The sequence below is a fragment of the Hibiscus syriacus genome, unplaced genomic scaffold (assembly GCF_006381635.1).
Source record: "Hibiscus syriacus cultivar Baekdansim isolate YM2019G1 unplaced genomic scaffold, ASM638163v2 tig00110652_pilon, whole genome shotgun sequence".
NCBI classification, from domain to species: domain Eukaryota; kingdom Viridiplantae; phylum Streptophyta; class Magnoliopsida; order Malvales; family Malvaceae; genus Hibiscus; species Hibiscus syriacus.
Window position 1 is genome coordinate 458388 of NW_024062812.1, and position 66985 is coordinate 525372.

The 66985-nt window shown below is 33.7% G+C and overlaps 3 protein-coding genes and 2 pseudogenes across 3 annotated transcripts; 3 read left to right on the forward strand and 2 right to left on the reverse strand.

Moving 5' to 3' along the window:
• LOC120137159 overlaps positions 1-7760 on the forward strand; it is a 13529-nt pseudogene extending 5769 nt beyond the window's left edge.
• Positions 7761-30336: 22576 nt separating this feature from the next.
• Positions 30337-31681, forward strand: LOC120137190 (expansin-A4-like). The gene is made up of 3 exons (XM_039153004.1): positions 30337-30568; positions 30688-31006; positions 31270-31681. The coding sequence occupies exons 1-3, from the start codon at positions 30418-30420 to the stop codon at positions 31577-31579; spliced, it is 780 nt and encodes a 259-aa protein (XP_039008935.1). The 5' UTR covers positions 30337-30417; the 3' UTR covers positions 31580-31681.
• A 19084-nt stretch (positions 31682-50765) lies between these two features.
• On the forward strand, positions 50766-52908 carry LOC120137178 (annotated as a pseudogene).
• Positions 52909-53955: 1047 nt separating this feature from the next.
• LOC120137177 (probable serine/threonine-protein kinase PBL9) lies at positions 53956-56123 on the reverse strand. Its single transcript, XM_039152992.1, has 6 exons — positions 56045-56123; positions 55825-55967; positions 55701-55743; positions 54732-54812; positions 54096-54564; positions 53956-54045 (listed from the first exon to the last, which is right to left on the reverse strand). The coding sequence occupies exons 1-6, from the start codon at positions 56079-56081 to the stop codon at positions 54036-54038; spliced, it is 783 nt and encodes a 260-aa protein (XP_039008923.1). The 5' UTR covers positions 56082-56123; the 3' UTR covers positions 53956-54035.
• Positions 56107-57313, reverse strand: LOC120137138 (probable serine/threonine-protein kinase PBL10). Its single transcript, XM_039152972.1, has 3 exons — positions 57133-57313; positions 56257-56585; positions 56107-56139 (listed from the first exon to the last, which is right to left on the reverse strand). The coding sequence occupies exons 1-3, from the start codon at positions 57179-57181 to the stop codon at positions 56107-56109; spliced, it is 411 nt and encodes a 136-aa protein (XP_039008903.1). The 5' UTR covers positions 57182-57313.
• Positions 57314-66985: the final 9672 nt, after the last annotated feature.

The window sequence follows — 66985 nt, forward strand, 5'->3', positions numbered from 1 at the left end:
CATATTAGCAAATATGACCAATTTACCATTTCACATTTTTTCTGAATATTGAAAAATGGAACTAATGGCTAACATTTCTCTTGATTATGATCTTAGCAGGTTACACTTTATCTTAGTCTATCAATTGGCTTAAATTAACGCTTTATCTTGTTTACACTGTTTTAAAATCTTTTTGATTTAACAGAAAGGGGGAGAAGAAAAGTGTTAAAGTAAGGGGAAGTAATTTTAAAACTTGATTTAAAAAAATGGTTTTCAAATTAGAAAATCTTAAAATTACTAAAATGTTTTGTTATATCAAAAAAGGGGAGATTGTTGAAAACATTTTGATGTTTTGATATAACAAATTAAATGTTATTGGATTTCAAGATTTTCTAATCATTTTCAAGTATATATTCGATTAAACCTTTTGAATATCAAAATATTACTCCAAGTTTTTTAAATGTCAATTTCTATCCTTACTCAAGTGTAAAAGTGCGTTTTTATCTTTTAAACAATTTTACAAAGTATTTCGAGCCTTAACGAGCCTTAATCGAGCCAAAAATATTTTCTTAATAAATATTAAACCGAGAAAGCAGATTGCCTAGAGGGTACTGATACCCCCAAGAGGGTACCGATACCCCTATGTAAGATTTGACTCTGAGAAATAATAGATTGCTCGAAGGGTACCGATACCCCCAGTCTTATAACGGTCGAAATATTTGAATTTTACACTACAGGTACCGATACCCTATGAAGGGGTACCGATACCCCCCACACTCCAAGCTTTTGTAATAATTGTTTTCATACAATAACGACTCTATTGACACCACTAATGATCCCCAACGTTCAGAAGTGATCCAAGGAGTATTTAAACAAGCTTAGGAGCCATTGATCAACAATTAACAAGAATCGAGAGAGAATCAAAGAGAAAGCATCAAACCTCAAGTTTGAGCATTTTCAAGCCTATTTCATTCAATATTCATTTTTTCTTTCAAGAACACTTATTGTGTTAAATTGTATTATTCTTGAGTGTTCTTTCTTTGTTCTAGAATTGTGCAAACATCTTTCATTGTGAGGATTTTCTTGTAAGTTTGCAAATTTTGTATTTTTCTCTTTGGGAGAGAGTGTTCTCAAGAATTTGGGGTATAATTCTTGAGGGATTTGTAAGGTTACTCTTTGTCCTCAAAAGAAAGACAAATTAGTGAATTTGTAGAAAATCCTTAGTGTGGATAGCTAAGGTAGTGGATGTAGACTTTGGTTGAGAAAGTCGAACCACTCTAAATAGTTGTGCAAATATTTTCAATTTTCTGCAAAAGCTTCCACCGAAATTTTTTATTGCCAATTCACTCCCCTCTTGGCTTATTCCGTCGATCGATTAACTCAACATTATGCAATTGAAAATTTTTGATATCAATTGTTAGAGAGATATTTTTTGCATTTTAAATCACATGCATAAACATTTAATTTTAGGTTAAAAATTTAAAATTTATAAAATCAAAACATTTGAAAAGTTGATATCAATTGTTAGAGAGATATCATTTGTATTAAAACCAATTTTGACCAAAATTTCTTATGGTGAACTGAAAATTGAAAAATCATTAAAACTTTAAAATGTTCATCATAAAACTTTTTTAACATACATGAGATTAAAACAATAATGTATAATTATTTAAAAACAAAACTCATGTTTGGTTAAAATCAAATGAGCAACCACATAACTAAAATTAAAAACATTAAGCTTAGAGGTTACCAATTCCTTTTCATGTGTGGCTAGAGCATCTTGAATATCATCATTTTCATCACCATTGCTCTCACACACCTACAAGAGACATTTAAGTAGATTTTGGTATCCAAATTGCTTTGGATCCTTGAACGTTAGTTTCAATGCCCCTTGTTCCTTTCGAAACTCATACTTGCCTAATTTTAAAACGTTTTCCTTTCTTCAAAGGACAAGTATGTTCCAAATGACCATGATAATGACAATGTGAGCATTTTGTCATTTCTAAACATAATAAGTTGTTTTTAGAAATTAATTTTTTTTCTTTTGTTAAGCTTTCAAACATAACTTCTAACTCAAAATTTTTCTTTTCTAAATCATTTATTTTGACTTTTGAAAGGTCTAAATCATTTTAAAAAATTTCATTTTGATTTTCAAAATCAACTCTAGCTTTCAAAATCGATTTATTTTCAATTTTGAGTTTTGAAATTAATTTCTTATATTTGGAATTCATGGTCTCAAATCCCAAATACAACCTATTATAAACATCTTGTAACTCATCAAAAGTAAATGAATTAAATTCATTTGAGTTAGAAGATACCTCTAATTCTTCATGAATGACCATTAGGCATAGGTTGACTACTTCATCATCATTGGAGTCATCTTCATCACTCCAAGCTGCAACATATGCCTTTTTCTTGGAAGATCTCTTCTTTTTTAGAAGGGGACAATCATACTTGACACACCCCTTTCTTTGACAATTGAAGCACACCGGGGGACTCTTCTTCTTGATTGATTCATGTTTCACTTCCTTGGAAATCATGAATCTCTTGAGTTCCTTCAAGAGTTTGACCATCTCTTCTTCTTGTTCATCATCGTCTTCATCCACCTCATCACTTGAATCTTGATAGTATTCATTAATGTCTACCTCATTCTTCTTTTTCTTATTTTTCTTCTCTTCATTTTCTTCCTCTTCATTCAAAATCATCTCATGAGTGAGAAGAGAACCAATCAATTCATCGAGAGTGAGAGACTTTAGGTCTCTAGCTTCGATAATGGCGGTCTTCTTCGATTGTCATGAGCTTGGAAGAGAGTAGATCATCTTCCTAACAAGCTTCTCATTAGGGATTATTTCTCCAAATCCTCTGAGACCGTTGACAATCACAGAAAATCTATCCGTCATAGCTTTGATGTCTTCATCGGGTTTCATCTTGAAGTTCTCGTAGCTATGGTTGAGAAGACTTTTCTTTAATTCTCTCACTTCATCGGTTCCTTCATGAGTGACTTGGAGCTTATCCCAAATATCTTTGGCACTAGAACAAGATGAGATTCTTTCATATTCATTTGGGCCTAAAGCACACAAGAGAATATGTATAGCCTTAGAATTAAGCTGGAAATTTTTCTGCTCTTCTTTACTCCAATCGTTGTATTTGCCGGGTGGAGATGAGTAACCGTCCATGATTGAGTTCCAAGCTCCTAGATTGTAGGCTCGAATAAAGTACATCATCTTATTCTTCCAATGGGCATAATTTGCTCCATTGAAGAATGGTAACTTATTGACCGGTTATGAATCCATAATAGGTATCTCTTCAAGGTAATAAGCACCGGAGGTTGAAGCCATTTCTTTGTCGGTTGCGTTGGGAATTAGTAGAGCTTCTTCGAGGATCGTCTCAAGGTGGTTAAACCTTCTAACGAGTTAGTCTCTAATACCAATTGTTGGGATTTTCGGAAGCTCGAATCGACAACCAGAATGATTTACAAAGAGGGGTCGGAATGATTTTTGTGTTTAGGGAGTAAGAAGATTGAAAGATAGAGAATTGCACAGCGATTTATAGTGGTTCAACTTCTCAACCAAGTCTACATCCACTACCTTAGCTCCTCACCAAGGATTTTCCAACAAATTCACTAATTTGTTCTTTCTTTTTAAGGACAAAGAGATAACCTTTACAACTCCCTAGTTTTTCACGGGATAAACTAGAACCTTTCCCTAACTTTTACACGGGCTTAGCTAGAACCTTTCCCATTTACAAAGGATAAGAAACGTAAACAACAAAACTTCTCTAAGGTAGGTGTTTACAAGATTGAGCTCACAAGAACAAAATATTTACAAGAGAAAGATGAAATAAGAATGAAAAACTCTTCTCTTGTGTTTGATTGCTTGGCTGGTTGTTCTCTTTCTTCTTCAAGTGTCTTCAGCTTGTATTTATAGCTTGGAATGTGTTTGATGTTGTATATAGTCGTTGGGGATGTTTTGGAGCCGTTTGGGGATGATTTTTCTACTCAAAAAGGCTGTCCATAACAAGGTGCATCGGTACTCCTTCATTAAATTCAAATAAACTAGCCGTTGCAGCCAGGGTGCATGGATGCACAGCAGGGTGCATCGATGCACTAATTGCATTCGAAATGGAGTGCACGGATGCACTTTGACACCATTTAGCATTTTTGCTCAAATCCAAATTTATTGGACTTTGAATTATTTTTGAAACCTTTTTAAAACTTTGAATAAATTCAATTCAAATCTAAAAATATTTTGGCTTAAATTTGTTATATCGAAACATAATTCAACATATATATATATTGAATAAGTTATATTGTTTATAAAATAATATTTACTTAATCTTTTAATTATTAATAATGTACTGTAGATGTAATTATTTAAATTTAAATTTGATATTGAATATATTTATTATAATGATAAGATATATTATCTTATTTAAAATAATTAAATTTAAACTTTATCTAAAATAATATATTTATTATAAAATTCATAATTAAGTGATTTGGATTTGGTTTACCAAAATACTAAAAGCAACACATTGGGAAGTCCCGTTATGTTTGTTTGCTTTTGCTTCGTCTCTGGTTCATTCTTTAACTGAAAACCAAACACAAGTAATCCCAAAATAGTGTCATGCAAAACCCCCCATACGTGTTTTTGTTTTGAAGTGGGGAATCAAAAAAGTTTTTTTCTTTCCTTCTCGGGGCGTCTTTTAGATGGGGATGGATTCTAGGTTAGAAATCAAGGTGACGAATCCAAAGAAAGGAGACAATGCGGCGCATCCGGCGGCAGCAGCATCACAGCCCCAGCCATCCGTGTCATTGCCTTCGCATGATGGGCACGTGCGGCTGTTGCTGGAGGAAGAGGGGCAGAGTCACAGCCGTCGGAGAGGACACGAAGGACGACGGTTGATGAATTTCATGCCGTTTAAAAATTGGGCCTTGGCTTATTCCGGCCTTTGTTTTGGAAAACATTGTCCTTTTTCTAATCTCCATGTTCATTAACAATTGCCCCAAGAACTCGGGTTCTTGTGTGGCTCGGTTCTCGGGAAGGTTCTCGTTTCAGCCAATGAAAGAGAACCCTCTCCTTGGCCCTTCTGCTGCTACGTAAGTCTCTCTCTCTCAAAGCAGATGATAATCATAATCTCACGGTGGAATTTTTTTAACATTTATTGTGCTGAAATGAACATTGGTTTAGCCTCTAGAGAATGATTTTGGGGGAAAGCCGTAGTAAGTAAAGAATTTGGATTCTTGGGACTGCCTTAATTTGTCTGTCAATTCTAAAATAGGCAGAGCTGGATTTGTATAGATCAGTATATGAAATCTATGTTCAATCGTAGTATATTATAATTTACTTTTAGAAAGAAATTTATGATAAGTTTTTTACAATTTTCTGCTTCAGATACGGTCTTGGAAGATTATGTAACAAATTTGTTTAGGATGATCTCTTGAAAGATTATATATAGGGTTGCTTATACAAGCTCATTGTTGACATGTCCTAATATGCTCTTTTCTGTTTTCCTTCTTCAGATTAGAGAATATGGGTGCCCTGGACTTGACCAAAATCGTCCATGAACATCAGGCATGGCGTATGATTTCTTGTATAAGGTTGCATGCTGGCGTTTTCCACATACTTGCTAATATGTTGAGTCTTGTATTCATTGATATTCGGCTCGAGTAGGAATTTGGGTTCGGTATGCATCTTATTCCCAACTTTGTCATGTTGATGACATCAGCCTTTATTATATTTTCTGAACTAGCTGTTCGCTTCATGATGTAGCATTTATTGTTTTAATTCAATGATGCTAATAATAATTGTTTTTGCAAAACCGAGACGTGTCTTTTATTGGTTTCTATGAGTAGCTGCTTTCCTATATAACACACTAAACTGGTCATATTTTAATCCATTTTTATTATATCCACATATATCATATTAGGCCTTCAAAAATATTACCGTACATAGCTTTATTATCCTAATTTTTCCTATCTTCACCATTAAGTTACTTATCTTTGTGATAAATGTAACCATGGCAAATTCAATTCAATATTGTGCTGGCGATTAAATATCTGTACTGGCTTGTTACCGTTGTTAGTTCCCATGGGGTCACAATGCAAAATTTTAGAAATGAAGGACGAGAACGAAGAAACTTAGATTACAAATACACACAATGCAGTCTACGCTAGTGCCTAGTGGTTGAAAGAACTTTCATCACTTTCAAATCCCTGACCAGTGGTTGAATATATGTTTGGACTTTGAGATGCTTAGCCAAGAACTATTGATTGCAGTTCGGGAGTATTGATTTAAGCAATAGCTAGAAATATGCTTCAGACATATCTCTTTCTCAATGCTTTTTGACCTTCAGTGAGAATATGTATGCCATTAACTGTGGAATCAACTATTCTGCATCTGCTTTCCAATGTGTGATACTTTCTAAGTGTACTTTCTTTTTATTTTCTGAAATCAACATTGTTTTTCTAGGATAATAGGTAGACGAGGATGGAGGAAGCTCCAAACTTGCTTTCCGAAATGCTTTCAATTTACCTACCGAAAAGTTATTTTACTAGTTGAAAGGTATTTAAGCCTAATTTCTCTTTGCTATCTTTCTACAGTGAGAATCGGGTTGCTTTATCAAATTGCTGGTTTTGGTGGGAGTTTGATGTCATCTCTTTTCATTCAAACCGGCATATCCGTTGGTGCCTCGGGTGCACTTTTTGGTTTACTAGGTAGCATGCTTTCGGAACTCATCACAAACTGGACAATCTACGCAAATAAGGCATGTAAGGTTCCCTCTGTTATTTCATTTTTCTGAATCTGTTACATATGGGAGACAATTATCTTACAGTTTTGGTTTTCTTTTCTGCAGTTAGCAGCACTGTTGTCTCTTATTTTCATTATCGTAATAAATCTAGCTATGGGACTTCTCCCTCATGTGGATAACTTTGCTCATATTGGTGGATTTCTTTCCGGGTTTCTCCTTGGATTTGTGTTTCTAATCCGTCCCCAGTTTGGATATGTTAGCAAGAAACATGTTTCGTTTGGATACATTGTGGCTTCCAGTAAACCTAAACACAAACCATACCAATATGTGCTCTGGCTCGTCTCTCTGATACTATTGATCGCCGGGTAAATTAGTGGAATCCTTTCCTAGAATTCAAGAAACTTTGTATATAAAAATATTAATCACGCTCTTCATGATCGAAATAGACTATTGCCTTGAAAATTTACATGCATGACTTTTAAACCGATTTTTCTCAGAAACTACTCAATTTATACACCCGTACTCCTATTTTTCTTTAATATGGAAGACTATTAATTGATACCAGTTACGAGTTAATGTGAGTTTGGTATTATAAGGCATGTTAACACAAGTTTGGTGATCTCTTTTTTTTTCATATTCACAGCGGGCATAATTTTGCTACATCAAGGGGTTAATTTGAATGATCGCTGTTGGTGTCATTATCTGAGTTGCGTCCCGACATCATCGTGGAGCTGCAAATCACAACGGGAAGCATATTGTGAGGTGAGTTGTGCTGCTCTCTTGTTTACTAAGTCTTATCCATTTAATCACCAATCTTATTGCAGTCAATCGAATACGGGAATCAACTCAACTTAACATGCATAAGCAATGGGAAAACCGGCAACTACTCAGTAGTAGGTGAAAGCTTTTCCCAGATTCAACAGCTATGTTCTGACCTCTGTAGTCAATGATGGATGCACAAAAATGTATAGGAGAAGATTCATTTGTAAAGAAGTGTTTAAAAATCGACATAGTCGTAGATGTTGAATACATAACAGTTTATGAGGATGAAATTGTATGCAACAGCAACGATTGATGTAAAAAATTACCTACCATTTATTGCAGTTTTTTCTATAAATAATAATAATTATCCATCTAACATGGTAAATACCTTATAAATATTCTCCAACAGAGCTCAAACCTTAGGAACAATTAAAAGTGGTATATAATATTATATGTTTCCAGTTGATGTAGCCTGGCATTTGGCAAAGAAAAGGTACGTGTGGGAGTGATTTACTCGCACTTCTCCAAATGAGTAAGTACTGTCCGATTTCGGATATACATAAAATCATGGTGTTTTTTTATATATGATTTCTGGGTATACATGAAACATGATTATATCTGAAGTGAAGTCAGATATATTCTTACATAAATGTACAGGTAGTTAAGTTATTAGTTAGGGTGGTTGCTGTTAAGTAAACAATAGAAAAACTAAATAATCAATCATTACCTTGTAAAGATAAAAGGAGATTCGAATATAAATATATAGAGGGTGAAGGAAAAAGATGAAAGATATGATGCCATTTTGTGCTTGCTTGAGAAACATTTAGAAAAAGCTTTATTCCCATGGAGGAGATTGCGTAAAGCTGAAAACAAATCTCCTGGACCAAAATAGGTTGCATGATTTTGGGAGGAAGATTAGTATAATATGGCCTGGCCCCTCCTACAACTACCCAACGATATGACAAAGACAAGGCATGAGTCTTGATGATGATCCCATGCATGCCCGCTTCAGTAACACACAAAATCATTACTTGTTTTGGGACATGCATAACAAGATGTTTGAAACACAATAAATGGGTTTAAAGATTTTAAAATCATTTTGGCAATACAAGGGAACATCACATATGGAAAACGATAGCCCCCTTTGCAAACGTATCTTATAGGCCACGTGTTAAGGCCTTTATAATCCATCTCCCAAACCCCAAGCACCTTCACGGCCTTTCCTTGTTGTTTCATTCTCTTCTATATATGTGACAAAACGCATGTGATATTGTCTTCCCATGCCCTTTTCAAGCTATCTTCTAAGGCATTGAAATAAATACTCCATGTGATCCTACATAATATATACAAAATATTATTGGTTGAGATGAATATGAATCTTCCTAATTTCTATTTCAAACATTATCTACACAATAAATGAATGAGAAGTACAAAAAAATCGATCAATAGATGAAAGTTATTTATTTTCTAAAAAAGATAATAGATATTGATTTTATTATTCAAAAAGAGAAGTTGAAATGTCAGCATCTGCATATATTTAATAGAGGAACATGAATGCACCCAAATAAAAAGGGTAGCCCTGAGAAGCCAAGGCCAAGACTTTGTTGTTTAATTATAATCCATGAATTGCAAATAAATTCCAATTGGTCAATGGGAAAAGCCACTAATATACCCAAGACCAAGGGCATCCCAATTTCCAGCAGCCAATGCATTATATATATAACGGCATAATTATGAAAATTCAAAGTTATCAATCTGGAAATTGGAAATCAAAGTCAGCTCAAGTGGCGTGTAATATTATATCCCAAAGTCCCACCTAAAAATTCAAGGTGTTAGCTAAGCTAATAGGTTGGACCCATACCACATCAAGGCATAAAAATAATTTTGATCCTCCAGCTTATGTAAATTAAATCATTTTTATTTTTATAGGTTAATTTCCAATTTTTAATATTTTTATGGCATTTTTTTTTATAAATTTTCATATATTTTCATATTTTCTTTTATAAATTTTATAATATTAATTTTTTTTATTTTCATTTTATTTTTTATGCAAATAATAAAATAACTGGCATTGATATTAATAAAAAAAATATATAAAATGGATTATATCAATATAATAATTTGTTGAAAACTTTTTGATATTTCGATATAACAAATTAAGTTAAATGAATTTTAAGATTTTCCAAAATGATTTTCTAAGTATATTCGATATAATTATTCGAATATCAAAACATTACTCCAAATATTTCAAAAATCATTTTTAATCCTTACTTAAGTGTAAAATTAAGTTTTAATCTTAAAACAATTTCAAAATAATCTTTCAAAGTATTTCGAATCATTTCAAAGTCAAAAATTCCAGATTGCTCAGAGGGAACCGATTCCCCCCCAAGGGGGTACCGATTCCCCCCTGAATGGTTTGGCTCCGAGATTTCCAGAATGCTCGGAGGGAACCGATTCTCCCATAGGGGGTACCGATTCCCCCCACGCTCCAAACTGTTTTATTAATTGTTTTCACACTAAAACGGATATATGATCTTCACTAATCATCCCCAACGTTCAGAAGTGATTCAAGGTGTATTTAAACAAGTTCTGAAGCCCTTGATCAACAAGAAATCATAGAGAAACAGGAGAGAAAGCATCAAACACCAAGTTTGTGCAAATCAAGACAATTTTTCTTTCAATATTCATTTTGCTTTCAAGAACACCATTTGTGCTCATTTGTAATTATCTTTGAGTGTTCTTTTCTTGTTCTAGAATTGTGCAAACATCTTACCTTGTGAGGTTTTCCTTGTAAGTTTGCAAATTTGTAATCTTCTCTTTGGGAAAAGAGTGTTCTCAAGAATTGAGGTATATTCTTGAGGGTATTGTAAGGTTATCTCTTTGGCCTCAAAAGAAAGAACAAATTAGTGAATTTGTTGGAAAATCCTTAGTGTGGATAGCTAAGGTAGTGGACGTAGACTTTGATTGAGAAAGTCGAACCGCTCTAAATCGCTGTGCAAATCTTTTCAATTTTCTGCAAAAGCTTCCACCGAATTTTTAATTGCCAATTCACCCCCCTCTTGGCTAATTCCGTCGATCGATTAACTCAACAATTGGTATCAGAGCCTAACTCATTTGAAGGTTTAATCGCCTCTTGAGTCGATCCAGGAAAAGTTAAATCGATAAAGATGGCGTCCACTTTCGGTTCATTCTCCATGGAAGAATCCAGGCCAATTGACGTACCTCCACACTTCAATGGAACAAATTATCGTCATTGGAAGAGGTGTATGATGATATTCATCAAAGCATTTGATATGGAATCTTGGATGATAATCAAGAAAGGATATTCCTCTCCTACTAAGAAGGCAAAGAAGTGGAGTATTCAAGAACGGAATGAAGCTCAACAAAACTCAAAGGCTATGCACATGTTGTGTTGTGCAATTGATCCTAATGTATATAAAGGAGTTTCTTCTTGTTCAAGTGCCAAGAAAATGTGGGATAAGCTTGAGGAGATCTATAGAGACAAGGAAGAAGAAGAACCAATAAAAGTGATGTCTCTACTAGCTCTCACAGAGCCAAAGGTATCTTCTAACTCAAATATATCAAATTCAAAATCTTTTAATGAGTTACAAGATGCTTATGATAAATTATTTTCGGAGTTTGAGACCATGAACTCCAAATACAATAAATTGATTTCTAAATTTATTGCTAAAAATGATCTTCTTTTGAAAGCTAAAACAGACTTGGAAAATCAAAATGAAATGTTGAGAAATGAGTTAGAGCTTTCAAAAATAAAATCTGAAAACTTTGAAAAAGAAATTTTCAAATTAAACAAACTTCTTCTAGAAATGAAAATGGATTTTGAAAATCAAAATGAAATCTTGAAGAAGGATTTAGAACTCTCAAAAATGAAATTTGAAAGTATTGAAAAAGAAAATTTCAATTTAAAAGATAAGCTTGAATGTTTAACAAAAGAAAAAGAGATCATTTTAAATAATTCATCTAGTTCAATAATGACAATATGTTCACATTGTCATTATCATGGTCATAAGGAACATACTTGTCCTTTAAAGAAAGGAAAACGATTTAAAATTAGACAAGTATGGGTTCCAAAAGGAACAAGAGGCATTGAAACTAATGTTCAAGGATCCAAAGCAATTTGGATACCAAAATCTACTTAAATGTCTCTTGAAGGTGTGTGGGAGCAATGGTGATAAAGTTGATGATATTCAAGATGCTCTATCCACACATGAAAAAGGAATGGGTAACCTCTAAACTTAATTTTTTTTTATTTTATTTGGTTGCTCATTTATTCTATGCATGCATGAGGTTTTAAATGTTAAATAATTCTAAAAGATTATGTTTTGTCTCATGTATGTTGAAAAATATTGTATGATGAACATAATAATTTTTGGTAATGTTTTATAAACTCTAGTTCATCATATTAATTTTTGGTCAAATTTTTTTTAATGAAATTGATATCTCTTTAACAATTGATATCGATTTTTCAAGAACTTTGGTTTTGCAAAATTTTGACCTTAAATTTTTCTTAATGATTATGCATATTTTTTTAATATTATAAAGTTTTAATGCATAACATTTTTCAAAAACTTTATGCATGTGCTCTTAATCTCGATTATCAACATTACATAATGTTTTGTATATGAATGGATTAAAGCATAATCTGATTAGATGAATTTGACAAAAGATACAATGTCTTATTTTTAAATTAAGTGTTTGCAAAATTGATTGACATTGCATCTACTTTGATTATGCTTGTTGGTCATAGAATAGGAAACACATACATGGTGCATTTAGATTCTATTGACATGACTAATTTGTGCCTAGTTGCTAAGGATGAACATGATAGTTGGTTATGGCATAGGAGACTAGGACATGCTAGTATGAGTGTTTTGCAACGGCTAATTCAAGGTGATTTAGTTCGAGGGTTGCCTAAGCTTAAATTTGATAATGATAAAATCTGTGATGCTTGTGCTAAAGGAAAACAAAAGCGTGTTTCTTTTAAATCCATTAATGATGTATCAACTAGTAGAGTATTACAATTGATCCATGTAGATCTTTTTGGGCCAACTAGGACTACTAGCTTGGGTGGAAAACAATATGCATTTGTCTTGGTAGATGACTATTCTAGATATACTTGGGTTCTATTTTTAAGTACTAAAGATGAAGCATTAGAACAGTTCATCACATTTTCAAAAATAATCCAAAATGAAAAGGGTTACTCTATAACTAGTGTTAGGAGTGATCATGGCACTGAATTTGAAAATCTTGGATTTATTGAATTTTGTAATTCTAATGGTATTAGTCATAATTTTTCAGTACCTAGAACCCCTCAACAAAATGGAGTTGTTGAGAGGAAAAATCGAACTTTAGAAGAAATGGCTAGAACCATGCTTTGTGAAAATAATTTGCCAAAATATTTTTGGGCGAAAGCCACAAATACCGCTTGTTAGGTTGTAAATCGAGTAATGATTAGGCCAATTTTAAAGAAAACTCCATATGAAATTTTCAAAAATAAAAAGCCTAACATTAGTTATTTTCATCCTTTTGGATGTAAATGTTTTGTTTTAAACAACAGTAAAGAAAACCTTGGCAAATTTGATGCTAAAAGTGATGAAGGAATTTTTCTGGGTTATTCCTTAAATTCTAAAGCTTATCGAGTATTTAATAAAAGAACTTTAGTTGTAGAAGAGTCTATACATGTTGTTTTCGATGATAATCCCCTTCCAAGGAAGGATTCTTGTGTGAATGATGATGTAGGTGTTATAAATACAAATGATGTTAGACATGAAGTTGGAGAACCATCATCAAAGGAAGAAACGAAAAATGAGGAAACTCATGATCCTCTTGAGAATCCAACCATTGAAGAAAGGGAAGTATCTTATCCAAGAGAGTACAACTATGTCAAGGATGGTGAAATTATAGGTGATCCATCAAAAGGGGTAACAACTCGATCTTCTCTTAGAAATATTTGTAATTATGTTGCATTTATCTCATGCATAGAGCCTAAGAATATTAAAGAAGCATTAAATGATTAACATTGGATTATGGCTATGCAAGAAGAGTTAAATCAATTTGAGAGAAGTAAAGTATGGACATTAGTTGAAAGGCCTAGTAATAAATCTACTGTAGGTACTAGATGGGTATTTAGGAATAAGCTTGATGAGAGTGGTCATATAGTGAGAAACAAGGCTAGACTTGTTGCTCAAGGGTATACTCAAGAAGAGGGCATAGACTATGATGAAACATATGCTCCCGTAGCTAGGATGGAAGCAATTAGAATGTTATTAGCATTTGCATGTTTTCATGAATTTAAATTATATCAAATGGATGTTAAAAGTGCATTTTTAAATGGTTTTATAAAAGAAGAAGTGTATGTGGAACAACCTCCAGGTTTTGAAGATTCAAAATTTCCAGATCATGTTCTTAAATTGACAAAAGCTCTTTATGGTTTAAAACAAGCTCCTAGAGCTTGGTATGAAAGATTGTCAAATTTTTTAATTGAAAAAGTTTTTCAAAAGGAAAGGTTGACACTACATTGTTTTTAAAGCATAAAGGTAAAGATTTATTAGTAGTTCAAATTTATGTTGATGATATAATATTTGGTTCTACTAATGATGTTCTTTGCCAAGAATTTTCTAAGCTAATGCAAAGTGAGTTTGAGATGAGCATGATGGGGGAGCTCTCATTTTTCTTGGGACTCCAAATCAAGCAAAGAAAAGATGGCATCTTCATTAATCAAGCTAAGTACGTCAAAGATATGCTCAAGAAGTTTGGACTGGAAAATGGGAAACCTCATGACACTCCAATGAGCTCTTCAACAAAGCTTGACTTAGATGAAGGAGGTAAATGTGTAGATGTTAAATTATATAGGTCAATGATTGGCTCTTTGTTTTATCTAACTGAAAGTAGACCGGACATTATGTTTAGTGTTTGCTTATGTGCTAGATTTCAATCATGTCATAAGGAATCACATTTACTAGCTGTTAAGAGAATCTTTAGATACCTTAAGGACACTCCTAGTTTAGGACTTTGGTATCCTAGAGACTCTAGCTTTAGCTTGCATGCCTTTTCTGATGCGGATTATGGAGGATGCAAATTAGATAGGAAAAGCACCTCCGGTACTTGTCAATTCCTTGGAAATATGCTGATTTCTTGGTTTTCAAAGAAGCAAAATTGTGTTGCATTATCTACCACTGAAGCGGAATACATTTCAGCCGGTAGTTGTTGTGCACAAGTTTTATGGATGAAACAACAACTTTTTGATTATGGAATTGAAGTAGGTACCATTCCTATCAAGTTTGACAATACTAGTGCTATTTGTCTCACTAAAAATCCCATCCAACACTCTAGAACTAAGCACATTGAAATAAGACATCACTTCATTAGAGACCATGTCACTAAGGAAGATGTAGTTCTAGAATATGTTGATACTTTGCATCAATTAGCGGATATTTTTACAAAACCCTTAGATAAGGAAAGGTTTTGGACACTTAGGAGAGAATTAGGTTTAACTGACCTATCTTCACTTAGTGTTTAAAATAATTCAGCACTTTTAATAAATACTGAAAAATGCTCATAATAGTAATTTTTGATTGCATTCATTGCTATTAGTTAGGGGGAGTTTATGATTCTTGATGAAAAATTAATTTTATGTTCAAATATCGATTAAAGCTTAATTTAATTGTTTGAACATAATTATTTTTCAATATATGAGTTGCCTATACCACTAGAGAAGATTAATTTAGCATTTTATGTGCTTAAAAGTCGGATTTTAGCATTTTGGTGCAGAGGGAATCGATCCCCCCATGAGGGAACCGATTCCCCCTTTGAAGGGGAACCGATTCCCCCCCACAGGGGAATCGATACCCCCTGGGGTTCTGTTAAAATCGGGCAAGAACACCCAAAACCCCAAAACCTATTCCATCATTTCTCACCCTCAAACACTCAAATCTCCATTCTTGCCTCAAATCATTGATTTTAATCGGAAATCACTTCAAATATCATCTCCTAAACTTGCAATCATCATTAAAATCGTGCAAACAACATCTAAATCCCCTCAATCTTCATCTTTCAAGGTAATTTTTTCTAAACTCTCTATTTCATTGATTTTGAACATAGGATTAGTTTTAATTAGTTCTAGGTTGAAATAGTGATCGGGCATTGATTGTTTAGTGATTAGAAACTAGATGTTACAACTAATTTCATCAAAAACGCAAAAATTTTCAAAAAATATTAAATTTTCGAAATTAAAAAAAATTGTTGTTTTTCAAATCATTGTGTTTTGATTAAATTATGTTGTTGTCATGAAAACTATACATATATTGTTTCTCAAAACTATATTTTTTTTTCAAAAGTTTTTCAAAAACTTTGCCCATTAGGATTGATTTAGAGAACCTTGAAATATTGAGGACTCAATTGAGTTTTGGGATTAATTGAATTGCATACATTTGTTTTTAAAATTGCAGGTTATCCAATCTATTCCGATTTCCTTCACCATGTCTAATCCTAAACGTGCTAGGTCTTTATCTAGTCGTTCACACCGATAACCAAATCTACCTCCAAATCCTCAACCTATTCCAATTTCTAATCCTAATCCTATTGATCCTAATTTGACTATCCAAAATTCGTGTTTCAATCATCCTGGTCCTAGAAATCATCGTTTTTGGTATTATCAATATTTCGAACTCTTACAAAATCCGGGAAGAACGTATTCCTTCTCGTCAAGCTATGTTAGCTATCAATTTTAAATATCTTCCTCTTTTACAAGAGTGGAAATTTGATAAACTCTTTGACCTTGAACCCATCGTTTACCATCAACTTGTTCGTATTTTCTATTCTAATGCCGTTTGTGTTAAAGACCAAACTGAAACCGAAACCATAGGAATTCGTTCCTACCTTCTAGGACAATTCTTATATATTGACTCGGCTTACATAGCCAATACATTCGGATTAGATAATGAAGGGATTTCAAATGAAAAACAGGTTTTAGGATCTCGTTATAAAAGAAGGGATAGTGCAAGTGTCCTAGACCTTCATGAACGCTTTCTTCATCTAATGATTTCTTGGTGGTTTCGACCATCTGGAGGTCGTTATTCTACTCTTAGAGCCTTAGATCTTTGGTGGTTACATTGTTTCGAAAACAATATTAAAATCAACCTACCTCATATTATTTTTGCTGAAATTGTTGAAACCGTAAATCTTGTTCCTAATAAAAAACTTTGTTCATCTCTTGTTTACGGTTGCATTTTAAGTAATCTGTTTTCCAAAGCTGGGCTTAGAGTCGGTATAGATGTCATTTTTCCTCTTAAGAAACAAATTAACCTTCTTTCCTTAACGAGAGCGGGATGGATTAAGGATAAGGAAACCGGGGAATGGGTTCGATCTTCTGCAACTACTCCGGGAGCTAGTTCTTCACAAGCTCCACCTGAAGCTGACGAAGTTCTCGATCTTGAGCAACTAATGCGAGACATCGATGAAGCTGAAGATGAACCTGAGCAGGCCGAGGAGCAGCCCGAAGAGCAAGCACAACAATCGACTCAAATGCCTCCATATTTTCAATCTTTTATGGAGACATTTGATTACCGATATGCGACCATGGATTCGCGCTTTAATTCTATAGAGTCCCATTTATCCACAATGGGAGCTCAACAATTAGAAATTCTTCGGGAAATGCGTGCAAATAATGAAGCAACCAACGCACGTATTAATGACCTCACTAACGAAATGGCCGCTATGCGAGCTCGTTTTCCTCCTCCTGATCCGGATATATGATTAAATGTTTTACTTTGTTTTCCAAACTTATTGTTTTAACATTTTAAATATTTTGGAATGTTTGAATTTATGGATGGTGTGAACTTATATGTTTGGTGTGATTTATTCATTATTGCATCATTTACATCATTATTAGCAAATATGACCAATTTTACCATATCACATTGTTTATGAATATTGATTATGGAACTAATGGCTAACGGTTCTCTTGATTGTGATCTTAGCAACTTATGCATACATATACCTAATCAATTGGCTTAATATTTTTCACGTTTATTTGAATCTTTTTGATTTAACAAAAAGGGAGAGAAGTGTGTTTTTAAAATGATAAATGGGAGAAGTGTTAAAGTAAGGGGGAGTAATTTCAAAACATGATTTCAAAATCTTAAAATTACTAAAATGTTTTGTTATATCAAAAAGGGGGAGATTGTTGAAAACTTTTTGATATTTCGATATAACAAATTAAGTTAAATGAATTTTAAGATTTTCCAAAATGATTTTCTAAGTATATTCGATATAATTATTCGAATATCAAAACATTACTCCAAATATTTCAAAAATCATTTTTAATTCTTACTTAAGTGTAAAATTAAGTTTTAATCTTAAAACAATTTCAAAATAATCTTTCAAAGTATTTCGAACCATTTCAAAGTCAAAAATTCCATATTGCTCAAAGGGAATCGATTCCCCCCAAGGGGGTACCGATTCCCCCCTGAATGGTTTGGCTGCGAGATTTTCAGAATGCTCGGAGGGAACCGATTCCCCCATAGGGGGTACCGATTCCTCCCTGTTCAACGGTCGAAATATTTGAATTTTACACTTAGGGAACCGATTCCCCATAGGGGGTACCGATTCCCCCCACGCTCCAAACTGTTTTATTAATTGTTTTCACACTAAAACGGATATATGATCTTCACTAATCATCCCCAACGTTCAGAAGTGATTCAAGGTGTATTTAAACAAGTTCTGAAGCCCTTGATCAACAAGAAATCATAGAGAAACAAGAGAGAAAGCATCAAACACCAAGTTTGTGCAAATCAAGCCAATTTTCATTTCAATATTCATTTTGCTTTCAAAAACACCATTTGTGCTCATTTGTAATTATCTTTGAGTGTTCTTTTCTTGTTCTAGAATTGTGCAAACATCTTACCTTGTGAGGTTTTCCTTGTAAGTTTACAAATTTGTAATCTTCTCTTTGGGAAAAGAGTGTTCTCAAGAATTGGGGTATATTCTTGAGGGTATTGTAAGGTTATCTCTTTGGCCTCAAAAGAAAGAACAAATTAGTGAATTTGTTGGAAAATCCTTAGTGTAGATAGCTAAGGTAGTGGACGTAGACTTTGATTGAAAAAGTCGAACCACTCTAAATCGCTGTGCAAATCTTTTCAATTTTCTGCAAAAGCTTCCACCGAATTTTTAATTGCCAATTCACCCCCCTCTTGGCTAATTCCGTCGATCGATTAACTCAAAATAATTCCATAACATTTTATGTCAAATATGATCAATTTGATAGAAATTAAAAGCTTAAGAGTGAAAAGTAGTGTTAAATTAATAAATATTAAAAAATTTAAGATTTAAAAAATTCATTTCTATATATTAAGTGATAATTATACATGTTGTCTTCAACTTAGGACACTCATTTTAAATTAACTTTAAAATATTCTATTTCAACTCTTAAATTATAAGTATTGTTTTATTGTACTTTTTACTAATATGTGATTACTTTTATTGATTGTTTAAATTTTGAAAATTTAACATGTGATATTTATGAAAAGAATATTTTATTTTCAAATATTTAGGAAACAGAATTGTGACATTTTAAATAAAATGTTATAACAAATTATGTAATTTATAATTTTATGAGTAATTTTTACATTAAATTTATTATCTATTCATGGATTTTTTTGTATTTATACATCTTTGATTAGGGATGATAATTTAATTTGAACTCGATAGATTCTGACTGGACGTGATAGGGTAAGTTTTTTTTTAAATAATCAATTTCGGGTCTTGTTGGGTCAAATTTTATAAAAGAATGAGGTCGGATCGAGTCAAGTTGAGGGTGAAAAAAATTCAACTCGACTCAAGAGTAATAATGTCATTTCTTCAAATAAATTTATGAATAATTACTATAAACCCTCTCTCTCTCTATTTTTTAAAATTAAGTCTTTATTTTATATTGGATCGGGTCAGGTCATATTTATACTCTAAAAATTTAGATCGAGTCACAATCAGATGGAATATATATATATATATATATATATTGAGCCGAATAAAATAAAATGTATATGTTTGTTTAATATTAATAAAATAACTGGCTTTGATATTAATGAAAAATATAACATTTTTTATTCTTATATTAATAGCAAATCACATTGGGTTGGGGGGAGGGGGGCTAACGAGTGAGAGCACTTTCTAATCTGACGCAATGATGAACCCTAATCTCAGCCGGGGTCCGAATACTCTTCGCATCAAATCCTATAATACGTGGGTAAATATAATTGATCCACGTAAATTCTGGAAAGAGGGGGGGAAGGATCATTTTTGTGGCATGCACGACGCACATGGCTAAGAAAAACAGAAAAAAGACGTCACGTTTGAGAAACGACTCACCTATCAACAATTGCACTTCACACGTCTCTCATTTTTCACCCAATTTTGCCTCCACTCATTTTTGCACACCTCCTCAATTCGTTTCGTTGGACGTCATAATGTCACTATATTACGTTAAATATTTTTATAAAATATATTATTAACTTCCAAAACTCATATACAATTTAATCTCTAAACAAAAGTCTATTTTTTACTTCTTTTTTATTTTTGGTAAAAAAATGGTTGGAGCTTTTTTGGTATATTATTGATAGTTGTTTTAGGGTTTATGTTTGAGATTTAATCTTCATATTTTATTTTCAATAATTTAGTTCCTCTATTATTTATATTTAAAAATTTAAATTTAGTCGTTAAAATAGTGGAAATAATTTTATTAAATATACTAATGTGACATATTGAAATAAAAAATACTCACTTAAAAGGATATTTAACGAAATAAATAATGTTGTATCGGACTTAGATTTAATATAAATTTAATAATATTAACACGTAGACTTAAATATTTATTATAAAAATAAATGAACTAACTTTTAAAATAAAAGCAGATGGACTAAATTCCAAGAATTTTGGGGGCCTTGGCGCCTTGCAGCATGGTTCAACTTATTTTAAAAGGTCATTATAGTATGGTTTATAAATAATAAATGATTAAACAAAGGAATATGATTTTGTTTATAAATGGTTCAGTTTAATTTAATATTTAAATTTTTTTAATTAGGTACTTGAATTTAATTTTAAGTTCAATTTAGTACCTAATTTTATTCAACAAGACACTTAAACTTTTTTTTTGTACAAATAGATACTTAAACTTACTTTTTTTCAAATTAATATATAATATTGACTTCTTATTCAAAATTAAACTCCAATATCAAATTGAAATATCTAATTAAACAAAAATTAAGTACTATATTGAACAATGATACCAAATTTTAGTACCAAATGTAAATAAATAACTAAAATTAACTCTCATCTCTTATGTATATAAATGATTGCGCTTATATATTTGATCTTCTGGAAACAAGAAAATCATGTCATTTGACCTTGGACAAGTACTTTAAATTCAAACGTTTAGATTTATTTCTTAGATAAATATATAATTTTATTTATACATAAAACAATCATCTAATAAAAATATATAATCAATATTTATATAAAACTAAAATAAATAATATTTTATTGTATTTTATGTGAAGATTATTATTTATTATGTTAATCTTATGTGTAGATTTATCTTATATCTTAATTTTTTGTTAATTCTTTTATATCTTATAACAAACTTTACTCTTGTGTATGTTTATCATAAAATATTGTCGATTTATTATCCTTCCATGTAAGGTATATAAATTATATATAAATGAACAGATAACCATGAGCAGTTTATATTTATATATTTTTTCTCTAAATTTCACTATAATTTAAGATAAAATAACTTCAGTCATCGAAAATGTCTTATAATATACAATTTTAACCAACTTTTTTTGGATTTACGAAAATGACCAACAAATTCGCAACGCGAACTCTAATTTCGCAACACAGAAGTCAAATTCGCAACGCGATTTCCAAATTTACAACACTAAATTTCAAATTCGCAACTCGATTTCTGAATTCGCAAATCAATTTTCGAATTCGCAACACGAATTTTAATTTCCCAACAGGTTTTATTTTCACAACACAAATGTTTTGCGTATATAACTACGCAACAGTAGCAACTCATAACCTAAATCCCTAAATCGCAACTCATTTCATCTCCATCTATCACTCTCTCCGGCGACATCCGTTCCTATATCCAACGACATCTTTCTTCATCTCTAATTTTTTTTACATAATTTTATTTCTATATAATTTTTCAATGATTTCTCTCCCAAATTATCAACTATCAACTTAATAAAGGTATGTAGTTTATAGCTCGTTTGTTTAGTAAATTAATTTACAATTTGTAGAACGAAATCATATAATGTTGATCATGTTTGGATAGATTTGTGTTTTAGAGGGTCATGGGAGAATGTTCATGGTGTTTTACAATATATGTCTTTACCCATGAATCTTCAACTAAAATTGTCATTAAAAAAGTTAACTTATGAAACTCTAATGTTACGTGTTGCAAAGAAATTGAATTTAGAGCCTCTAAGTGGATTTAGGTTATCTTATCAGAGAAAAGGTAAAGTTTATTTGTTAACCGACAATGAAGATGTTGAATGATTCATTGCTTACATTAGTGTTTCGTAAGAAGATGATGTTACATTGTATGTTGTTGAACCTAGAAGTAGTGAAGTTGGGTCAGTAGCGGGTAGTAATCAACTAAGTTCTTCAACCCCAGTTTATGGTGCTCACAATGTACAACGTTGTTATCAACCTCAAAATTTAATGGTTCCACCACAATTTCATCACCAAGAAAATTTTGTTTCACCACATTTCCAATACCAAACACAATATCAAACACAATCTCAAAACCCACAACCTTTTCCTAATCCAAATCCCAACCAACTTTCAGCACCAAATTCCGGTTTTCGTATTGACCAGTTAGACGATTATAAGACAACAGAAAAAATTGTGAGTACTAGTCAGTATTCGAAATTTGATCTTGGTCAATACCCAGACTTTGATCTTGGTCAATACCCAAACTTTGATCTTGGTCAATACCCAGACTTTGATCTTAGTCAATACCCAGACTTTGATCTTGGTCAATACTCGGATTTTGATGATGTTTTAGAAGAAGAAACAGACATTGCGTGTAATGATTTTGATATTGGTCAATACCCAAATTTTGATGATGAAATAGCCGTTGCCGAGGAAGATGTTGCTGATAATAATGAGGAGGAAGTTACGACTGTGAATGAACATATTGAACATCCATTCTGTAATTTATATAACCCTGAAGAAGAAGAAGAAGAAGAAGTCCCCGAAGAAAAGAAAAACAAGAAAATGCCATGGGAGTATAACTGGAATATGCCAGAATTACTTCAGATACCGAAAGAAGAGTTGGTAAAGATAGCAGTTGATTGTTACACAAAAGTTATTCGTATCAAGAAAGATGATTGTTTCGAAACAAAGTGTATGATTGACAAAAACTGTACGTGGCGTATGATTGCAAAGAGGATAAAAGATTGCGAAATGTTTCAAGTTAGACTTTTATTGATAAACATACATGTTCAAGAACCCAAGTTTTTCCTCACCATAGACAGGCAAACAAAAAGGTGTTGGGTGGTTTTCTCGCTGAGTTAATATTTTTGAATGGCAGGGTATATCGGGGACATGAAATTATGACTGACATGAATGCTCGGTTCAAGATTAGTATCTCATATTCTCAAGCTTGGAGAGCCAAATGTTATGCCTTGGAATTGTTGAAGGGGTCTCCAGAAGCATCGTTTGCCCAACTGCCAGCTTATTGTCACAATTTAAAGCTGAAAAATCCTGGGTCGGTAACTCATATCAAAACAGATAGAGATGGACGCTTTGAGTTATTGTTTATCGCTGTTGGTGATGCGGTTAGTAAATCAATATAATTTTGTTGACTCATTTTTATTAGTTACATGCATTTCATATTTAAATGATTATATTTCTTGTGTATATTATTTTGTAGATTCGTTCATTTATTACTTGCATGTGCCCAGTTATTATAGTTTACGGAGCACATTTGAAAGGTCGATACCTTGGAGTAAACTTATTAGCAGTAGCCATTGATGCTAACAATGGGATACTGCCAATAGCTTACGGGGTTGGTAAATCTGAAACCTCTGATTCATGGACATGGTTTATGGGGCATCTTAGGGATTGCATAGGCCCTATTAGCAATCTGAAAATCATATCCGATAGGGAAAACTCAATTGACAACGCTGTTAGAACTTGTTTTCCCATATGCTTTTCATGGACTTTGTGGTGTTCATTTGTGCAGAAATCTAAAATCAATGTCTGCTGGTATAAAAAATCACAAATGGACATACTGGAAGACTGTAAAAGCTTATCGGGAAGTGGATTTTAATAAGCATATAAATTGTTTAAGACGTGTTTTTCCTCAATGTGCTCAAACACTAGAAGATGTCGGGTTTGAAAGATGGTCAAGAATACATCAACTTGGAGTAAGATATGGTTTCATAGCATCTAATAGTGCAGAATCAATCAACGTTCTAAGTCTTCATTCCCAAAAATTACCCATTACTATGTTAATGGAGTTTTTTCGAGCCTCTATTCAACAATGGTACTACAAGAAAAGAAACCATGCAAGTATTATTTCTATAAATTCGTAACTTATCATATTTATATATTTTACTAAGTATTATTTATTTAAATTTATAGGAACACTGGAACGTCGTGTTACACCATGAACTGAAAAAAAAATAACGAAACGTGTTATGAAGTCAACGTCATGGAGAGTTGAACCATTTTCAAACACTTTGTTTGAAGTATTGGATAATAACTTAAATGGGCTTGTCGATCTAAATGCAAAGACGTGTAGTTATATGAAATGGCAAACATCTGGTTATCCGTGTGGCCATGTTATAAAAGTTGCTATTCATCTAAACCAAGATTATTCAAGCACATACGCTATGGATTGTTACACTACAGAAGTATATCAACAGACTTATGCCAAGATTGTCTACCCTATTCCACATCCTTTTGAGTAGGACATACTAGATGACTTACAAACAGTTTTGCCACCAGTCATGAACAACAAGCTACCTGGCCGACCAAAAAATCATGATCGTATACCGTCTAAGGGTGAAGAGAAGAGGATATCGACATATAGTCGGTGAAAGGAAAGTGGTTATACAAGGTTGACCTGTGGATCATCAGTGCCATCACAATCATCTTTTTCTCTACCAAAATATGGATCCTCATCAAAATCCAAAGCTCATATGGTGCCAAGCAAAAGGAAATCAAAATCGCAATCAAAATCCCAATCACAACCGGCTTCACCTTTTGGGACATATTAACTTAGGTGATTTTTAAATGCAAACGTTATATTATGTATATTTTATGTGTGAATGCATACATTTTCAGTTAGACATGCATTAGTAACTTGAGTTTGAGCATTGCTATGATATGTTCAGTTGTTATCACTTATCAGATTGTTGTCTGTTATCTTTTTTAAGGTGTTTTCCTTGAATTCGCAACGCGAAAGTCAAATTCACGTTGCGATTTTTTTGTTACGATTGTTGCGAAAGTCAAATTCGCGTTGCGAATTTTACTTTCACAACAATCGCAACGCGAATTTGACTTACCTTCAATAGGTCTTTTTTGCCTTCAACATAATACAGATTGAAAATTTCTTAAACAACAATTCAACTTTTACAAATCAATTAAACAAGCAAAAATAATTCTTATTTACACATCTAAAAAAAATAAATCAACAGCACATTGATACAATTAGCCCCAGACAGCAAATTTCACGCAGCTCACTTCAGGATTAACCTGCATAAACCAAACATTTGCTCAAACAACACTTTCTACACATCTAAAACCAACAAACATCAAATTATTGAATTCTAGGTACTTAACCAAACATTTTCAAACCAACAAAGAGTACGTATGTTAACAACACTTACTCAAACTTACCAATAACAAATGGTTATTTATGCACACTTTCAGCACACGGATGCAGGTAGGTAACGTCTCGAATATATCGCTCTAGCCATAAAATGACGAAACCACAACCCTACTGCACCTCTATCTCTATCTGTGGGAAGTAGAAATTGTTTACCTTCTGTCGTCAAACGTTCCAAGCACATCCATACAAGAGGATCACAATCCCCTATGGCTCCCGCCGTTTGTTGTGGCTCTATCTCGTCTCTCATCATTGTAACTTTGAACGTTTTTGGCTTATTGTTTCCAGAATTAGTCCAATAATCAATCGCATCTAAGTATTTAGCCAAATGAGCGTTTCATCCCTTATAAATAATATCTTTCAAATCAGACAATGGTATGTAATTCAACATACTGTCATATACTATCGTCTTCAGGGATAGGAGCTGAAGCTCGACGAGAAGCCAATGATGACGTTCCATAACAGGAATAAACACCTGCAATCATAAATAATAATTCAATTGCGCACTTCAAATAAAATTTATGAACACCTTTAAAATATTCAAAAATAAATACTAACCTTATCGACCTCCCACCACGCAGGATAAAGCTTAGCTTTTCCATTACCCAACGCATATGAAGCGTCTCTCTGATCTTTCAAGTGAGCTACGTGAAAAGACGAAGGCATAATAATCCATCGTGTCTTTTTTATTTTCTTCAATTTCCTTATAATCTGAAGATGTGACACCCATGCATCAATATACTATGGATAAAAAATACATATATTATTGAATTTAATAAATTTAAAAAATAATCAAAATGCAATATAAGAAGAATATAAGACTTACCCCTATTCGAAATAGCCATTCTCTTCAACCCCTAATAAAACACCCTACCAATACCGATCAAGAAAGAAATGCATACTATCGTCGATTTTGCATATGTCAGCGTAACACCCCTGGCTCCGCTCATGTAGATAAAAATCAACTGCGGTCTTAGCCTAAAGGGTATTATCCATAATTGTGTTCGGTAGTGTTCTCCTCTCCTGCTGAGGAATGGTACTGGCCGGTAACTCATACGAAAGCCAACTCGCATCCATCATATCAGGCACGTGAGGGGGTTTATCAATATGTCGACATAGTATGCTATATAAATAGGGCTCTTGAATGGTGGAAGAGACCTCTTGAACGATGACAAGGGCCTCTTGAACGATGGGAAGGGCCTCTTGAACGATGACAGGTGAATCGGGCTTCTTCTTACAGAGTCTTGGCACTATTGGGGTGAAAGGAGACGTAATGGCACGTGCACGATGTCTGATGCGTGAACCCCGTCGTGCAAGAAAAATTCGACGTAAAGCATCTACCTTATCGGGCCGCTAAAAATAAATTAATACATAAATCAGTAAATAAATAAATAATGTCGAAAAAAGGTTATTTGTATTTTTAGTACAGTATTAAACAAACTTATCTCATTGCGTAAAGTATGAACCTCATTCTGCAAAGATGAAACAATCTCACGTAAAGCGGCAACCTCATCACGTAAAGTAGATATCTCACCACATAAAACACCATTATCATCACGTAAACATCTACCTCACCACGTAAAGATCGTACCTCATCACGCTATGCACCATTGTCGTCACGTAAAGTATCGACCTTATCACGCAAAACACTGACCTCATCACGTAACTCCCCTTACTCATCCCGTGGAGGTGGAGAACGGGGAGATAAATGTTGTGGCATCTTTGTCGGTCGCCTATCATGAGGTGATGGTGGAGAAGAGGCTCGATGATGTGATGGAATAGGTGATGGCTCTCGGTGTGGAGGTGTATAATCAGCTCGATCAGGTGATGGCTCTCGAAGTGGGGGGTGCTCATCATCTATCCCATAAAAAAACGCTTACTAGCATGTCACCAATCAGTGGCTAGCTCAGCCTCTGTAATGGATAGTTTGCCTCCTAACAATATAAAAGCTCAAACAAAGTCAAACGTCTACTAGTAATAACTTGTTTATATATGGTAGTATTTGTGTTAACTTACATCATTTATCGTCGTATATGGTAGTAAATCTTCCCAATCCAGTAGCCTGATCCTCCTCCAGGTAATAGCCCTAGGAATATCATTTGAATTTTTTCTTGCATATGTCTGCATGCTGGGAAAAGCCTCAAATATTCAAATCTACAAATAATATAATACACAAACATTAGTAATTGTTAAATAATTAATTATAATTTTGGAAACATTATATAGAAATTCTTACCTTAAAGGCCCAAATAAAGCCTACCAAAATGTATTTGAAACCATCGCCACGCAAACTACGACGGTCCTCAAAGGAAGACGACATTTTTTTCCAGGTAGCTTTCCATAGATATGAACCCTAGGGAAACACGTTCCATGCATTTAGGTCCTCTACCAATAATATTAGGTCATCAGAAATAGGTTCTCTGGCCTCTTCACCTAAAAAGTCGGCATTCAAATATAATAAAAGGCAAACTCGGACAACATCAAGGTCATCCATCTGAGTAAAACCATCTTTAAGAAGTAATATTTTCAAGTCGTCGACATGTAAACTGGGCTTCGCCTTTGCCAGCTTAGGAAAAACTCGAGATAACCATGATGGGCGGACGATATGACTAGTGTACCGACCTACTTCATCGTGTCCGGAACGTAGACCAGTGATTAAGCAAAACTCCACCCGCCCAAAACAAGTATACGCCGGTGGAAAATGAAACCATATCTCTTCATCACCACGTTGTATCCTCTCGGGTAGATCGTTAGTCATGGTCTGAAGAAACAAATGGGTCAACATAGCATCTCCACCTGGATGTTGTACTTTCAGCCATGGCCCGAAGCAAGTATCCTCAAACAATTTTCTTTGTACAGGTGTAAGTGTCAACGCTATTGTAGTGACTAGGCTTAATTTATTCCTTAGAGTCAATAAAGCCGAAAAAAATTATAACAAAAACAATGAACATACCAAGTTAGATATACCAAAAACTACAAATTATACACTATAAAAAGACATGATATTAAACAGTGAAAACAAAGTCAAATATGTTTCAAACTAGCACGGTATTCACCCAAGTCATTATTCTATCATAGTTTTTTGGTTGAAGTAATGCAATTCATTTAAGTTTCAATTTGCAGAAAAAGAGTAGTTTCTAAAACTTAAATTTGCAACGCGAAAATGAAAATCGCAATGTGAAAATGAAAATCGCAACGCGAAACTAAAATCGCATTGCGATTTTCGTGTTGCGAATTTTATTTTCGTATTGCGAATTTAAGTTTCAAAATTCTTCTGCAAATTGAAACTTGAATGAATTGCATTACTTCAACCAAAAGACAAAACAAAGACAAATACTAACTTCACAGGGTTAAAGACTAAACAATTTAGCATTATTGACAGCAACCGAATGAATTTACTAAACAATCTAAGTGAAATGGTTAATCTATATATTAAAATTATCAATAAATGTATCATCAATTTAAATATGAAAAATCTAATAATAATACAAAAATTTCAAAATAAAAATAATTAAAAAAACTAATCATCGGTGGTTGATTTTTCATTTGTGGCTGTAAATGGTTGTGAGGGTGGCTATGAGAGATGGAGATAGACGGATTTTACCGGAGATGGGGACGGATTTTTTCGTAGATGGTGACGGATGTCGCTGTAGAGAGTGAGAGATGGAGATTGGACTGAGTTGTGATTTTGGGTTTTAGGTTATGAGTTGTGATTATAATTTTACATTTGTGTTGCGAAATTAATATTGTGTTTCGAATTTGAAAATAAAATTCGTGTTGCGAAAATAAATGCGCTTTGTGAATTTGACTTCTGTATTGCGAATTTGGAAACTGTGTTGGGAAATTGAAGTTCACGTTGCGAATTTATTGGTCATTTTCACAAATCCAAAAAAATTGGTTAAAATCATATATTATAAGGCATTTTCGATCACTGAAGTTATTTTCTCATAATTTAATTTTAAATGAGTAATTATATATCTGTCATTCTAAAAGAATTCAACTTTAAAATCACTCGTGGCATCACTCTTCCGTGACCTAATAATTAATAATTTATATAGTTTAACGAGACTACACATATGATCTACTTTTTAGATTTGGTCTCTTTTCCTTTTTTTTCATGAATTCAAGTTATATCTCTCCTAAATTTCGATAAATTCATGATCATATGTTTAAATTAAAAAGGGATGAAACATCAATATTTGATAAAATCATTCATTTCTTCATATAAACTAATGCAAACTACCACATCACTCATTATCCATCAACATATATAAATTATTTTTAAATGTATTACGATTTTTAATTTAAATTATATAATTACCAGCTGTATTGATTTATAATTATATTTACTTTTGTATTAAAAAATATTTTAAAAAGTAGTCTTTTAATTTATTTTTGTGGTTTGAATGGTAATAAATTGCATGAAAATAATAAGACTAATAAAAAAAGAAAATAATAAGAATGGATTAGTTTATACTGGGAAAAAACGAAATCACGGCACGGGGAGCAGGAATCAAGTGTGGGAGGGAGTGGCTCGAGATTTAGTGTAATAAGGGCCGATGATTGCGGGGTTAAGTAGGTCCAGCCCACACGTCGGATTATTTCCTTTTTTGAGTGTCTTCTGGTTGGCTTACATTTAAATTCAGTGGGTCCATCTCATACCACCCAAATTCAATTGATCTCAAATTATAGCCGTAGATCAGGCTTATCCCTTTTGGAATTTCTGTATTATTAAATAAAACGCTGTTCTTTTTTCTAACAATAAATAACCCAGGGTTCTCACCAGAAAGCAACGTTAATGATGATTTGTTTGAAATTTCCAAATAATGGGCCTCTCTATCTTACCCTCCTTCCTTAAAGGCTGAGACCCATCTATTTAAGTACCCCTCCATCCCTCCCCTTTGCCTTAAATCTCTCCCTTTTCCTTTCTTTGAAGAAAAAAAGAAGAGAGAGAATTGGTTTTTAGAGTTTTGTGGTTTATCCCAAAGTAGTTGAAGGAAAAGGAAATGGGTACTGTGAGTGTAGTATGCGTTATTGTGGGTTTAATATCCTCAATTTGGATGGCTGAAGCAAGAATTCCGGGAGTTTACTCCGGAGGTGCATGGCAAAATGCCCATGCTACCTTCTATGGCGGCTCTGATGCATCAGGCACCATGGGTATCTTCTTCCTTCTGCTCCTGTGTTTTGTCTGTGACTTTTAAAAGGCACGTATTGAGGTACATTATTACCTTAATCTCGGCACTTATTACTATTTTGGTTTTTATAATGGTTTGCAGGTGGAGCTTGTGGATACGGAAACTTGTACAGCCAAGGTTACGGAGTTAACACGGCGGCGTTGAGCACAGCTTTGTTCAACAATGGCTTAAGCTGCGGCGCTTGCTTTGAGATAAAATGTGCAAGTGATCCAAAATGGTGTCATTCGGGAAGCCCTTCCATCCTCATTACGGCAACCAACTTTTGCCCACCAAATTACGCTCTCCCGAACGACAATGGCGGCTGGTGCAACCCTCCTCGCCCTCATTTTGACCTCGCCATGCCCATGTTCCTTAAGATTGCTGAGTACCGTGCCGGAATTGTCCCCGTTTCTTACCGCCGGTATATCCTCTGTTCCCCTTCAAGCTCGCTACATTTGTTACTAATAATTTCATGTTTAATGCAAATTTTTTTAAAAAAACGTAGATTAATTGATAATAATGCATAAAGTCACTGTTATTAGTTTTGTTTAACCATGAAATCAGTCAAAGACAGTAGAGTTCCCAAGATCTTGTCTTGTTGACTAAATGTCTATTCCACACGAACAATCATGCTCCGCGTTTTATGCTAACATCGTTCCGTCTTTTATTTAATAAATTACGTAGGGTGCCATGCCGGAAGAGGGGAGGAATCAGGTTCACGATTAACGGTTTCCGTTACTTCAACTTGGTTTTGATCTCCAACGTGGCAGGTGCAGGGGATATCGTGAAGGTTAGCGTGAAAGGATCTAGGACAGGTTGGATGAGCATGAGCCGAAACTGGGGTCAGAACTGGCAATCAAACGCTGTTCTGGTTGGTCAGTCACTCTCCTTCAGGGTCACAGGCAGTGATAGGCGCACGTCCACCTCTTGGAACATCGTTCCCGCCCATTGGCAGTTTGGTCAAACATTCACCGGCAAGAATTTCAGAGTTTGATTGGTTTTCCTCTCTTTGATGGTTTGGTGGATGGACCAATTTGCAAAAGAAAAAGAAGTTATCAACCCCCCGAAGTTAGAAAGCTTAGCAGTAAAATTGAAATATTTTAGAAAGTTTCCAGCTATTATCCATCTCCTTTTTGTGGTTCCGATTTTTAAGTTTTAGCCATTATGGGCCCTCCTTTAGTGGTAAAGAGAAAAGGGGCAAATATGTAAGCGAAAAAGACTGACGCGGCTGCACAAAATGTAGCCCGCGGTAAAAAAATAGTTTAACTGGGCTAATTAATTTCATTATATATAGTATTTGTGAAGTCTATTGTAGTACCTTTATATGGTTGAGTTGAAATATATATATTTTTGGTTTGATTCCCATGCTTGCGCCAATTTATAAATTAAATTTAATTGTGCATTTAGGTACTATATATTTATATATGTTATTCAATAAGGGCAGCCGCAGATGCACCCTCTAATCAGGATAAACATAAGTTTATTTTGAAATTTGAATTCTTTTTCGATTAATTCTTTTTTTATTAATTGTGTTAATTTTAAATTTTTATTTATATATAATTTTATAGAAAAAAAATATGTTATTAATATATGCCTTTAAATATATTTTTTAATCTGTTTTGAGTGTGTTACCTAAAATGAAGCTTCCCTTACCTATTTGGAGTGTGTCGAAGCAAAGCAACGGAACAAATAGTATCGTACAATCATAAAGCACTTAGTGGGATATTATTTATGGATACACATTGTGGGGAAATTTCCTGTTAGTATGTAAAAACAAATAGCGAATATTATCTTCACTCATGCAATTTTTATGCAAAAAAGGTTATTTGAGTACATATTACTATGTTATTTTTATTATAATAAATAAATATAATGTTTCTATTTCCAACTTATCTTGAAGTTAATTATGAACATAAATTTACGATTATAGTCCGAACTGTAAACATAAATTAAATGATGCGAGAAATTATATTTTTTTCTCTTCATATTCTATTGTATGGTTCAGTGTGTGAAATTGGAGTTGATTAGAATCTACAGACCCGTTACATAGAAACAAAAAAAAAAAAACGTCCCGTTGGGAACTCACAGTGAATGAAAGAATCGGAACTAGTCCAAAGATATATTCTTGGACTTGTTAAAAAACCAATTTATTTTATTTCAATTTATAAGGGAAAGTTACAAGAAACATTAAATTCCATTTCTTTCAAGTAAATATACGTTGTCAATAATTCCGTAGTTCATATTTGGATGTCACATCAATCAAGGGTCCAGATTTGCTCGAATCAAAACTTGAGCACATGGGTTGTGGGCCTATTTTACATTTGCCCCGATTGAGCTGGGTTTCCGTTTTCCTTCTAAATCTTTGATATGATAAAAGAATAATATAATATTAATATATTATGATTTTAAACTATATCATAAATAATATAACAAAGTCCACTCTCCTTCACTGGGTTAGGAAGAGGTTGGTCTTCTCTACTTTTCCCTTCTGTGTTTGTTGCTTATTGAGAGGAAATATCTTTGGATTCTTTTATTTTTACAAAACTAAAAATAAAGAGGGAGATAAAATGGCGGCTTTGGATTCCTTGGTTCTAACCTTCTTTATCCTGTTTTATAGTTGAATGTGGGTCTGGCTGCCTGAAATTTTCACATTAATCATTCTTCCTCTAATCATTTGTGCTATTTATAATTATATATGGTAACATGGTTAACATCTCTTTAGGTTTAGAACAACTAAATTATTAATTACAGAAAGATTTAGAATTTAATATATATATATACATATATTTGTTTTCTAAGATATAATGCAACATGACTAAATCAATGTGCCGTACCATTTTTTAGAATGTGGGTTCATACGAAGGATCAGACTACAATGAATCTCTAGCTTGTTAACTTCAATGGTTCAATAACTTAAGTTTCTATGCTGAAAACATATAATCAAGTCGAATGATTTGAGAAATATCAAAACAATATCTTTAATGCGTTAAATCATGAAAGATATTATAAAATCCACTGGGCCAATTTGTTCCAAAACATTATGCAAACCAATCAATTAAGGATTGAACTTCGCTTTATTGCTAAATCAAAGAATTATCTTCTAAGGATAAACTTTAAGAATAACCTTATTACCTAATTCAAACCAATAAAGAGAGGCTGAACACTTAATATAAGTTCGGGGCATATCTTGGTGAAATTATAATAAAATTAACGCTTGTTAGAGAATTTAAAGTGAGTTACTCGGAATGCAAGTGAAGAATTGGTGGGACACGTCTCCTCTTATACAAAATCATGGGTGGGCTGAGCACTCCAGTAGCTGGAGTTTATCCAGGCCACCATTTGGAATTCCAGGCATCATCAGCCCAAAGCCACTCCACGATGGGCTGTATCACTTCTAATTCCCCCGTTCTAGAGATATTCCTCTTTCATTTGTGATGTTATTGGTTATAATCAAAATTATAGGTTTCGTTCTCATTCTCACTGTGATTAAACAAGCGTAAAATTATAACAAAATCAAGTAAAATGTTTTCCGACAGACGATTGAGCTCCCACTTTAGGTGAAATTGAATCATGATAATGTCCCTTGTAAGGATTCATATGTTTATGTGTCTAACCTAATTTCTCTACCACAATAATACATAGTATTATCTATTCAGTACTTATTATTTTAGCGTTGTTTAATCATTTTTATTTTTTTATACAAGTTACAATCATTATTTTAAAGGTATTATGTTCTTTTCTTTTTCACGTTTCACTATCAATTAATAAAAATACATTGGAATGGATTCGTAACTTTGAGGATCGAATACGCATGTTTTTTTATAATAATTTCCTTTTGTATGTTAAAGTTAACATATTTGGGAGCTCCACACATTTTCATGGTAGATATAATTATTCAAATGAATTTTGTTAACTAGTACTAATTCTTAAAAACCCATCTTAAAATTAAGAGATTAATTATTTATGAAAATTGTATAAATATTGGTACTTGCAAATAAAGTAAATTGGATTGGAAGGGTTGTTATTGTATCTACAACACCCGAGCCGGATTAATTAATTAATTAATTGAATATTGATGGTTATAGAAAAAAAATTGTATAAATAATTACATCATATGTATTTTAATAATTTTTTTACAATAGCGTTTGGAAAATGTAATTTAAATAAAAGGGCTTTGCTTATTTAAAACGAAAGAATAATTTTATCTTTCCACACGCAGACATTATTCTTCTTGGGGAATTGATTTTCATCACAATCATTTTCAATAAAGCTCGGTTTAATGAATTTTTACATATATTTCTTTAGCATTATTATGTAGGCGATAGTTTAAACTTTTAATATTAAATGATTGAAATTTTTTAAATAAATATTATTTTATATTTATTTCATATTAATTAAGAAAAAAATTAATTAAATGTTTTTTATTTAAAAAATAAAGATTCTAAACTTTACCTATGTCGTAACCGTCTTTTGGGTAGGCCCGAAATTGAGTTTTGACTTAATAAAAAGCGTTAGAGTCGCCAACGATTATTTAAAACAATATTTAGGTTGATCAGATATCATCTTACCAAATCTGTGTTTTACCATAAATATGTCAGATTCAGAAGTCGATTACAGTCAGGGAAGGATTAGAACCCTTGTACTGCCCTTTCGATACTATTTTAACTTGTCGGTTGTCTTAATTGAAGAAATTTAAATTTAAAAATTTAATTCAAACTGATTACCTTTGATCGATTGGAATTATCCCTAAAAGGTCAAAAAATTAGATTGAAAAATATATATTAAATAAACGAAGAGAGAGAAAAAATAAAAAAATTGAGAAAATAAAAAAATGTTAAGAAAAATAAAAATGAAGAAAATGTTCAGTCTTAAAAATAATAAAATAAAAGAGTGTAATATATATATATACAATATTTAAAAAAAGAATAATAAAAAATGAAAAACATATTAAAATTAAAAGCAATAAAAAATATAAAAAATAAATAAAAATTTAAAGGATCAAATATAAACAATTCGAAATTTTATGGATTAAATTGATGCTAAAAAAGGAACTACAAGAGAAAAAACAAAAATTAGGCGGTTAATTTGCAAAATATAAAAATATAAACAATGATGAATAAATTCGAAATATAAGGGTAAATTTACAGCAGGTGACCAAAATGAATTATACTTTAAACTTATAGGGACTGTCAAAATAATTTAAAAAACTTGTATTTACACTTTAGTCCCTCGGTTATAAATACCTAAAAACCCAAAAAAATAACATTTTAACCCAACTTAGCCAAAAAAAACTCTCCCCCTCTCCAGAAAACCTCTCAACCCAAGTCAACGGGTCAAACTGGTCACCTTCCTTGGTCACACTCCGCCACCCGGCCGCCGCCTTCGATGGTCGGAAACCTAAAGGCTTACCTCTTTCGAAAGACCTCAACCTCGGGAATCTGAAACCAAAGCCCAAATCCCAAAAAAAACTCCCTAAATCGGCGTAGATCTAAAAAAGTTCTCTCGATTTTTACCTTTCCTGGAGTATTCTAACATCCAACAGTTTCTTCCTCTCCGATGACGATCTTACGCGTTTACGCCAACCCTTGATGAGGCAAAGCCTTGCTTTTTGGTTTCGGTTTTGAACGTTTATGGTTTGGTTTTTTCTGACGTTTTTGGTTTGGTTGCTTTGGATTTTTCTGTGTTGCTATGTCTAGTTTCGATCTCTTGGTATTGTGATGGTTGTTTTTTGTTTGCATTTTTTGCTCCGATGATCCTTGGCTACCTCTTGTGGTCACCGGGGTATTTATAACCCCTTATTGAAGTTGGTTTCTGGTGATTTCGGGTTTATGGGTTGTTACTTGACCGGCTAAACGGGACGGATCAGACCCGATTTAGCTAGGATTTTTTTGCATGGCCAATTTTTTGATTTGGAGTTGGCTGTTTCGTCGGTGTGCGGTCGGAAATCACGGCCGATTGCTTTGAGTTGGGATTTGAAAGTTGATTTACTCCTCGATTTACGTGCTCTTGATGATATGGAACTAGGGTTATGTGTAAAACCCTAACATACCTCAAGTCTCTTGTTTGCACGGTTTAGTAACCTGCTGGGTATTCAGGCTTTACCCGACCTTGGCCTGTTGGGTCTTCAGGATTTACCCGACCTTGGCATGCTGGGTCAGTTAGGCCCTTATTTGGCCCCTTACCTTCGTTGGATCATGACTCATTTTGAACTCGGACTCTTACTGGACCTTAAACAGAAATCAGACGAAAAATATTAATAAAATAATAAATAATATTAAATAATATAAATATAATATAAAAAATAAAAAATAAATAAAATCATTTTTAAAACTATATATTATATATGCTCAAAAATTATTTTTGAAACTATATAATATATGTATTTTCAAAAATTATTTTTAAAACTATATAATATATATTTTCAAAAATATTTTCAAAATTATATATTATATATATTTTCAAAAATTGTTTTTAAAACTATATAATATATATTTTTAAAACTATATAATATATATTTTTAAAACTATATATTATATATATTTTTAAAAATTGATTTTTTTAAAAACTACTTGTTTCAACAAAAAAGAAAATTCTTTCAAAAACTATACTATATTATTTATATATATTAAAAAACTCCGGACGAAAACGAGTATCTACAGTTGTCCCTCTTTGTCCTTTTTCGTGTAACGAAAAATAGGACAAAGATAAAATGACACAAATTTTCATTTGGTATGAAGGGGTCCCTGAGTCTAATATTCTCCCTTGTGGAGTTGAAAATTGACTCTAGTATTGCAATTAGAAATATCTCCCTGTTAAATTGAGTTGTGGATGACTCATCCGTTGTGAAGTTGAGTAAGTCTTAAAATGATATCATTCTTTATGAAATTCAAATCATAAATTGGAATTTAAATCAGAACTTGGCTTCTTGTCGACAAATCGTAATCAACCTTGGTATTCTTCTCGGTTTAAAGACCTCGGTTTAAAAATTCAACCAAAAAGTAGTTCCTCGACACTACTATATGGTTGATATGCCCTCGAGCTTAATGGAATCGAATTCAAAGGTTTTTTTGACAGATAGACATTCTCGCCTTGAGCTATGTTGTAAATTTGACTGAGATATAGTTTCTTGTCGCTAAATCGCAGCCAACCCAGGTCTTCTTCTTGACTTAAAGACCTCAGTTTACGCTTTAACCGGAAAGTAGTTCCTCGCTGCTACCATGCGGTTGATATGTCATCGAGTTGAATGGGATCAAACTCGAAGGTTTTTGTTGACATATATCCCTTCTCGCCTTGAGCTATGCTGTAATAGGCTGGGATATAACCCCTATTGTTGCATATGACTCATTTGATGTGAAACTAAGTCAATCCATTTGGGCATGATATCCTTCTTCGTGAAGTTGAAATCGTGGATGGCTCATTCGCTGCGAAGTTGAGCTTTGAATTGGACGTCATTTGTTGTGAAGTTGAAATTCAAACTCGAGTTGTAGTGCTTCACCAAATTAGCTTTTGTTTGGATATCCTTTATTGTGAAGTTGAAATCCAATATTATATAAGTTGCGTCGTTTCGAGTTCAATATATTTCGTATTGAAGATAAAATCTAGCTCGAAATTTGATCTGAAAAGTTGTTAGTCACAGATGACTCCTTCGTCGTGAAGTTTGATCAATTTTTTTGGTACGATATCCTTCTTCGTGAAGTTGAAATCGTAGATGGCTCATTCGTTATAAAGTTGAGCTTTGAATTAGACGTCATTCGTTGTAAAGTTGAAATCCAATCTTGTATAAGTTGTGTCGTTTCGAGTTCAATATATTCCGCTGTGAAGTTGAAATCAAGATCGAAATATGAATTGGAAAGTTGTTTGTCACAGATGACTCATTCGTCGTGAAGTTGGGTCAATCTTTCAGGTATGATATCCTTTGTCGTGAAGATGAAATCATGGATGGTTCCTTCACTGTGAAGTTGAGCTTTGAATTAGACGTCATTCGTTGTGAAGTTAAAATCCAATATCGAGTTGTAGTGCTTCGCCAAATTGGCTTTGGGTTGGATATCATTCGTTGTGAAATTGAAATCCAATCTTGTATAAGTTGCGTCGTTTCGAGTTCAATATATTTTGCTGTTAAGTTGAAATCTTGTTCGAAATCTAAACTGGAAAGTTGTTTTTTAATTGACAATTTTTCTTGACTTAAGCTAAGTTGTAAATTTTCTCTAAATGAAGGATGGCCCTCTTTCGCAGGTCTAAGCCGATCATAATTCTTTAAATGACTCATCTTCACGGGAAAACCAAGTGGTATATTCTGTCAGCCAGATATCATTCGTCGTGGAGTTGAAATCTGGCTTGAAAACGTTAACTGGAAACTAACCATTCGTTGTTAAGTTAAGCTGAACTGAATCCATTCTGTTTTAGCTCTCGAACTCGTCTGAAGTTGATTCTAAGATTGTCAATCTTTCAATAGGTCAAGTTGGTTTAGGTGTTGCTCCATGCCGCTGTGTTATGTAACCACCATCGATCTTTTTTGAAGGTGCTCTTGAATCGAGTATCTTTCATCTTGAAGTTAAAACTTGACTCTAAAGCTGCAAAAATTATGTATGCGAAAAATGATAAATGTGATGCTCTTAAGTATGTATAAGATGTATGCAACATGAATTAGTTATATTTTATCTCCTGGATGGAGCCTCATTTTTGTTTGCTGGTCTTGTCCTTGTAATCGATCATGCTACATTTTCTTCTCGGGTTGCTGGCAATGTCACAAGGGAGTGATACAAGTTCTGTCTGATCTCTCAGACTATTTGCTTTCAAGAATGTGAAATGCTCCATTATTCTGGCATTGTTTATTCTTTCTTCAATCGAGGTAATATGAGCCTCACCAGCTTCATGGACCTTTCACATTTGAGACTTTCCTGTTTGAAAATGTTTTTCTCATTTCTTTTATTTAAATTTTTTTTATAAAGTATTGCCCCTTAATTCAGGCTCACAATCAAATCACATCATAAACATGAGTTCACAGAAAATCAAAAGAATCAATAGCTCTTTAATGCTTTTAGAGTTATAGTTCTTTGACAAGTATCCAAATTGATGAGTTGGCTTCAGGTTGGCTTCCTATTTTCTAAGGTTTCGGCCACCAAAATGTCATTTATTTCTCGGTCCTTTTAAACATCGCAACATGCCCCTCTTTCTTGGCTTGATATTTTAATCGAATACGAACAAAATGACGCAACTACCATAATCAATTACTAGACTTTCTATAACACTTCTATTTCGGTTCTCTGAAATCTTCCAATTTTTCAAGCTTCGTAGACTCCTCTAACAAAGACAGTACCGAAATATCGATCTAAAAATGAAATTCTTGAGTGCTCGTGTGAAATTGACTATAACAAGTGTTCCTTAACTGCCTTAGTCCATATTTACCGAAACTCTTTATTTAGATAAATTTGATTTATTTTTCCATTGTCTGGCTAGCTAAATTCAATGTAATTTGCCTTTATCAGGCTAGCTGAAGGGTTCATCTTATTACAAATTCTTCAATTTGACAATTGTAATGGAGCAAACATCGAATTGCCAAGTACTCGAGCAATGTCATGTTTTGAATGCAGTCTATTCATAAAGCCAGAGCTTTTGAGTTTCATCTATAACCAATTGCCTTAGTGGAATAGCTCAGCTTTATTTTATACATATATAATTATATTCTAGGTATACAGATTCAATTTCTTAAGCTTCTCAAGAAGAACCTGTTATAGTCTAGGTGTTGTTGAAAGTAAAAAATCTCACCTTTAAATTTCAATTTCCAAGCAAATGATCTGAATTAGAATCACCTACTCGACTATTACATCTGTAAAGATCATGATCATCATTGAACATCATCAACAAAAGTATGGTCTAATCAGTTTTGTAATGTTATATGAAAAAGATGCCCCATGTTGTCTGCTCCTATACATACCTGAATACCAAGCCTCTTGTTCATTCCCTCATGATGGGAGAAGGCTATATTAGTTCTTGCAAGAGAAGGGTATGGTGTTCGAGCGTATCTTATGGGGTAAGGTCAAGGTCTTTGTTTTATCAATTCTCAATCTTGTCACTTTGTCAAAGATCTATAACTCCAATCATTTATAGAGTTTTTAATTCAGTTAATATTCAAAGAATTTCAAGTCTGCAAATTTGATTCATTGCTCGCCTTCTTTAAACTAGCATAAATTCATTTAAATATTCTTACAAAAAACTGAAAAAATATGAAAAACAAATTCAAACAAAATGTTGCAAATGGAATAAAGCTTCATGATTGAATGAAATGATCTCTTCCTTATTAGGATACCCCCGAGTTACTGAAGTGGATTCAATTCTTGTTACGCATTTTCTGCACGATTCTCTTGAATGCGAATCAATTCTCAATAGTGTGCCTTGGGACACCGCCATGATATTCGCAATGAGCATTCTCATCATACCATATGGGGTATGGGGGCTTCATGGGTTCCACCGGGTATGGTAAGGATGAGGTGTGTCCAATGTTTGTTCCTTTTTTATGAGACATCTTTTGTTAGTTAATGTGAATGTAAAAACATGAAAAATAAAAATAAAATGCAAGTTATAAAAAGCATTGCATGATGCATGAAATGTTTGAGGCATTGATAAAAAAACGTGTATATTATTATAAATAATCTTTATTGGGACAAAAGTGTTATTTCTTAAGAGACAAAAACACCCTAAAGGTACATTCTGACTAAGTCTTCTAGACCCCAAACAACTTCTAACAGGTTGACTAGTCTTTTGCCTTCGTCTGTCACCAGTTGAATACCCTGTCGAACTACTCCGAATTCTTTGGCTAAACCGTGCAAGTGACGAGCTGCTTTTTATACTTGCTCCAAGAAGTCTCGAATAACTGAATATCTGGCTTTCACTCTCTGCTGAGCCTGTTTCCTAACAGAAATGCCATTGGAGCCCTCCATCGATAGGAACTATCTGGAGTTCATTTTCTTGTTTCTTGAATTCGTCAACAATGACTTCCAATTTCAGCTATCATTTTTCCATCTTGTTCTTGTTGTCTTTAAAGGGACTCTTCAGGTTAGTAACCTTTTTTTCATTTGCCTTTGCAACCTTTGCCAACTCATTTTTGAAAAGTTTACTTTTGATGTGCTTGGTATAAACCCAGTCCATTCCGAGTCCTTCACAATGCAGCAAAGTGGTATACTTTTCGATTGTAGGCACCATGTCTTCTTGATTGAATGTGACACATAGTTGCCTTGCAGACTGTCTCCTTTTTCCTTCTGAGTCTTTTCTGACCATAGCCGAACTTCTGCGTATTTCACCTCTTGTATTATAACCCCTTTGTCCATTAATGCAAGCTATTTACATTTAACGAACTCGTTTCTGTGGATCAACACCTCTTTTGAATAATGTAAATTATAAAAAATAAAATAAAGGGGAAAAATAAAAGGAAAAAAGTTAGTGAGATAAAGATAATAATCAAAATAATGATGAAAAAAAGCCTACCCCACATGCTATATACCCCACATACTTATTATTCTTACATGGACATGATCTCTATCCCTCATGTTAATTTTAAACAAGTCCTAACCACATATCTTTCTAGTTCGCATGCTTTGAACATAAAGTAAAGTAGAAAATAACTCAAGACAGCCTAGGCTTTGAAATGAAGTTTTGGGGTGGGATCTAATTCCCTGTAGTTTCCCGGTTTAAGTTCTAAATAATGGTACCCGAGTTCTCCTCGTTGGTGCCCCCTTGGGCTTGCCAAACCCTCAGTCTTAAGCCCATTACAAGCTTATGTGGACCAAGTTAAACTCGAGATGATACATTCCGTTATGTCTATACGGAGAAAAAATTCACACAAATACATAAGGTATATGAATCCCGAAGGTTACTTGCTAGGCCTATACGAAGAATAAATTCCCACGAAAGCGTCGCTTTCACCTCCACTTATAAAAAGGCTTGGAGCTCAGGTATAGAACCAGAGATGAAAATTTAAAAATTTGAAATCATTAAAAAACCTCAGTACAACTATTTATTTGAGAAATAATCAAAGATAAATAATAAAAATTGAATAAATAAAGTAAAATTTAAACTTGTTATTTTCGCTTAAAAAGATAACCGGAAATTAATTATGACCTGACTTACTTATCTGTCCCCAGCAGAGTCGCCAAGCTGTCGTAACCGTATTTCGGGTGGGCTCAGAATTGGGATTCGACTTAAATAAAATGTGTTAGAGTCGCCATCGATCATTTAAAAACAACATTTATGTTGATCGGATACAATCTTACCTGATCTGCATTTTACCAGAAATGTGTCGGATTCAAGAGTCGATTACAGTCAATGAAGGATTAACACCATTGTACAGCCCTTTCGGTACCATTTTAATTTGTCAATTGTCTTAATTGCGAAAATTTAAATTTAAAAATTCAATTCAAACTGATTACCTTTGATCAATTGGAATTATCCCTAAAAGGTCAAAAATGTTAGATTGGAAAATATATATTAAATAAATCGAAGTGAGAGAAAAATAAATTAAAAAATGTTAAGAAAAATTAAAAATAAAAATGAAGAAAATGTGCAGTCTTAAAAATAATAAAATAAAATAGTGTAATATATATATATATATATATAACAATGTTTTAAAAAAAGTATTATAAAAATGAAAAAAGATATTAAAAGTAAAAGAAATAAAAATATAAAAAATAAAATAATAAATAAAAATTTAAAGGATCAAATTGAAACAAATCAAAATTTTATGGATCAAATTGATGCTAAAAATGAACTGGAAGAGAAAAACAAAAATTAGGGGGTTAATTTGCAAAATATAAAAAATATAAACAAGGATTAAATTGAATAAATTCAAAATTTAAGGGTAAATTTACAGTAGGTGACCAAAATGAATTACACTTAAAACTTACAGGGACTGTGAAAATAATTTAAAAATATTGTATTTGCACTTTAGTTCCTCTGTTATAAAAACCCAAAAAATAACATTTTAACCCAACTCATAAAAAAACTCTCACCTTCTCCAGAAAACCTCTCAACCAAGTCAACCGACTGAAGGCCGGTTACATTCCACTTCCACACTCTGCCGCCCGACCGCCGCCTCCGGTGGCCGGAAACCTAAAGGCTTACCTCTTTTGAAAGCCCTCAACCCAGGAATCCAAAACCAAAGCCCAAATCCACAAAACACCCTAAATCGACATAGATCTAAAAACGTTCACTTGGTTTTTTACCTTTTCTCGTCATACTTTCTAACATACAACGGTTTCTTCCTCTCCGACAACGCTCTCACGCGTTCCCGTCGACCCTTGATGAGGCAAAGCCTTGCCTTTTGGTTTCGGTTTCGAACGTTTATGGTTTGGTTTTTTTTGACGTTTTTGGTTTGGTTGCTTTCGATTTTCTGTGTTGCTATATGTATTTTCGATCTCTTGGTATTGTGTGGTTGTTTGTATTTTTTGTTCCAATGATCCTTGGCTGCCTCTTCTGTTCATCGGGGTATTTATAACCCATTGTTGAAGTTGGTTTTCGGTAATTTCGGGGTTATGGTTGTTACTTGACGACTAAATAAGATGGGTCAATCCCGATTTAGCCGGATTTTTTTTGCATGGCCAATTTTTCGGTTTGGCGTTGGCTGCTTCATCGGTGTACGGCCTAAAATTTCGGTCGATTGCTTTGAGTTGGGATTTGACCGTTGATTTACTCCCCGATTTACATGCTCTTGATGATACGACGCTAGGGCTATGTGTAAAACCCTAATATACCTCGGGTCTCTTGTTTGCTCGGTTTAGTGACCTGTTGGGTATTCGGGCTTTACCCGACCTTGGCTTGTTGTGTCAGGTAGGCCCTGATTTGGACCCTTACATTTGTTGGATCGTGACTCATTTTGAACTCGGACTCTTATTGGACCTTAAACAAAAATCAGAGAAAAATATTAATAAAATAATAAATAAAAATAAATAATTTTAATATAATATAAAAATAAAAAATAAAAAAATAATTTTTAAAACTATATATTAAATATGCTCAAAAATTATTTTCGAAACTATATAATATATATTTTCAAAAATTGTTTTTAAAACTATATAATATATATTTTCAAAACTATATATTATATATATTTTCAAAAATTGTTTTTAAAACTATATAATATATATTTTCAAAAATATTTTCAAAACTATATATTATATATATTTTCAAAAACCGTTTTTTTAAAACTATATGTTTCAAAAAAATTCTTTCAAAAACTATATTATATTATTATATATATTAAAAAACTCCGGACGAAAATGAGTGTCTACAACATCTTTATGAGTTAATTGTATCATATATCAATTAATATTAATTTCATTCTTAAATTATGATTCTCATTTTAGGTTATAAATTTTGAAATAATTTAATCTCATACCTAAAATATAATCTTCATTCTAAATTAATCCATAAATTTTTGAAATTTTAAATTTCATTCTCATTCTAAATTATGACCCAGCATATCAAGCAGCGGTTAAGCTTGTGAGCTACTAGAGGATGATTCCTACTTGTAAACGAGTATAAATAACTACATATCAAATTTTCCTACATTATTTCTTTGGGGTTTAAACTATAAATCAGTTTATTCATTTTCATTTTTTAAATTATAAAGATTATAGATAGTTGCTTTATTGAGTATACCGACTATTAAAAATAATCTTTTGATTATAGGATGTTACTTTGTTGAGTCACCCAACAATTAAAAATTATAAAATGACCACTTGACTATTTATATGTTTCAAACTCACCACTTTCTGTTAAAAATTAGTTATTGTTTGAGCTAGACATAAGTATGTTAACTAGAATATGATAACACATGATCTCATAATCGTTTGAGTTGTATTTTGTGGATTGATTTTTCGTTATATTATATTGTCGAGTTAGTGCTTGAAATATTATGTCATCGAGCCAGTACTTAAAAACAACGACAATACTTGTAGACATAATTAAAATATGATTTTACCATATTTTAGTCAACATGTTAACGTTTAACTCAAATGATCATCAAATTTTTAAAGAAAAGTGACAAATTTAGAACATATAAATAATTGAGTGACAATGGGTCAATGAAAGAAAAAAAAAGGAAGGGAAGAAGCCTAAAATTATAAGGAACAAATTAATTTTAATTTCTAATTTCATTTTAAAATTCAATGATGAAATTGACGTAGAATCTAGATTTGTAAAGTTAATTTTTTTTAATAGTTTTGGGTGATAATAAGGGATAATATTTATTTATAATATTTTTTAATTATTAATAACACACTCTACAAACGTAATTGTTCAAATTTGACACCTCTAGAAAGATTAACATTATTCCTTATCATTGAGATCGTTTGATTTTTTTTAATATTGCACCATGTTTCAATCAACGTTTGGTCTGAGTATATTTTATAATTTTTAAGATAAATATATTTTTTTAAAAAATTAGGGATGAGTTTTAAAAAATAAAATATTAAGAATTAATTTTAATATAAGGTTTAATATAAAAATAAATATTTAAATTATATTTAAAATAAATTTTATATATTTAAAAAATTAATTAAAAATTATAAATAATGTTTTCAATGTCATATTTTTTGTCATTAAAAAAATCGTTGTATAATATGTGCACATTTATAATTTTTTGAAATTTATCTTTTTAAAGAACTTAAAAATATTATTATTTTTATAAAAATACCTTAAATATTCAAAACTTAAAATCTCTAATATTTCTCGCTGTTGGCCACCACCAAGGTCGTTGTCATCGGTCGAAGCCCGCGCTGTTAATCGGTCGAAGCCCGCGATGTTAATCGGTCAAAGCCTCAAGTTGTCAATTGACCAATGAAACAGAACGAAAAAGCTGAAGCAAAACGATAAAGCTATTGTCGGCGTAACCCTAAGTTGTCGTTGGTATTCATTTGTCTAACAGTCATCGAGGTTCATTTGGAAGGGAGGGAGGGGGAAAGAGGTGGGGGATGAAAGGGGATTGGGACGGGAAAGAGGGAGGGGATGACGGAACGAGGAATAGATTTAATTTTTTTAAATATTATTATTTTTTTAAAATAAAATATTAAAAATATTAGAAAAAAGATACATGTTACATAATAGTTGTGTTATGCACTTATTTAATTAAAAATACTTTAAACACCTAAAATTAATTTCAGATATAATTTAAATATTTTTTATATTAATTCTTAATATAATAACTTATTGTTTTCGAAATTATGAAGATAAAATAAATAATGAGTTTATAAATAATAATGTAAGATTCATGTAAGTTATATCCGCGATGGTATCTCCATAGTTATTTTTAATTTTTTAATAAAAATTATTTATGTCAATTAACTTTTATTTCTACTAAGATTATTACCATTACAATTGTTCATAAAAGATTAAATGTTTAATATTTTTTATTTATAAAGTAAGTATATCTAGTGTAGATCAAATTATTCATTTTTGTTCTCTCATATTTCTTTAAATAATGAGTTTTAGACTTACTAAGTATTCATCTTTTCCCCCTAGAATTCTCTATTTCTTTCCTGTATAAGAGTAAGATTGAATTTAAAATTTGTCAAAAATATTTATTTATAAGAGAATATTTAAAATATAATAAAAAGATTAAAAATAATATATTTAAAGTTTAATATAAAAATTTGAAACCTGTTCGACTGATAAAATAATTTTATATTAGTTCTCCCCAAATTGAATGGGTCAAACAGGGCAACAGAAAACACGTGTAACCAGTTCCTCTGTTTCATTTTTAAAGAAATGCATGTGTTTTTGAGCGATTGGATTATTTGTCACTAACAAAAATTTATGTGGATTTTGGCAATTGAATTGGACCGTTTCGGCTGCCCAATTTTGATTTCAATAATCAAATTATGTTTGAAACTTATTATCACAAGTTGCAAATTAAGAAATTACATTTAGGTTTGATGTGTATGAAACAACTTATTTTAATAGTTAAAGAAATTATTATTATTATCAGATATTATAGGTTCGAGTATTAATAACTATAATAGTGATTAGATGTTCATTATCAAATAATTAAGAGTATTTATGTCGCGACCGTCTTTCGGTTGAGCCCCAAAATTGGGCTTCGACTTGAAAAATGTGGATTGGAGTCACCACCGACCACTTTAAAACAAACTTAGGTGGGTCGGACACCATCTTAACTGATCTGCGTTGCACCAGAAATGTGTCGGGTTCGGGAGTCGGTTACGGTCAAGGAAGGATTAGTACCCTTGAACCGCCCTTTCGATACCAATTAATTTATCGGTTGCCTTTAATTGCGAAAATTAGAATTTAAGTTAAAATTTAAATTATTCGATTCGAATCACTCACCTTTGATTGACTGGAATTGTCCTAAAAATATCAAATTACTGTTAAATAATAGAATAAAATAAAATAAGATGAGAAAAAAATATTAAAAAAAATATTGAAGAGATTAATGATTAAATTAAAGTTAATTGAAGGCTGTCAAGAGAAAAAATCAAAGTTAGGGTACCAATTTAAAGTAAACAAAGATGTTTTTTAATTAATTGAACACTGCACATTCAAACAATTAAATAGCATTGGTCTACTGCCATTATTGAAATGTTTACAAGCTAAACCCAGTTTATTCAAAAAAGATGCCAAATGGAAGGCAATATAAAACCCACAGTGGAGATTCAGGTTCAAAAGTTGGCATATGAAGATCCAACGTGCAGTTGAAAACTCACTCCATCATGTATCACATCATAAATATCCTTAAGAGTTGAACTAAAGCTAGAGTTATCATAAATATCCTTAAGAGTTGAACTAAAGCTAGAGTTATCATAAATATCCTTAAGAGTTGAACTAAAGCTAGAGTTATTGGCTGTAACAAACACCATTCCCAGTGTTAAATCTGAAGCATGACAAAACCACCAAAAACTGAAATACATATAAATAGCAAGCTGAAATTCTTGGGAAGAAATAGCAGAAAATGGTAGTAAATTGAGAGGCAGATACCATCATTCCTAACCAGGAGGCCAGCATATATTCTACAACTGGAACGGGAGTCACGAAAACTGAGGATATCTTTAACTTAGAAACAACAAATGATCTACCAATTGATCGGCGAAGAAGGAAAGTCGTTCCTGCACCAAAAGTTACACCATGGAATCCTTTATGGTTTGAAAACTTCAAATAACAGGGGTTTGAACTCCAGGTGCTCGAAGAAAATCCTCGGTGCCGTTTGCGTCCTCGTCAGCCCCAACAACCCCACACGAGCACCAAATTGTACAGCTCTCTGCATTATCGGTTACAAAAGCAGCAGCAGCCAGAGCAGCTCCAGAAAGTCTCAACAACCCCGGACTTGATGGATCACTCTTGATATGTTGTTGTGCCATCCATGCACGACCTCGGGTTGCACATTCAAAGATACCGAGGCATTAGCGGGATTCATGGAAGGTCCGGTGTAACCAGTACGGGCATGATTATCGCCACGATTGAAATGGAGAGCAACCATGTCTTGAATATGCACTATGTGGACCTTCAAGAATGATAAAAAGAACAGCAAAGGTATTACAAAATCAAAAGGCCCTCGGCAATGGCTCCGGTGTGTATCTACTTTCAGAGAAGGTTCTACTTTCGTCTTTTTCGAATCAGAGGTTACATCTACATCAGAATGTGAAGAAGATAACCAAGCTTTTGTGTCGTGGAATACTAGATTGGTTCTCAATGTCACTCCCTCAAACAATAGCCGATTTCGCGGTGACAGCGAAAGTCTCCTCCCGGTGGCCGCGGACACGCCCTGTTTCAAAGCCTCGCACCAACATAACCTCTCTATATACTTCAACTATAGTGAGAATGTAGGTATTTGTTTGTAGAAATATATCTACGTAAGTGTTGGAAATTGAATATAGGATGAAATGAGGACTTGGTGGTCTGAGGAACATGACCCACACCCATTGATGAAGTCAATAACTGGTTTACAAAGGGTGATGAACCTAGTGAACTGATGCGAAGGTCACCATGAAATCAGGGGGTCTGGCTTCCATTGATGCTGGAAAGTGGAAAGTGGAAAGTGGGAACCATGGAAGGAAGAGAAAGAAGGCAAAGAGCAAGAACCCCTGCCTCGTGTGTATTTTATCACTCTGTCCCTTTTAAAAAAATCATTTCCCCCTCTTCCTCATAAGGCCATTGGATCCCCTTTTTATATCATGACTTTCACTTTACTACCGAAAATTTTGGAAAAAAACCATGGAGAGCAACCAACTACTTCTCCTTTGATTTCGGCGGTGGATTCTTCCCCCACTAACAGAAAATGGCCTTCTCTCCCATAACTACCTGCCTTGCTGACCTCTTTATGTGGCTAAAAAATCTGATTTTGTTTTCTCTGTTATGCGGTTACACGTACGAATCTGAGCGGTTCGGGTTGGGCTTTGTAAAACAAAATTAATATTAATAATAATAATAATAATAATAATAATATATTAATAATAATCTATTATATATAAAAATTCAAAAAAATTATATTATATTACTATAAATATATATATATATATATATATATATGGAAAAAACATATCCGAACGAAAATAAGTGTCTACAATTTAAAACATATATTATTTTATATTCACCTTAATTTTTTAAAATAAAAATTGATTTGATACACAGATTGCCTTCATTCATTCTTTTGAAGAGATGCTAATACTAGTTAATCATTTTTTTAATTTTTGGTTGCACTTAATATATAAAATTATATTTTTTTAATTTTTAATATTCTTATTTTATTTTATACATAATTATTTTGTGTTTTAATTTTATTTTGATCACATAAATTGGTGAATTATCGGTTCGCATTAATATGATTTTTTAAATAATTGAAGTTTTGAAGTATAAATTCCAACGCAAATTAAATCAATTTCCAATGCAAAATGTTTGACCGTACAAAGTCCAACTCCAAAAAAACAATACTATAAATTCCAATCAAAGCCCTTGAGATTTTCAGGTAACCAAAAGCTTCAATGGAAAATGGGTGCCCTTTCTCTCTTGTACTGTCTGATACTGACAGTCTCTGCCTCTCTTGGTTCATCCCACTCTCTGCCATCGCCCTCGTGATTCTTCAATCCGCTTTCTCATTTAATCCTTTCCAAAAAACTACAATTCCTTAATAATCCAAACAAGAAACAAAACCACCCCCCAAAGTTGAAACTTTGACATTATTTACTCTTACCTGCCTTTGAATTTGACCCATAATCTTTCTCTCCTTCTTCGTTCGTTTTCCAAACTTGATCTTCTTCTAATTATGAAGTGCTTTCATTCAGTAACGGGGACAGGCGGAACGTGGAGACGATGGGGGGCCGCGTCGCTGCCGTTTCGAGGGTCGTCGTCGAAGTGACGTGGACGGGTCATTTAGCGTGGCGTCGAGCAGCGTCGGTAGAGTCGTTCGGAGTTCGACTCCGAGTCGACCAGGGACTTGGCCTCGGATTACTTGACCGTGGGTGGTTTCTACGATCCTGACTCAGCGTCGAGCAAACGATCTGCGGGCTTTTACATTCGCCGAGCTGAAATCTGCTACCCGTGGGTTCAGTAGAGCTTTTGATCGGTGAAGGCGGGTTCGGATGCGTTTACAGAGGTGTCGTTAAAATTCATGATGAAGCTAATGACTGTCGTAATTTAAAGTTAGATGTCGCCGTCAAACAACTCAATCGTCACGGTTTCCAGGCATAGCCCCACTCATCCCTCGTCGCTTCCCATTTTACATATCCGTTTGAAATACATAACTTTTGATGTTCAATTTAATTGCAAAATACGTATAATCCATAATTATGAGAAGCTTAATCTTGCTTATAAACTGCATAACAATGTAGTTGTACACGTTAAGAATTTTAAATTTTGTTATTACTAAAGTATAAATCATAGTTGAATGTCTTTTGCTTTGCTTTGCTAGTATGCAGGGGCATAAGGAATGGATCAATGAAGTGAGCCTTTTGGGTGTAGTTAAGCACCCGAATCTTGTAAAATTAGTGGGATATTGTGCTGATGATGATGAAAGAGGGATTCAAAGCTTTTGGTCTATGAACTTATGCGTAACAAAAGCTTGGAAGACCATTCTTGGCTCGGATGCATTCATTGCCATTGCCGTGGTTGACAAGATTGAAAATCGCTCAAGATGCCGCCCGGGGTTTGGCTTACCTTCATGAAGAAATGGACTTAGGTATACCTTTTTATCGATGTCTTAAAAACTCAAATATTAGCTTCAATCCTTACTGTCAACGATGCGGTTTGTGTTCTCTTCATGATTTTGGTTTGTTTTTTATTTGTGCAGCTAATATTTCGGATTTCAAGACGTCGAATGTTCTACTAGATGAGGACTTCAACGCTAAGCTCTCAGACTTTGGGTTAGCTAGACAAGGACCTTCTGAAGGGTTTGGCCATGTTTCTACAGCATAGGTTAATCACCTTTGTTTAAGCAAACCATAGTATTACTATATTTAGATGTCATGATATCTGATTTAATAGTTTACACCTTAGAAATTTAGTTCTTGCAGAACCTAAGTAGTAAACTATCACGTTGAGACGTCTTTTTAGTTGGATCATGGATATTAATTGCTGCTTTTATTGTTTCAAAAACTTTTTTAAGGTTGTCGGGACAGTAGGTTATGCTGCCCCGGAGTATGTGCAAACCGGTAGGCTAACTGCTAAGAGTGATGTTTGGAGCTTCGGGGTGGTTCTATTCGAGCTCATCACCGGAAGGCGAGCTCTAGAAAGAATCTACCTCGAAGTGAGCAGAAAGCTCCTGGAATGGGTGAAACCTTATGTATCTGATTCGAAGAAATTTCCCTCATCATAGATCCTCGCCTTGAAGGACAGTATTGCATCAAATCCGCTCAGAAACTAGCATCCTTAGCGAACAAATGTTTATCGAAAAACCCAAGTCCCGTCCTAGAATGGGTGAAGTGGTTGAGATGCTAGGCAACATCATTAGTGAGACTTCATGTCAAGACGAAGGTGTGTCTCGACCAGTCCGTGAAAATGAAGATGTAAAGGAAGAAAGTGGAGTAGAGCTCGAGGCTGAGTCTACCAAACAAGGGCACAGTTACCTGAAGAAGGTTAGAGATATCAGAGAAATAATAAGTTTAAGAAACAAATCAATTGGGAAGTTAGATTGGAGAAATTGGACACCCGGACTGGTGAGGACTTGGTGATGACCGATGACGAGATCGCAAACGGGAAGGAGAAATAGATAAGCCTCTCATACTGTTGAATGAGTGCATTATCAAATACATTAGCAGTGGGTAGCATGAAATATTGATATTATTTTCAAGTTAATGAAGGATTAGTGGAGTGGGATATATTTCTTAGCAAGACTTTCAAGTTTTTTGCATCACATCGCATTATAGATAAATTTGAAAGGTCTAATGAAGATTTTTCGGTAATAATAATAATAATTGAAAGTAGCAGTCTATGCAAGTGATGTCACACGTTTTTGACAACAGAAATCTTTCAACAATATGGATTTCACCTGTTATGTTGCGGAGTCCAACAAATTACTAAAACCTCTCAACTTTCAAGCAAAAATTTCTATTAAATTATACTTTTCAATAAATCAATTCCATTCTTTGACTGGTATTTCAGAAGCAGCGCCAGGGCTTGATTTTGATACACAGAAGTAACACATGGTTCATAACTTACTGCAATAATATCTTCAGCAAGTGTCAAAAACTCTGGATTCTTGTTTTGGTTTATTTCATAACATATAAAAACACAAACATGATACCGCTAATATTTATGCCTTAAGGTGTGTATATAGTTATAATTTTTTGAAAAAAAAAGAAATCAATTAAAATTTTGAATTTTTTTTATTTTCAATTTAACCGTTAAATCAAAAAATTAAATTAATAAAGTTTTTTTTAATTACACAATCAAATTAATTAAGTCTTTTGATTAATTTTGTTTGTTAAATTTTAATATATTTTTTATCAAAATATTATTGTCATATGATACTGTAATTATGCAATGTGAAATTTATAATTTAAAAAAAATTAAAAATATATAAAAAAATTAATAAAACTTTAAAAGTGATCATTTGATAATCATGATGTGCTATACGACATAATAAAAAAACTAATTAAATTTAACGATTAATATTAATCAAAAGGATGAATTTATAAGTCTTAAAAGTATAGAGAGGTTTTTTTTATATAAAAAAAATTTAAGGCTTTTGAAGTTATGAAGACAATATTTATTATCTTAAAACATTATTGAAAAACTAACAAAATATAACATGTATTGTCTTTGGACTAGCTTTGAGGTTTTGTGGTGCTATTTCAACTCCATTTTTAATTTCATAAAAACGTGATACAAAAGTAACGAAACCCTCTGTTGGCTAATCTGGAAGGATTTACAGCATTGCACATTCCCCTTGTTACAGTGGAACTTGCATTTTTATTGGATTGGTTTTGATTACATTAGCTAAAGCGAGAAGTGTACAGTCACCAGAGGCTTAAAAAGTATATGGCTCAGCTCAGCTGTGAAAATTGTTATGAAAATACCTCAAAGGGAAGCAGCTTTCATGGTGTGCGTTATCAGGCATAAAGAGGGGAAGCAGACGGCCGAGGGTATGCGGCAATGCTCCTCCCATTGTTAGCATCACCGGTACTTCGCCTGCGTATCCGGGTGCGTTGCTAATATTGTTCTGATGACCTCCTGATTCACCCGAATCCTGGAACTGCTCCAATGCTGTTACAACCTCATTCATGCGCGGTCTGAATTTGGCTTCAGTAGACAGGCATCGCAAAGCAAGGGTAGCGGCCTTTAAGGCTGCTTCCATTGAATACCGGCCTTCAAGGCGGTTATCTACGACACGGAATATTTTACGTTTGTTGGTCAGGTATGGTCTGGCCCATTCCACTAGATTATGCTCTCCGGACGGTCTATTCTTGTCGACTGCTCTGCGGCCAGATAACATCTCTAGCAGCACGACTCCAAAACTATAGACATCACTCCTAGCTGTCAAATGGCCTGCAGTCGGAGAAAATGTCGGAAGTTACGCTATCTGTTGCCTAGATATTTACGTCATCAATAAATACTAGAAGCACTGTCAAAAGTCTAGGCTCCATAGGTCTACCAAAGCCGATGAAAACCGATTTGGTGAACCAAATGGAGCACCCGGAAATGATAATAAGTACCTGTGGCTAGATACTCTGGAGCAGCATATCCATATGTCCCCATGACTCTAGTAGAAACATGGCTCTTATCACCTGTTGGTCTTAGAGATGGTAAACGGGCGGGTCAGGTACGAATATCCCATCCCCATATTCATACTCACCTAATATTTTTCAATATACCATCCGTCAACCACTCATGATGGGTACAAATTTTCAAATCCACATCCGCCCACGCGGTTACATTTTCAAATCTATCCCCACACCCACTAGTGACATACCCATCTAGACTCACCTGACAGCAAACTAATGGGATGTTGGAGTTAGTTCCCAGACAGTTCGTGATGGGGTAGCAACGCATGCTTCAATTTGTCAGAGGAGTGGCTCTACGAATGTTATGGAGACAGATTGTAGGAAGCATGTAGTCGCAGAGCAGGATTGTTGAGTTGCTTTCATGTTAATGCTTATAGTGCGCCTAATATGGGTTTTGAGGGGCTAAAGAACATGAAAATTGCTGCTTTTGATGTTAATGCATATACTACGACTAATTTATGTTTGGATGGACAACATGGGCTAAAGAACTTGGACAATGACGTGGTTAGTGGAACTATGAGTTTAATCAAAGAGCCGAATATTTTCCTAATTAAAGACCAGATTAAAGATTAAATATCCTTAATATTTGGTTAAATTATATGTTATATATTATACAATATTAAAATTTATAAATTTATAAATTAGTCTCTAAAATTACACCTAAATTCATAATGGTCTAAAATTTAATAGATATTTAGTTGAGCGGGCGGATGTGGGGCGGGCGGATGCGGAGCGGGTAATGTCTCAAACCCATTACCCGCCCACCACCCACGACGGGTACCACTTTATAAATCCACACCCGCCTATTATCCACTAAAATTATACCCATCCCCGCTCCAATTGGAGCGGATGCGTTACGGAATCCACGAAACTGTACTCGTTTGCCATCCCTAGTTGGTCCATCTTTGGCCAACCCGAAATCAGAAAGCTTTGCATTATAGTTCTGCGATGACATCAAAATAAAGGTTCACAGATGGATTTTTCGGAAAATGAAACAATAATGTTGGTTTAAGAAACCACATACTGAATCAAGCAAGATATTGGAAGTCTTGAAGTCTCGACATATCACTTTTGTTTCCGCACTGTGAAGAAAGGCAAGCCCTTTTGCTGCACCGAGAGCAACCTTCATTCGAAGGCTCCATGAAAGAGGATGGAAATACAAACCTCCTGGTACATAAAATTCGAGTTTTAGGACAAGTAAATTTGTTCAATTTCAGAAGAAAAATGGCAGAGGAAGAATTTACTTCTGAATAAATGATTCTCCAAGCTGCCTCGAGGCATGAATTCGTACACCAAAAGTCGGTGTTCATCCTCTAAGCAATATCCAATTCACCTCTGCCTGTAAGATCACGAAACTTTATTTTAAAACTTTTAAAGCAATTAAGAAGGAAACTGCACAATATTGGCTGTCACCATATACCGAAAGAAGGATGAGATGAAGTGAAAGAGAACTCACCAACCACTCTCTATGACCATGGAACCCTTCCTGGTTAAGCCTTTTCACAGCAATGACAGTCCCAGTTCCAGGCTTGGAAGCAGTTAATGAATTTTCATTGATCCACCCTTTAAACACCGAGCCAAAACCGCCCTCTCCGAGCACACTATCGGGACGAAAATTCCTAGTGGCCATTTTGAGATCAGCAAAACTAAAACTCTTCAAATTGGGGGACTGTAAAATCTCACCCTCACTCCGGGGTGTCAGAGGTGCCGAAAATGATGAGATTTTGCTGCTTGTACTGCTCGTATCTTCCCCAATGCCGCTGACGTACTTTGAACTCAGCCCTCCAGTTCGAAGATGTAATATTGCAGGCATTAGTTAATCGATAAAATCCAATTTAACAAATAGAGTTCCCATTCCTGTCAAAACTCAATCTTCTAATATTTAGTTTCAAACTGAAATGTTAACCAAATTAACGGAAACCAGGATAAGATTTCAGTTAGCTGGTTAGAAATCTAGAAAATATAGTTCTAAGGCGCAAGAACCATATGTTAGCAACAATCAACAATGGTGGCACACTGATACTCTCAGTCTCAGGATCTCAAAGCAAGCTAGAAAAAGAGAAAATATCTATTTGGTAGCCAAGAAAATAAATATTTTTTTTACTGGAACCCATAATTCCTAAATTGCAGCTTAAAAGGTTCACGTCATCCAACAACCAGAATCCCAAAAGAGGAAAGAACATAAGATGAAAGATAGCCAGAAAACAAAAACGGAAGGAAAACATCAAAGTACTTAACTTGGCCATATAAAGTCCAAAGCAACTAAAAACAGAATCAGCTTAATATTGGAATGATGCTCGTAAAAAGGGAAAGAAAAGGAAACTCAAACTACCTGTGTTACTTGGGCTCTCGTTAATCCTGGCACTTAAGCAATTCCCCATCAAATCAAATCCCGGAAACACAAATACCGCCTACACCTGTCCTGCTGAAGATCTTGAAACACAGAGAAAAAAGAACGTTTGGTTATAAGAAACCAAAATTCAAGAATGAAATGAAGCAGATCTACGTTTTAATAACCAGAACTTATCCCTTATATCAAAAAAAAGCACCATAAACACGATCACTTTTCACTACATCAAAGATGAGAAGATAAAAATACATAAAAAACGAGAAGCTAAGCCACCCAAGAAAGAAAAAATAGCGCACCTTACGACTATCGGATAGAGCAAAATCATAACTGATAATTTGAGAAAATAAAAATAAAGATAAAAAAGACACAAAATTTAACGTGGAAAACCCCTAAATAATATAGGGTAAAAACCACGAGCAACAGTAGAAGAATTTCACTATGAGAAAATAAGAATTACAACTTCTCTCAATCTACCAAGGAGAAAACAATGATAATTCTCTCTTGATAAAAAAGAGAAAACAACTCTCAAGAAACTCTCTAAATTCTCTCTAGTATTGGAAGAAAGCTAGAATGCTTTGGGATGATTTTGAAGCTAAATGAGCTAGGGTATTTATAGTTGAAACTTAAAGACTAATCTTATAAATAACCATAAGTTCAATGACTAAATTGTGATTATTCTATTTAACTTTTTCAACAATTTGGTGGCCAATATTTGACCAATTTAGCCGCCCATTAATGATGCCAACTTTTCATCCCATTATGTTGACTAAATGCTGCCAACTTTTAACAATCTCCCACTTGAATATTTGATTGGAACAATAATATCTTCACACCATTCTTTCTACCTTGTACCATCATGTTGCTTATGTTTTTGTCAGGCCACAAGAGGATCGACACCAGCTAAATTTATCAGCGTTGATTGTCTTCGTCATGAAATCTGCTATATTGTCTTTGGTATGGATCTTCTGCATATCTACCGTCTCTTCTTCCACCTTTTCACGAATAAAATGGTATTGAACTCGTATGTGCTTTGTCCTTGAATGAAATGTTGGATTCCTTGCTAGATGCAAGGCGCTTTGACTTTCACAAAACAGAGAGACATACTCTTGATTGTGCCCAAGCTCCTCCAATAGCATCTTCAACCAAATTGCTTCTTTACTGGCTTGTGTAGCTGCTACATATTTTGCATCTGTTGTGGATGTAGCCACAACTGACTGCAATTTTGAAACCCATCTTACAGCTCCACTAGCAACTTTGAACACATATCATGTAGTAGATTTGCTTTTATCCAAATCCTCTGCATAGTCAGAATCTACATACCCATTGATTAGTAAATTTGATCCTCCGTAATATAATGCAACATTTGAGGTCCCTTTGATGTATCTCAGGATCCTCTTTACTGTATTCCAATGCTCTTTGCCTGGATTCGCCATGTACCGACTAACCACTCCCACTGATTGTGCAGTGTCTGGTCTTGTGCATATCATAGCGAACATTAAACTTCCCACTGCTGATGCATACGGTACTCGAGACATCTCCATCATCTCTTTTTCACTGCTAGGACTCGTACTGGAGGATAATTTGAAGTTAATAGGAAGAGGGATAGAAATTGACTTACAATCTTGCATGCTGAATTGTGACAAGATCTTCTTCAAGTAATTCTTTTGTGAAAGTCAAATCTTCCTATTACTTCTGTCTCGGTGAATTTGCATCCCTAGAATCTTGTTTGTTGATCTCAAGTCCTGCATTTCAAATTCCCTAGCCAGTTGTGCCTTCAATTCTTCAATATGATCTTTGTTGGGTCCTGCAACCAACATGTCATCCACATACAACAACAATATAACAAAATCGTTATCACCAGACCTCTTGAAATAAGCACAAGGGTCTGTATTAAGTCTGTTGTATCCAAGGCACATAATGAAGGAATCAAATCTCTTATACCAACATCTCTGTTTTAGACCGTACAGAGATTTGTTCAACCTGCAAACCAAGTTCTTCTTTTCTTTTTCTTCAAAACCTTCAGGCTGGAGCATATAAATCTCTTCTTCAAGATTTCCATGAAGAAAAGTTATTTTAACATCTAGTTGCTCTAGATGTAAGTTCAATGTAGCACACATTGCCAAAACTACTCGAACTGTTGTTAGTCGAACCACATGAGAAAATATTTCATTGAAATCAATACCTTCTTTTTGAGCATATCCTTTGACCACCAATCTTGCATGATACCTCTCAACTTGATCATCACCATTTCGCTTGATTTTGAAGACCCATTTGTTACCAATTGACTTCCTTCATTGTGGTAGTGGCACAAGGTCCCATTTATTATTTTTATGAAGGGCTTCGATTTCTTCTTGCATCTGAGCTGTTTATTGCCTCCTGGTATGTTGATGGCTCACCGTCCTCTGTTAAAAGGCAGTATGCAATATTACTTTCTATAACATAATCTGAGTGCCAATTGGGACGTCTTCTCACACGATCTGATTGACGAGTTGTTGGAGCTTCAGAACTCTCTGGTTCTTGTTCATCATGTGTTGGTTCTACTTCAGAAGAATCTCCTTGTTCAAACTCCTTTTCCACATGTATCTGTGTAGTCTCTGACTTTTCAGCGCTACCATCTTCTTATTTTCTTTGTAGCATATCTTCTAAAAAGATAACATCCCTGCTAATGATCACTTTGGGGGCAGTGGGATCCCATAAGTGATACCCCTTTACACCATCAGCACACCCCAAGAATTTATATTTCCTGGATTTTGGATCTAGCTTTGAAATTTCTTGGGAGTTGTACATCACGTACACAATACTTCTAAATACATGGAGGTTTGAATAATCATTTGGTTTACCAGTCCATATATCCATTGGTGTCTTCAGCTCTATTGCAGTTGATGGAGCTCGATTCACCAAATAACAGGCGGTATTGAATGCTTCTGCCCATAATGATTTTTCTAGGCCTGCATCCCTCAACATTGCTCTTGTTCTTTCTAACAAGGTTCTGTTCATCCGCTCTGCCACTCCATTTTGTTGAGGAGTGTTCGCCACTGTGAACTGTCTTTTGATGCCTTCTTTCATGCAAAAGTCATCAAATTCTTCGCTTGCGTATTCTCCTCCATTATCTGTTCTGAAACACTTGATCTTATTTCCAGAATCAAGTTCCACCCGCGCTTTGAAGTTTTTGAAAGTTGAAAACACATCTGACTTCTTCTTAATAGGGTACACCCAACATCTCCTGGAGTAATCATCAATAAATGAGACAAAATATTTTACTCCACCTAGGGATGTAACAGGTGCTTGCCATACGTCAGAATGAACCAATTCTAGAACACTTTTGCCTCTAGAATTTGACGTGTTGAATTTCAACCGGTGCTGCTTACTTGTTATGCAATGCTCACACAAAGGAATTGTTACCTTTGTTAAGCCTGGAAGTAGCTTTTGCTCCACAAGAACTTTCATTCCTTGTTCTGACATGTGTTCAAGTTTCTGATGTCATAGCATTGTAGAATCTGAACTACATGAGGTAACAGAGGCTTCTGCTTCTATCAAACTCTCTCCCTTCAGCATATACAAGTTTGCAGCTATCTTTTCGCCTTTCAACATAACAAACGCTCCACGGAACACCTTCATGATTCCTTTCCGTGTTTCAATCTTGCTTGCATTATTATCCAATAATCCGTAGGATAATAAATTTTTCTTTAGGCCTTTCACGTGCCGCACATCTCGAACAACTTTAATTGTTCCATCGTACATCTTCAATTTGATGGTTCTCACACCAATGATCTCTAAGGCATGATCATTGCAACTATACACAGATCCTCCTGAGACATGTTCATAATGATGGAACCATTCTCTTCTTGAGGTCATGTGATATGTTGCTCTTGAATCAATGAGCCATATATCTACAAATCTTTTTCTGCCTTCCACGGTGGTTGACGCTTCACAACATAGAGCATCTCCATCATCTGAAGTGTTTGAGGTATTGCCTTGTGGATTGGAGTTTTTATTTAGACTCCAACAATCCTTATTCAAGTGACCCTTATTTCCATAGTTGTAGCACTTTAAATTATTCTTGCTTCTCGACTTCGATCTACCATGCTTGTGACTGCTGCTTTGGCCACGTTCTGTTGATCTCCCTCTCATTGTTGTCAACGCTTCTGCTTGTTGCAAATTTACTTATCTGTCTTCCTTGTTCTTGCGTCGATTTTCTTCTTGTAGAACAGCAGCTGCAACGTCATCGAAGACTAGACTGGTGACATTACTGTTTGTCAAGTTGATAATGAGTTGATCATACGAATCCGGTACACTTTGAAGTAGAAGTTCAGCACGTTCTTGTTCTACTATTTTACAGCTTAAGGATGTAAGTTGAGAAAATAAAGTGTTCAGTGTGTTTAAGTGCTCCGTCACTGAAGTAGATTCTGACATCCGAAGAGTGTACAATTTTCTCTTAAGGAAAATTTTATTGTGCAACGATGTGGCCTCGTACAATTTGGTGAGATGATCCCATATCTCCTTAGCTGTTTTCTTCTCCTCAATGCTTGACAATACTTCATCTGCTAATGCTAGATGAAAGTTTGCCATAGCATTCCCGTCCATTTCGATCTATTTGTTGTCGTCTGTGAAATCTACCGGCCTTTCACTGATAGCTGCTAGACAACCGTCTTTCCTCAGGATGGCCTTCATCTTCAATTTTCACAATGAGAAATTTCTCCCATTAAATTTTTCAATATCAAATTTCGTTGCCATAGCTTCTATTACGGATAGCTCCCACTATTTCACTATTGTGAATAGTTCTCTGGAACCTTGAAAGAATGGGTAATACCTTCTTACTTTCTTATATTGGAGGATCCACCTTTTGGTGGCAACCACAAAGACAATAAGCAGATATTACACACACAAATCTGGCTCGGATACCAATTGTTGCGGAAGACGGCTATCGGATAGAGCAAAATCGTAACTGATAATTTGAGAAAATAAAAGTGAAGATAAAGAAGACACAAAATTTAACGTGGAAAACCCCTAAATAATATAGGGTAAAAACCACGGGCAATGGTAGAAGAATTTCACTATGAGAAAATAGGAATTACAACTTCTCTCAATCTACCAAGGAGAAAACAATAATAATTATCTCTTGATAAAAAGGAGAAAACAACTCTCAATAAACTCTCTAAATTCTCTCTAGTATTGGAAGAAAGCTAAAATGCTTTGGGATGATTTTGAAGCTAAATGAGCTAGGGTATTTATATTTGAAACTTAAGGATTAATCTTATAAATACCCATAAGTTCAATGACTAAATTGTTATTATTCCATTTAACTTTTTCAACAATTTGGTGGCCAATATTTGACCAATTTAGCCGCCCATTAATGATGTCAAATTGTCACCCCATTATGTTGACTAATGTTGCCAACTTTTAACATAAAGCAACCCAACCCAACACACAATCAAACGAAACGAAGCAAAAAGGACCTAAGCACGGTTCTGAGAGAGTGAATTGTCAAGTTTGCAGCAAAAGCTTGAATTTTTCTTGGATGGCAGTAATGGCAACTAGCCAAGTAGAACGTGAACAATGAATATGATGATGAATCGCAAAAGAAAAGAGACTTTTTGAGGAAAGGTGGGAAGAATCGCATTAATGGCGGGCCGGTCCCTCCTTTTTAAGCGTATAGTTTTTATATCTCTATATGTCAATCTGTACTGTAAAGCCCTTATAGAGTGAAACCAGAGAAAGATAAGCCTTTCACCACCATTCCCATAATTTGTTAGCCGTTCGATGCTTTCTATGATAGTGGTTTTATGTTCTATCCCTACCCCTGAGCTTTCTCACCAGATGGCTTCTTCTATCCTTGTAGCATTCAACGTATTGACTGTGTTGAATACTCAAAATCCAATAATCCATGAACATAAACTATTCGAAAACAAAACCCTTTTCTTTAATGGATAAAAATAGTACTTGGATGGGGAAATCTGTAATTATTAAACATAAATATTTTAAAAATAAAATAATCCAAATAAATAATCTTGTGATCTAAATCTTCACGCACCAATCACTTTATTTCATGTTCTTTGTTAGTACAATGAGGATAACTTAAGACAGCAGGTCTTCACTTGCCTGGGAAGTTCAGAGTTTTTTGGCCAAAAATGTGACAAAATTGAAAGATTTTGTTTTGCCATTTTGCTTGAATATTCCTGACTAGGATAACACACGATATGTTAAAAGACAAACCAGGGACAGATGTATTTGGTATATGGGAGAGAGTAGCCTCCCGGCCCTCAATTTTTTAATATTTAATATATATATATATAATATTTACGAATTAATTATAAATTATTCTCTTACTTTTAAAAGAGGTATACTGTGTTCTTTTTAAGTTGAGATTCTAATTCCGACCTTGGACAAAACCTTATATATAAACCATATTGTTGATCAATTAACTTTTAAGTTCAGTCGTTAAACGATTGATGTTATTAATAATGTTTTATCTATTAGTTGATTGAGTGCTCAAAGACACTCATTATTTTACTTCATTTTATGTAAGTTTAGATCTCAATATTTACCTTAAAATTATAAAATATCTATTTATTTAATAAAAAATAATATTTTATCCCCTTCACTTAAAAAATTCTTCTAAATTAAACATAAAAAATTATCCAATAATAAAATATTTCTCCTGTAATACCTTAATTTTGTTCAAGGACTAAATTTACAATTTTACCATTTGTAACCTTTTGGAGCTTAAAAAGCCAACTTAGAAATCAGTGTAAACCCCCCCCCCCCAGTTTTTTAGAAACAGCATACATAAATAAAAAGCTCTCCTTCACGTTTTTCTCTTTTCCCTTTTTTATGCTTATTTTCTTTCTTTTTTTAGCATTAATATGTGAAATGTGGGAGGATATTAGCCTTGGTCGGTGGTTGGTCGCCGGTTTAGGGTGATCCGAACAGTGACCGCCCCTTTTGGTGCTCCCGGTTTTGTAGGAAAAAATAGAGTTTTTCTTCAAGTTAAGTTTTACTCTTGCATTTTTAGTATCGATATTTTTTAAATTAAAGAGTTAGGCAGTTCTTACCCGAAATGTAAGTCCTCACGATGGAGTTTCTTCGACCTCTCTCCATGGTTGTTCGAGACCTCATCATCGGGGAGGAAAACAAAGTAGTTTCGGTGTCTCCGGAGTTGAGAATGTGAAAGCACATGTTCTGTTTTGAGGAGTCTGGGGACTGATTTTCGATCTTTTAGTTTCAGATTCGGGATCAAGGGAAGAAATAGGAGCGTTTTAGTTCATTTGGGTGGTCGGCCATGGCCATTTCGGCCGAAACCAGAGAGGAAGAGAGGAGAGTTTTAGGGGTTGGTTTTGCTTCGGTTGTGTGCTCCCTCGGTCACCCGTGTCGTAGCCGGAGTTTGGAAGGGCGTTAGGAGTTATTGCTCGGCCGCCGTTCGGCCTTGCGAGAGGTTGAGGTGCCGCCGGCCACATGGAGAAGAAAGGGGTTGGGAGTTCACGTGTTTCCTGGGGGGAAACATTCTGATTTAAGGAAAAAAGTAAATCAACTTTAGCCCCCTGTATTTTAGCCTTTATTGCACGTTGGTCACTCATTTCTTATTTATTTCGAAAGTGCATGCATATTTTACTAATTTTTTAATTTAGTCACTATTATGCTATGTTATTTATTTCAAGCTAACTACTAACTTTTTTTTATCGCACATTAACCACTGATTTTATTTTCTTGTATTCTAACCATTTATTATTTATTTATTTATTTATTTATTGTTTATCATATTACTCGACCTTGTGATGACCTGATCTGGGATAAGACCCATATTATTATGTTAACCATTAATCGCTAACATTCTAACTTTTTATTTTTATTGTTTTTACAAACATTCTAACTTTTATTTTATTGTTCATACTAACATATTGACTTGTTTATTTTTATTGTTCTCACTAACTTACTAACATTTTATTTTATTGCACAAACTGACCCCCTAACTTTTAAATTTATGCAATTTATTTTTGTTTTTTATTTTATTTTATTTATTTTCTAGCACTTTAAATTTTAGCATTTTATTTTTTTTGCCCTTTAATTTTGCTGCATTTTATTTCAGTCTTTTTTTTATTTCCAACATTTTTATTTTCTGTATTTACCTTTTAACATCTTAACTTACACTTTATTTTGTTTTAGTCATTGATCTTGCTTGTGGTAAATTTATATTTGCTGACTATACTTTTCAATATTTATGTTTGAACCTTATTTATTTACCTTCTTATTTAGCTGGTATTTTTTATTTTGGTGGTTGGTATAGAAAACTTGCATGTTGGTTCCTTATTTATGTGTGTGTATATATATATATATATATATATATATATAAATCATCATTTTTCCCTATATATATAAATAAGAAAAAAATTATATTGAGGGAAATTTACGTAGATATCTCTCAACTATAAGAGAAAATGTCTTTTCGAAGATTTTTTACACAAAAGTTTTTTTTATTCAATAGTCTTCTTTGTTTTACATTTTTATTTTGATTATTTTTTTACTTCGTTTTATTTCTACTTTGTTTTATTTTATTTTTAACTTTGATATGTGGAAAATGTGGAGTAATGTCTTTTTGTGAGTGAAATCTATGGGAAAGTCTCTTAACTACAAAGGAAGTGCATTCTCGAGGATTGTTCGTACAAAATGATACATTTTCTCTTATAGAAAATAATTATATTTTTTTATTAAATTAATAGCTTTATTCTATAAGAATATATTTTGGGCTCTTTAATCTTTTTGACCTATTGTATTTAGAGAAAATCGCTTCAGCGACCAAAAATACCTTAAAATATACGATTTTAACCAACTTTTTTTGGATTTGCCAAAATGACCAACAAAATCGCAATGCGAAATAAAAATCGCAACGCGATCTCCAGAATCGCAAATCAGTTCCCATAATCGCAACACAATTATGAAGAATCGCAACACGATTATGAAGAATCGCAATGCGATAGTACAAATTCGCATTGCGATTTTCCATAATCGCAACGCAGATATGAAAATCGCAACGCGAACATATAAATCGCAACGCGATTCTGACTATCACAACGAGTATCCGTAAAATCGTAACGCGTATCCGTAAATCACAACGACAATACGTAAAATCGTAACGCGTATCCGTAAATCGCAACGAGAATAGGTAAATCGCAACGCGTATCTGTAAATCGCAACGAGAATACGTAAATCGCAATGAGTATCCGTAAATCGCAATGCGAATACGTAAATCTCAATGCGAATACATAAATCGCAATGCGAATCTGTAAATTGCAACGAGATTCTGACTATCGCAATACTGAATTTCAAATTCGCAACTCGATTTCTAAATTCGCAACAGGTTTTAATTTCGTAACACAAATGTTTTTGGTATATAACTACGTAGCATCATCAACTCATAACCTAAATCCCTAAATCGCAACTCATTCTATCTCCATCTATCACTCTCTCCGGCGACATCCGTTCCTATATCCAACGACATCCTTCCCCATCCGGCAACATGTTTTAGTTTCGCAGCTCGTTTGTTTAGTAAATTAATTTACAATAATGAAATCATCTAATGTTGATCATGTTTGGATAGATTTGTGTTTTGGAGGGTCATGTGAGAATGTTCATGGTGTTTTACAATATATGTCTTTACCCATGAATCTTCAACTAAAATTGTCATTAAAAAAATTAACTTATGAAACTCTAATGTTACGTGTTGCAAATAAATTGAATTTAGAGCCCCTAAGTGGATTTAGGCTATCTTATCAGAGAAATGGTAAAGTTTATTTGTTAACCGACAATGAAGATGTTGAACGATTCATTGCGTACATTAGTG

Coding starts and splice junctions, on each gene's coding strand:
- LOC120137190 (XM_039153004.1), top strand. CDS start 30,418: ATGGGTACTGTGAGTGTAGTATGCGTTATTGTGGGTTTAATATCCTCA. Junction 30,569..30,687: donor TGATGCATCAGGCACCATGG/GTATCTTCTTCC, acceptor AATGGTTTGCAG/GTGGAGCTTGTGGATACGGA. Junction 31,007..31,269: donor GTCCCCGTTTCTTACCGCCG/GTATATCCTCTG, acceptor TAAATTACGTAG/GGTGCCATGCCGGAAGAGGG.
- LOC120137177 (XM_039152992.1), bottom strand. CDS start 56,081: ATGCCTCGAGGCAGCTTGGAGAATCATTTATTCAGAA. Junction 54,813..55,700: donor TTTCGGGTTGGCCAAAGATG/GACCAACTAGGG, acceptor TACCATCTCTAA/GACCAACAGGTGATAAGAGC. Junction 54,565..54,731: donor TCCAGAGTATCTAGCCACAG/GTACTTATTATC, acceptor CTCCGACTGCAG/GCCATTTGACAGCTAGGAGT.
- LOC120137138 (XM_039152972.1), bottom strand. CDS start 57,181: ATGGGGAATTGCTTAAGTGCCAGGATTAACGAGAGCCCAAGTAACACA. Junction 56,586..57,132: donor CGAGAGCCCAAGTAACACAG/GTAGTTTGAGTT, acceptor ATCTTCGAACTG/GAGGGCTGAGTTCAAAGTAC. Junction 56,140..56,256: donor ATGGTCATAGAGAGTGGTTG/GTGAGTTCTCTT, acceptor GTGATCTTACAG/GCAGAGGTGAATTGGATATT.